Source organism: Phyllobates terribilis, unplaced genomic scaffold, assembly GCF_046119375.1.
Source record: "Phyllobates terribilis strain yellow unplaced genomic scaffold, ASM4611937v1 Scaffold_7__3_contigs__length_470593459, whole genome shotgun sequence".
Taxonomy (NCBI): Eukaryota; Metazoa; Chordata; class Amphibia; order Anura; family Dendrobatidae; genus Phyllobates; species Phyllobates terribilis.
This window is the reverse complement of record NW_027362767.1, coordinates 18,199,989-18,272,077: the sequence shown is the minus strand read 5'-3', so window position 1 is coordinate 18,272,077 and position 72,089 is coordinate 18,199,989. Positions and strand designations below refer to the sequence as shown.

At 48.5% G+C, this 72,089-nt stretch overlaps 1 protein-coding gene across 1 annotated transcript; it reads left to right on the top strand.

The window, feature by feature from the left end:
• Positions 1-32,107: 32,107 nt before the first annotated feature.
• PSMC1 (proteasome 26S subunit, ATPase 1) lies at positions 32,108-52,387 on the top strand. The gene is made up of 11 exons (XM_073638212.1): positions 32,108-32,195; positions 44,946-44,999; positions 45,889-45,985; positions 47,052-47,176; positions 47,271-47,456; positions 48,567-48,695; positions 49,344-49,440; positions 49,516-49,705; positions 50,002-50,153; positions 50,434-50,588; positions 52,020-52,387. Exons 1-11 carry the CDS (start codon positions 32,193-32,195, stop codon positions 52,152-52,154), a joined length of 1,323 nt encoding a protein of 440 aa, XP_073494313.1. The 5' UTR covers positions 32,108-32,192; the 3' UTR covers positions 52,155-52,387.
• Positions 52,388-72,089: the final 19,702 nt, after the last annotated feature.

Below are 72,089 nucleotides of genomic sequence, written 5' to 3'. Positions count from 1 at the left end.
GATTAGATACACGGCTCAGCAGACAGTATCACACAGGATAGGATTAGATACACGGCTCAGCAGACAGTATCACACAGGATTAGATACACCGCTCAGCAGACAGTGTCACACAGGAGAGGATTAGATACACAGCTCAGCACACAGTATCACACAGGATAGGATTAGATACACGGCTCAGCAGACAGTATCACACAGGATAGGATCAGATACACGGCTCAGCAGACAGTATCACACAGGATAGGATTAGATACACAGCACAGCAGACGGTATCACACAGGATAGGATTAGATACACGGCTTAGCAGACAGTATTACACATGATAGGATTAGATACACAGCTCAGCACACAGTATCACACAGGAGAGGATTAGATACAGCTCAGAAGACAGTATCACCCAGGAGAGGATTAGATACAGCTCAGCAGACAGTATCACACAGGATAGGATTAGATACAGCTCAGCAGACAGTATCACACAGGATAGGATTAGATACACGGCTCAGCAGACAGTATCACACAGGATAGGATTAGATACACGGCTCAGCAGACAGTATCACACAGGATAGGATTAGATACATAGCTCAGCAGACAGTATCACACAGGATAGGATTAGATACAGCTCAGCAGACAGTATCACACATGATAGGATTAGATACACGGCTCAGCAGACAGTATCACACATGATAGGATTAGATACACGGCTCAGCAGACAGTATCACACAGGATAGGATTAGATACAGCTCAGCAGACAGTATCACACATGATAGGATTAGATACACGGCTCAGCAGACAGTATCACACATGATAGGATTAGATACACGGCTCAGCAGACAGTATCACACAGGATAGGATTAGATACACGGCTCAGCAGACAGGATCACACAGGATAGGATTAGATACACGGCTCAGCAGACAGTATCACACAGGATAGGATTAGATACACGGCTCAGCAGACAGTATCACACAGGATAGGATTAGATACACGGCTCAGCAGACAGTATCACACAGGATAGGATTAGATACACGGCTCAGCACACAGTATCACACAGGATAGGATTAGATACACGGCTCAGCAGACAGTATCACACAGGATAGGATTAGATACACGGCTCAGCAGACAGTATCACACAGGAGAGGATTAGATACACGGCTCAGCAGACAGTATCACACAGGATAGGATTAGATACACGGCTCAGCAGACAGTATCACACAGGATAGGATTAGATACACGGCTCAGCACACAGTATCACACAGGATAGGATTAGATACACGGCTCAGCAGACAGTATCACACAGGACAGGATTAGATACACGGCTCAGCAAACAGTATCACACAGGAGAGGATTAGATACACGGCTCAGCAGACAGTATCACACAGGATAGGATTAGATACACGGCTCAGCAGACAGTATCACACAGGATAGGATTAGATACACGGCTCAGCAGACAGTATCACACAGGAGAGGATTAGATACACAGCTCAGCAGACAGTATCACACAGGATAGGATTAGATACACGGCTCAGTAGACAGTATCACACAGGATAGGATCAGATACACTGCTCAGCAGATAGTATCACAAAGGATAGGATTAGATACACGGCTCAGCAGACAGTATCACACAGGATAGGATTAGATACATGGCTCAGCAGACAGTATCACACAGGAGAGGATTAGATACATGGCTCAGCAGACAGTATCACACAGGATAGGATTAGATACACGGCTCAGCAGACAGCATCACACAGAATAGGATTAGATACACGGCTCAGCAGACAGTATCACACAGGATAGGATTAGATACACGGCTCAGCAGACAGTATCACACAGGATAAGATTAGATACACGGCTCAGCAGACAGTATCACACAGGAGAGGATTAGATACACAGCTCAGCAGACAGTATCACACAGGATAGGATTAGATACACAGCTCAGCAGACAGTATCACACAGGAGAGGATTAGATACACAGCTCAGCAGACAGTATCACACAGGATAGGATTAGATACACAGCTCAGCAGACAGCATCACACAGGATAGGATTAGATACACGGCTCAGCAGACAGTATCACAAAGGATAGGATTAGATACTCGGCTCAGCAGACAGTATCACACAGGATAGGATTAGATACACGGCTCAGCAGACAGTATCACACAGGATAGGATTAGATACACGGCTCAGCAGACAGTATCACACAGGATAGGATTAGATACACGGCTCAGCAGACAGTATCACACAGGATAGGATTAGATACACGGCTCAGCAGACAGTATCACACAGGATAGGATTAGATACACGGCTCAGCAGACAGTATCACACAGGATAGGATTAGATACACGGCTCAGCAGACAGTATCACACAGAAGAGGATTAGATACACAGCTCAGCAGACAGTATCACACAGGATAGGATTAGATACACAGCTCAGCAGACAGTATCACACAGGATAGGATTAGATACACGGCTCAGCAGACAGTATCACACAGGATAGGATTAGATACATGGCTCAGCAGACAGTATCACACAGGATAGGATTAGATACACGGTTCAGCAGACAGTATCACACAGAATAGGATTAGATACACGGCTTAGCAGACAGTATCACACAGGATAGGATTAGATACACGGCTCAGCAGACAGTATCACACAGGATAGGATTAGATACATGGCTCAGCAGACAGTATCACACAGGATAGGATTAGATACACGGCTCAGCAGACAGTATCACACAGGATAGGATTAGATACACGGCTTAGCAGACAGTATCACAAAGGATAGGATTAGATACACTGCTCAGCAGACAGTATCACACAGGATAGGATTAGATACACGGCTCAGCAGACAGTATCACACAGGATAGGATTAGATACATGGCTCAGCAGACAGTATCACACAGAATAGGATTATATACACGGCTCAGCAGACAGAATCACACAGGATAGGATTCGATACACGGCTCAGCAGACAGTATCACACAGAATAGGATTAGATACACGGCTCAGCAGACAGTATCACAATAGATAGGATTAGATACACGGCTCAGCACACAGTATCACAATAGATAGGATTAGATACACGGCTCAGCAGACAGTATCACACAGAATAGGATTAGATACACGGCTCAGCACACAGTATCACACAGAATAGGATTAGATACACGGCTCAGCACACAGTATCACACAGAATAGGATTAGATACACGGCTCAGCACACAGTATCACAATAGATAGGATTAGATACACGGCTCAGCAGACAGTATCACACAGAATAGGATTAGATACACGGCTCAGCACACAGTATCACAATAGATAGGATTAGATACATGGCTCAGCAGACAGTATCACAATAGATAGGATTAGATACATGGCTCAGCAGACAGTATCACAATAGATAGGATTAGATACACGGCTCAGAAGACAGTATCACACAGAATAGGATTAGATACACGGCTCAGCACACAGTATCACAATAGATAGGATTAGATACATGGCTCAGCAGACAGTATCACAATAGATAGGATTAGATACATGGCTCATCAGACAGTATCACAATAGATAGGATTAGATACATGGCTCAGCAGACAGTATCACACAGGATAGGATTAGATACACGGTTCAGCAGACAGTATCACACAGAATAGGATTAGATACACAGCTCAGCAGACAGTATCACAAAGGATAGGATTAGATACATGGCTCAGCAGACAGTATCACACAGGATAGGATTAGATACACGGTTCAGCAGACAGTATCACACAGAATAGGATTAGATACACAGCTCAGCAGACAGTATCACACAGGATAGGATTAGATACACGGCTCAGCAGACAGTATCACACAGGATAGGATGAGATACATGGCTCAGCAGACAGTATCACAATGGATAGGATTAGATACACAGCTCAGCAGACAGTATCACATAGGATTAGATACACGGCTCAGCAGACAGTATCACACAGGATAGGATTAGATACACAGCTCAGCAAACAGTATCACAAAGGATAGGATTAGATACACGGCTCAGCACACAGTATCACACAGGATAGGATTAGATACACGGCTCAGCCGACAGTATCACACAGGATAGGATGAGATACACGGCTCAGCAGACAGTATCACACAGGATAGGATTAGATACACAGCTCAGCATACAGTATCACACAGGATAGGATTAGATACACAGCTCAGCATACAGTATCACACAGGATAGAGTTAGATACACGGCTCAGCAAACAGTATCACACATAATGGGATTAGATACACAGCTCGGCAGACAGTATCACACAGGATAGGATTAGATACACGGCTCAGCAGACAGTATCACACAGGATAGGATTAGATACACGGCTCAGCAGACAGTATCACACAGGATTAGATACACCGCTCAGCAGACAGTGTCACACAGGAGAGGATTAGATACACAGCTCAGCACACAGTATCACACAGGATAGGATTAGATACACGGCTCAGCAGACAGTATCACACAGGATAGGATTAGATACACGGCTCAGCAGACAGTATCACACAGGATAGGATTAGATACACAGCACAGCAGACGGTATCACACAGGATAGGATTAGATACACGGCTTAGCAGACAGTATTACACATGATAGGATTAGATACACAGCTCAGCACACAGTATCACACAGGAGAGGATTAGATACAGCTCAGAAGACAGTATCACCCAGGAGAGGATTAGATACAGCTCAGCAGACAGTATCACACAGGATAGGATTAGATACAGCTCAGCAGACAGTATCACACAGGATAGGATTAGATACACGGCTCAGCAGACAGTATCACACAGGATAGGATTAGATACACGGCTCAGCAGACAGTATCACACAGGATAGGATTAGATACATAGCTCAGCAGACAGTATCACACAGGATAGGATTAGATACAGCTCAGCAGACAGTATCACACATAATAGGATTAGATACACGGCTCAGCAGACAGTATCACACATGATAGGATTAGATACACGGCTCAGCAGACAGTATCACACAGGATAGGATTAGATACATGGCTCAGCAGACAGTATCACACAGAATAGGATTATATACACGGCTCAGCAGACAGTATCACACAGGATAGGATTCGATACACGGCTCAGCAGACAGTATCACACAGAATAGGATTAGATACACGGCTCAGCAGACAGTATCACAATAGATAGGATTAGATACACGGCTCAGCACACTGTATCACAATAGATAGGATTAGATACACGGCTCAGCAGACAGTATCACACAGAATAGGATTAGATACACGGCTCAGCACACAGTATCACACAGAATAGGATTAGATACACGGCTCAGCACACAGTATCACATAGAATAGGATTAGATACACGGCTCAGCACACAGTATCACAATAGATAGGATTAGATACACGGCTCAGCAGACAGTATCACACAGAATAGGATTAGATACACGGCTCAGCACACAGTATCACAATAGATAGGATTAGATACATGGCTCAGCAGACAGTATCACAATAGATAGGATTAGATACATGGCTCAGCAGACAGTATCACAATAGATAGGATTAGATACACGGCTCAGAAGACAGTATCACACAGAATAGGATTAGATACACGGCTCAGCACACAGTATCACAATAGATAGGATTAGATACATGGCTCAGCAGACAGTATCACAATAGATAGGATTAGATACATGGCTCAGCAGACAGTATCACAATAGATAGGATTAGATACATGGCTCAGCAGACAGTATCACACAGGATAGGATTAGATACACGGTTCAGCAGACAGTATCACACAGAATAGGATTAGATACACAGCTCAGCAGACAGTATCACAAAGGATAGGATTAGATACATGGCTCAGCAGACAGTATCACACAGGATAGGATTAGATACACGGCTCAGCAGACAGTATCACACAGAATAGGATTAGATACACAGCTCAGCAGACAGTATCACACAGGATAGGATTAGATACACGGCTCAGCAGACAGTATCACACAGGATAGGATGAGATACATGGCTCAGCAGACAGTATCACAATGGATAGGATTAGATACACAGCTCAGCAGACAGTATCACATAGGATTAGATACACGGCTCAGCAGACAGTATCACACAGGATAGGATTAGATACACAGCTCAGCAAACAGTATCACAAAGGATAGGATTAGATACACGGCTCAGCACACAGTATCACACAGGATAGGATTAGATACACGGCTCAGCCGACAGTATCACACAGGATAGGATGAGATACACGGCTCAGCAGACAGTATCACACAGGATAGGATTAGATACACAGCTCAGCATACAGTATCACACAGGATAGGATTAGATACACAGCTCAGCATACAGTATCACACAGGATAGAGTTAGATACACGGCTCAGCAAACAGTATCACACATAATGGGATTAGATACACAGCTCGGCAGACAGTATCACACAGGATAGGATTAGATACACGGCTCAGCAGACAGTATCACACAGGATAGGATTAGATACACGGCTCAGCAGACAGTATCACACAGGATTAGATACACCGCTCAGCAGACAGTGTCACACAGGAGAGGATTAGATACACAGCTCAGCACACAGTATCACACAGGATAGGATTAGATACACGGCTCAGCAGACAGTATCACACAGGATAGGATTAGATACACGGCTCAGCAGACAGTATCACACAGGATAGGATTAGATACACAGCACAGCAGACGGTATCACACAGGATAGGATTAGATACACGGCTTAGCAGACAGTATTACACATGATAGGATTAGATACACAGCTCAGCACACAGTATCACACAGGAGAGGATTAGATACAGCTCAGAAGACAGTATCACCCAGGAGAGGATTAGATACAGCTCAGCAGACAGTATCACACAGGATAGGATTAGATACAGCTCAGCAGACAGTATCACACAGGATAGGATTAGATACACGGCTCAGCAGACAGTATCACACAGGATAGGATTAGATACACGGCTCAGCAGACAGTATCACACAGGATAGGATTAGATACATAGCTCAGCAGACAGTATCACACAGGATAGGATTAGATACAGCTCAGCAGACAGTATCACACATAATAGGATTAGATACACGGCTCAGCAGACAGTATCACACATGATAGGATTAGATACACGGCTCAGCAGACAGTATCACACAGGATAGGATTAGATACAGCTCAGCAGACAGTATCACACATGATAGGATTAGATACACGGCTCAGCAGACAGTATCACACATGATAGGATTAGATACACGGCTCAGCAGACAGTATCACACAGGATAGGATTAGATACACGGCTCAGCAGACAGGATCACACAGGATAGGATTAGATACACGGCTCAGCAGACAGTATCACACAGGATAGGATTAGATACACGGCTCAGCAGACAGTATCACACAGGATAGGATTAGATACACGGCTCAGCAGACAGTATCACACAGGATAGGATTAGATACACGGCTCAGCACACAGTATCACACAGGATAGGATTAGATACACGGCTCAGCAGACAGTATCACACAGGATAGGATTAGATACACGGCTCAGCAGACAGTATCACACAGGACAGGATTAGATACACGGCTCAGCAGACAGTATCACACAGGAGAGGATTAGATACACGGCTCAGCAAACAGTATCACACAGGATAGGATTAGATACACGGCTCAGCAGACAGTATCACACAGGATAGGATTAGATACACGGCTCAGCAGACAGTATCACACAGGAGAGGATTAGATACACAGCTCAGCAGACAGTATCACACAGGATAGGAATAGATACACGGCTCAGCAGACAGTATCACACAGGATAGGATCAGATACACGGCTCAGCAGACAGTATCACAAAGGATAGGATTAGATACACGGCTCAGCAGACAGTATCACACAGGATAGGATTAGATACACGGCTCAGCAGACAGTATCACACAGGAGAGGATTAGATACACAGCTCAGCAGACAGCATCACACAGGATAGGATTAGATACACGGCTCAGCAGACAGTATCACAAAGGATAGGATTAGATACTCGGCTCAGCAGACAGTATCACACAGGATAGGATTAGATACACGGCTCAGCAGACAGTATCACACAGGATAGGATTAGATACACGGCTCAGCAGACAGTATCACACAGGATAGGATTAGATACACGGCTCAGCAGACAGTATCACACAGGAGAGGATTAGATACACAGCTCAGCAGACAGTATCACACATGATAGGATTAGATACACAGCTCAGCAGACAGTATCACACAGGAGAGGATTAGATACACAGCTCAGCAGACAGTATCACACAGGAGAGGATTAGATACACAGTTCAGCAGACAGCATCACACAGGATAGGATTAGATACACGGCTCAGCAGACAGTATCACACAGGATAGGATTAGATACACGGCTCAGCAGACAGTATCACACAGAAGAGGATTAGATACACAGCTCAGCAGACAGTATCACACAGGATAGGATCAGATACACGGCTCAGCAGACAGTATCACAAAGGATAGGATTAGATACACGGCTCAGCAGACAGTATCACACAGGATAGGATTAGATACACGGCTCAGCAGACAGTATCACACAGGAGAGGATTAGATACACAGCTCAGCAGACAGCATCACACAGGATAGGATTAGATACACGGCTCAGCAGACAGTATCACAAAGGATAGGATTAGATACTCGGCTCAGCAGACAGTATCACACAGGATAGGATTAGATACACGGCTCAGCAGACAGTATCACACAGGATAGGATTAGATACACGGCTCAGCAGACAGTATCACACAGGATAGGATTAGATACACGGCTCAGCAGACAGTATCACACAGGAGAGGATTAGATACACAGCTCAGCAGACAGTATCACACATGATAGGATTAGATACACAGCTCAGCAGACAGTATCACACAGGAGAGGATTAGATACACAGCTCAGCAGACAGTATCACACAGGAGAGGATTAGATACACAGTTCAGCAGACAGCATCACACAGGATAGGATTAGATACACGGCTCAGCAGACAGTATCACAAAGGATAGGATTAGATACTCGGCTCAGCAGACAGTATCACACAGGATAGGATTAGATACACGGCTCAGCAGACAGTATCACACAGGATAGGATTAGATACACGGCTCAGCAGACAGTATCACACAGGATAGGATTAGATACACGGCTCAGCAGACAGTATCACACAGGATAGGATTAGATACACGGCTCAGCAGACAGTATCACACAGGATAGGATTAGATACACGGCTCAGCAGACAGTATCACACAGGATAGGATTAGATACACGGCTCAGCAGACAGTATCACACAGAAGAGGATTAGATACACAGCTCAGCAGACAGTATCACACAGGATAGGATTAGATACACAGCTCAGCAGACAGTATCACACAGGATAGGATTAGATACACGGCTCAGCAGACAGTATCACACAGGATAGGATTAGATACATGGCTCAGCAGACAGTATCACACAGGATAGGATTAGATACACGGTTCAGCAGACAGTATCACACAGAATAGGATTAGATACACGGCTTAGCAGACAGTATCACACAGGATAGGATTAGATACACGGCTCAGCAGACAGTATCACACAGGATAGGATTAGATACATGGCTCAGCAGACAGTATCACACAGGATAGGATTAGATACACGGCTCAGCAGACAGTATCACACAGGATAGGATTAGATACACGGCTTAGCAGACAGTATCACACAGGATAGGATTAGATACACGGCTCAGCAGACAGTATCACACAGGATAGGATTAGATACACGGCTCAGCAGACAGTATCACACAGGATAGGATTAGATACATGGCTCAGCAGACAGTATCACACAGAATAGGATTATATACACGGCTCAGCAGACAGTATCACACAGGATAGGATTCGATACACGGCTCAGCAGACAGTATCACACAGAATAGGATTAGATACACGGCTCAGCAGACAGTATCACAATAGATAGGATTAGATACACGGCTCAGCAGACAGTATCACACAGAATAGGATTAGATACACGGCTCAGCACACAGTATCACACAGAATAGGATTAGATACACGGCTCAGCAGACAGTATCAAACAGGATAGGATTAGATACATGGCTCAGCAGACAGTATCACACAGGATAGGATTAGATACACGGCTCAGCAGACAGTATCACACAGAATAGGATTAGATACACGGCTTAGCAGACAGTATCACACAGGATAGGATTAGATACACGGCTCAGCAGACAGTATCACACAGGATAGGATTAGATACACGGCTCAGCAGACAGTATCACACAGAATAGGATTAGATACACGGCTTAGCAGACAGTATCACACAGGATAGGATTAGATACACGGCTCAGCAGACAGTATCACACAGGATAGGATTAGATACATGGCTCAGCAGACAGTATCACACAGGACAGGATTAGATACACGGCTCAGCAGACAGTATCACACAGGATAGGATTAGATACACGGCTCAGCAGACAGTATCACACAGGATAGGATTAGATACATGGCTCAGCAGACAGTATCACACAGGATAGGATTAGATACACGGCTCAGCAGACAGTATCACACAGGATAGGATTAGATACACGGCTTAGCAGACAGTATCACACAGGATAGGATTAGATACACGGCTCAGCAGACAGTATCACACAGGATAGGATTAGATACACGGCTCAGCAGACAGTATCACACAGGATAGGATTAGATACATGGCTCAGCAGACAGTATCACACAGGATAGGATTAGATACACGGCTCAGCAGACAGTATCACACAGGATAGGATTAGATACACGGCTCAGCAGACAGTATCACACAGGATAGGATTAGATACACGGCTCAGCAGACAGTATCACACAGGATAGGATTCGATACACGGCTCAGCAGACAGTATCACACAGAATAGGATTAGATACACGGCTCAGCACACAGTATCACAATAGATAGGATTAGATACACGGCTTAGCAGACAGTATCACACAGGATAGGATTAGATACACGGCTCAGCACACAGTATCACAATAGATAGGATTAGATACACGGCTCAGCAGACAGTATCACACAGAATAGGATTAGATACACGGCTCAGCACACAGTATCACACAGAATAGGATTAGATACACGGCTCAGCACACAGTATCACAATAGATAGGATTAGATACACGGCTCAGCAGACAGTATCACACAGAATAGGATTAGATACACGGCTCAGCACACAGTATCACAATAGATAGGATTGGATACATGGCTCAGCAGACAGTATCACAATAGATAGGATTAGATACATGGCTCAGCAGACAGTATCACAATAGATAGGATTAGATACACGGCTCAGAAGACAGTATCACACAGAATAGGATTAGATACACGGCTCAGCACACAGTATCACAATAGATAGGATTAGATACATGGCTCAGCAGACAGTATCACAATAGATAGGATTAGATACATGGCTCAGCAGACAGTATCACACAGGATAGGATTAGATACACGGTTCAGCAGACAGTATCACACAGAATAGGATTAGATACACAGCTCAGCAGACAGTATCACAAAGGATAGGATTAGATACATGGCTCAGCAGACAGTATCACACAGGATAGGATTAGATACACGGTTCAGCAGACAGTATCACACAGAATAGGATTAGATACACAGCTCAGCAGACAGTATCACACATGATAGGATTAGATACACGGCTCAGCAGACAGTATCACACAGGATAGGATTAGATACACGGCTCAGCAGACAGTATCACACAGGATAGGATTAGATACACGGCTCAGCACACAGTATCACACAGGATAGGATTAGATACACGGCTCAGCAGACAGTATCACACAGGATAGGATTAGATACACGGCTCAGCACACAGTATCACACAGGATAGGATTAGATACACGGCTCACCAGACAGTATCACACAGGACAGGATTAGATACACGGCTCAGCAGACAGTATCACACAGGAGAGGATTAGATACACGGCTCAGCAGACAGTATCACACAGGATAGGATTAGATACACGGCTCAGCAGACAGTATCACACAGGATAGGATTAGATACACGGCTCAGCAGACAGTATCACACAGGATAGGATTAGATACACGGCTCAGCAGACAGTATCACACAGGATAGGATTAGATACACGGCTCAGCACACAGTATCACACAGGATAGGATTAGATACACGGCTCAGCAGACAGTATCACACAGGACAGGATTAGATACACGGCTCAGCAGACAGTATCACACAGGATAGGATTAGATACACGGCTCAGCAGACAGTATCACACAGGAGAGGATTAGATACACGGCTCAGCAGACAGTATCACACAGGAGAGGATTAGATACACGGCTCAGCAGACAGTATCACACAGGAGAGGATTAGATACACGGCTCAGCAAACAGTATCACACAGGAGAGGATTAGATACACGGCTCAGCAGACAGTATCACACAGGAGAGGATTAGATACACGGCTCAGCAGACAGTATCACACAGGATAGGATTAGATACACGGCTCAGCACACAGTATCACACAGGATAGGATTAGATACACGGCTCAGCAGACAATATCACACAGGACAGGATTAGATACACGGCTCAGCAGACAGTATCACACAGGATAGGATTAGATACACGGCTCAGCAGACAGTATCACACAGGATAGGATTAGATACACGGCTCAGCATACAGTATCACACAGGATAGAGTTAGATACACGGCTCAGCAAACAGTATCACACATAATGGGATTAGATACACAGCTCGGCAGACAGTATCACACAGGATAGGATTAGATACACGGCTCAGCAGACAGTATCACACAGGATAGGATTAGATACACGGCTCAGCAGACAGTATCACACAGGATTAGATACACCGCTCAGCAGTGTCACACAGGAGAGGATTAGATACACAGCTCAGCACACAGTATCACACAGGATAGGATTAGATACACGGCTCAGCAGACAGTATCACACAGGATAGGATTAGATACACGGCTCAGCAGACAGTATCACACAGGATAGGATTAGATACACAGCACAGCAGACGGTATCACACAGGATAGGATTAGATACACGGCTTAGCAGACAGTATTACACATGATAGGATTAGATACACAGCTCAGCACACAGTATCACACAGGAGAGGATTAGATACAGCTCAGAAGACAGTATCACCCAGGAGAGGATTAGATACAGCTCAGCAGACAGTATCACACAGGATAGGATTAGATACAGCTCAGCAGACAGTATCACACAGGATAGGATTAGATACACGGCTCAGCAGACAGTATCACACAGGATAGGATTAGATACACGGCTCAGCAGACAGTATCACACAGGATAGGATTAGATACACGGCTCAGCAGACAGTATCACACAGGATAGGATTAGATACATAGCTCAGCAGACAGTATCACACAGGATAGGATTAGATACAGCTCAGCAGACAGTATCACACATGATAGGATTAGATACACGGCTCAGCAGACAGTATCACACATGATAGGATTAGATACACGGCTCAGCAGACAGTATCACACAGGATAGGATTAGATACAGCTCAGCAGACAGTATCACACATGATAGGATTAGATACACGGCTCAGCAGACAGTATCACACATGATAGGATTAGATACACGGCTCAGCAGACAGTATCACACAGGATAGGATTAGATACACGGCTCAGCAGACAGGATCACACAGGATAGGATTAGATACACGGCTCAGCAGACAGTATCACACAGGATAGGATTAGATACACGGCTCAGCAGACAGTATCACACATGATAGGATTAGATACACGGCTCAGCATACAGTATCACACAGGATAGAGTTAGATACACGGCTCAGCAAACAGTATCACACATAATGGGATTAGATACACAGCTCGGCAGACAGTATCACACAGGATAGGATTAGATACACGGCTCAGCAGACAGTATCACACAGGATAGGATTAGATACACGGCTCAGCAGACAGTATCACACAGGATTAGATACACCGCTCAGCAGACAGTGTCACACAGGAGAGGATTAGATACACAGCTCAGCACACAGTATCACACAGGATAGGATTAGATACACGGCTCAGCAGACAGTATCACACAGGATAGGATTAGATACACGGCTCAGCAGACAGTATCACACAGGATAGGATTAGATACACAGCACAGCAGACGGTATCACACAGGATAGGATTAGTTACACGGCTTAGCAGACAGTATTACACATGATAGGATTAGATACACAGCTCAGCACACAGTATCACACAGGAGAGGATTAGATACAGCTCAGAAGACAGTATCACCCAGGAGAGGATTAGATACAGCTCAGCAGACAGTATCACACAGGATAGGATTAGATACAGCTCAGCAGACAGTATCACACAGGATAGGATTAGATACACGGCTCAGCAGACAGTATCACACAGGATAGGATTAGATACACGGCTCAGCAGACAGTATCACACAGGATAGGATTAGATACACGGCTCAGCAGACAGTATCACACAGGATAGGATTAGATACATAGCTCAGCAGACAGTATCACACAGGATAGGATTAGATACAGCTCAGCAGACAGTATCACACATGATAGGATTAGATACACGGCTCAGCAGACAGTATCACACATGATAGGATTAGATACACGGCTCAGCAGACAGTATCACACAGGATAGGATTAGATACAGCTCAGCAGACAGTATCACACATGATAGGATTAGATACACGGCTCAGCAGACAGTATCACACATGATAGGATTAGATACACGGCTCAGCAGACAGTATCACACAGGATAGGATTAGATACACGGCTCAGCAGACAGGATCACACAGGATAGGATTAGATACACGGCTCAGCAGACAGTATCACACAGGATAGGATTAGATACACGGCTCAGCAGACAGTATCACACAGGATAGGATTAGATAAACGGCTCAGCAGACAGTATCACACAGGATAGGATTAGATACACGGCTCAGCACACAGTATCACACAGGATAGGATTAGATACACGGCTCAGCAGACAGTATCACACAGGATAGGATTAGATACACGGCTCAGCAGACAGTATCACACAGGATAGGATTAGATACACGGCTCAGCAGACAGTATCACACAGGATAGGATTAGATACACGGCTCAGCAGACAGTATCACACATGATAGGATTAGATACACGGCTCAGCACACAGTATCACACAGGATAGGATTAGATACACGGCTCAGCAGACAGTATCACACAGGACAGGATTAGATACACGGCTCAGCAGACAGTATCACACAGGAGAGGATTAGATACACGGCTCAGCAGACAGTATCACACAGGATAGGATTAGATACACGGCTCAGCAGACAGTATCACACAGGATAGGATTAGATACACGGCTCAGCAGACAGTATCACACAGGAGAGGATTAGATACACAGCTCAGCAGACAGTATCACACAGGATAGGATTAGATACACGGCTCAGCAGACAGTATCACACAGGATAGGATCAGATACACGGCTCAGCAGACAGTATCACAAAGGATAGGATTAGATACACGGCTCAGCAGACAGTATCACACAGGATAGGATTAGATACACGGCTCAGCAGACAGTATCACACAGGAGAGGATTAGATACATGGCTCAGCAGACAGTATCACACAGGATAGGATTAGATACACGGCTCAGCAGACAGCATCACACAGAATAGGATTAGATACACGGCTCAGCAGACAGTATCACACAGGATAGGATTAGATACACGGCTCAGCAGACAGTATCACACAGGATAGGATTAGATACACGGCTCAGCAGACAGTATCACACAGGATAGGATTAGATACACGGCTCAGCAGACAGTATCACACAGGATAGGATTAGATACACGGCTCAGCAGACAGTATCACACAGGATAGGATTCGATACACGGCTCAGCAGACAGTATCACACAGAATAGGATTAGATACACGGCTCAGCACACAGTATCACAATAGATAGGATTAGATACACGGCTTAGCAGACAGTATCACACAGGATAGGATTAGATACACGGCTCAGCACACAGTATCACAATAGATAGGATTAGATACACGGCTCAGCAGACAGTATCACACAGAATAGGATTAGATACACGGCTCAGCACACAGTATCACACAGAATAGGATTAGATACACGGCTCAGCACACAGTATCACAATAGATAGGATTAGATACACGGCTCAGCAGACAGTATCACACAGAATAGGATTAGATACACGGCTCAGCACACAGTATCACAATAGATAGGATTGGATACATGGCTCAGCAGACAGTATCACAATAGATAGGATTAGATACATGGCTCAGCAGACAGTATCACAATAGATAGGATTAGATACACGGCTCAGAAGACAGTATCACACAGAATAGGATTAGATACACGGCTCAGCACACAGTATCACAATAGATAGGATTAGATACATGGCTCAGCAGACAGTATCACAATAGATAGGATTAGATACATGGCTCAGCAGACAGTATCACACAGGATAGGATTAGATACACGGTTCAGCAGACAGTATCACACAGAATAGGATTAGATACACAGCTCAGCAGACAGTATCACACATGATAGGATTAGATACACGGCTCAGCAGACAGTATCACACAGGATAGGATTAGATACACGGCTCAGCAGACAGTATCACACAGGATAGGATTAGATACACGGCTCAGCACACAGTATCACACAGGATAGGATTAGATACACGGCTCAGCAGACAGTATCACACAGGATAGGATTAGATACACGGCTCAGCACACAGTATCACACAGGATAGGATTAGATACACGGCTCACCAGACAGTATCACACAGGACAGGATTAGATACACGGCTCAGCAGACAGTATCACACAGGAGAGGATTAGATACACGGCTCAGCAGACAGTATCACACAGGATAGGATTAGATACACGGCTCAGCAGACAGTATCACACAGGATAGGATTAGATACACGGCTCAGCAGACAGTATCACACAGGATAGGATTAGATACACGGCTCAGCAGACAGTATCACACAGGATAGGATTAGATACACGGCTCAGCACACAGTATCACACAGGATAGGATTAGATACACGGCTCAGCAGACAGTATCACACAGGACAGGATTAGATACACGGCTCAGCAGACAGTATCACACAGGATAGGATTAGATACACGGCTCAGCAGACAGTATCACACAGGAGAGGATTAGATACACGGCTCAGCAGACAGTATCACACAGGAGAGGATTAGATACACGGCTCAGCAGACAGTATCACACAGGAGAGGATTAGATACACGGCTCAGCAAACAGTATCACACAGGAGAGGATTAGATACACGGCTCAGCAGACAGTATCACACAGGAGAGGATTAGATACACGGCTCAGCAGACAGTATCACACAGGATAGGATTAGATACACGGCTCAGCACACAGTATCACACAGGATAGGATTAGATACACGGCTCAGCAGACAATATCACACAGGACAGGATTAGATACACGGCTCAGCAGACAGTATCACACAGGATAGGATTAGATACACGGCTCAGCAGACAGTATCACACAGGATAGGATTAGATACACGGCTCAGCATACAGTATCACACAGGATAGAGTTAGATACACGGCTCAGCAAACAGTATCACACATAATGGGATTAGATACACAGCTCGGCAGACAGTATCACACAGGATAGGATTAGATACACGGCTCAGCAGACAGTATCACACAGGATAGGATTAGATACACGGCTCAGCAGACAGTATCACACAGGATTAGATACACCGCTCAGCAGACAGTGTCACCTAGGAGAGGATTAGATACACAGCTCAGCACACAGTATCACACAGGATAGGATTAGATACACGGCTCAGCAGACAGTATCACACAGGATAGGATTAGATACACGGCTCAGCAGACAGTATCACACAGGATAGGATTAGATACACAGCACAGCAGACGGTATCACACAGGATAGGATTAGATACACGGCTTAGCAGACAGTATTACACATGATAGGATTAGATACACAGCTCAGCACACAGTATCACACAGGAGAGGATTAGATACAGCTCAGAAGACAGTATCACCCAGGAGAGGATTAGATACAGCTCAGCAGACAGTATCACACAGGATAGGATTAGATACAGCTCAGCAGACAGTATCACACAGGATAGGATTAGATACACGGCTCAGCAGACAGTATCACACAGGATAGGATTAGATACACGGCTCAGCAGACAGTATCACACAGGATAGGATTAGATACACGGCTCAGCAGACAGTATCACACAGGATAGGATTAGATACATAGCTCAGCAGACAGTATCACACAGGATAGGATTAGATACAGCTCAGCAGACAGTATCACACATGATAGGATTAGATACACGGCTCAGCAGACAGTATCACACATGATAGGATTAGATACACGGCTCAGCAGACAGTATCACACAGGATAGGATTAGATACAGCTCAGCAGACAGTATCACACATGATAGGATTAGATACACGGCTCAGCAGACAGTATCACACATGATAGGATTAGATACACGGCTCAGCAGACAGTATCACACAGGATAGGATTAGATACACGGCTCAGCAGACAGGATCACACAGGATAGGATTAGATACACGGCTCAGCAGACAGTATCACACAGGATAGGATTAGATACACGGCTCAGCAGACAGTATCACACAGGATAGGATTAGATACACGGCTCAGCATACAGTATCACACAGGATAGAGTTAGATACACGGCTCAGCAAACAGTATCACACATAATGGGATTAGATACACAGCTCGGCAGACAGTATCACACAGGATAGGATTAGATACACGGCTCAGCAGACAGTATCACACAGGATAGGATTAGATACACGGCTCAGCAGACAGTATCACACAGGATTAGATACACCGCTCAGCAGACAGTGTCACACAGGAGAGGATTAGATACACAGCTCAGCACACAGTATCACACAGGATAGGATTAGATACACGGCTCAGCAGACAGTATCACACAGGATAGGATTAGATACACGGCTCAGCAGACAGTATCACACAGGATAGGATTAGATACACAGCACAGCAGACGGTATCACACAGGATAGGATTAGTTACACGGCTTAGCAGACAGTATTACACATGATAGGATTAGATACACAGCTCAGCACACAGTATCACACAGGAGAGGATTAGATACAGCTCAGAAGACAGTATCACCCAGGAGAGGATTAGATACAGCTCAGCAGACAGTATCACACAGGATAGGATTAGATACAGCTCAGCAGACAGTATCACACAGGATAGGATTAGATACACGGCTCAGCAGACAGTATCACACAGGATAGGATTAGATACACGGCTCAGCAGACAGTATCACACAGGATAGGATTAGATACACGGCTCAGCAGACAGTATCACACAGGATAGGATTAGATACATAGCTCAGCAGACAGTATCACACAGGATAGGATTAGATACAGCTCAGCAGACAGTATCACACATGATAGGATTAGATACACGGCTCAGCAGACAGTATCACACATGATAGGATTAGATACACGGCTCAGCAGACAGTATCACACAGGATAGGATTAGATACAGCTCAGCAGACAGTATCACACATGATAGGATTAGATACACGGCTCAGCAGACAGTATCACACATGATAGGATTAGATACACGGCTCAGCAGACAGTATCACACAGGATAGGATTAGATACACGGCTCAGCAGACAGGATCACACAGGATAGGATTAGATACACGGCTCAGCAGACAGTATCACACAGGATAGGATTAGATACACGGCTCAGCAGACAGTATCACACAGGATAGGATTAGATACACGGCTCAGCAGACAGTATCACACAGGATAGGATTAGATACACGGCTCAGCACACAGTATCACACAGGATGGGATTAGATACACGGCTCAGCAGACAGTATCACACAGGATAGGATTAGATACACGGCTCAGCAGACAGTATCACACAGGATAGGATTAGATACACGGCTCAGCAGACAGTATCACACAGGATAGGATTAGATACACGGCTCAGCAGACAGTATCACACATGATAGGATTAGATACACGGCTCAGCACACAGTATCACACAGGATAGGATTAGATACACGGCTCAGCAGACAGTATCACACAGGACAGGATTAGATACACGGCTCAGCAGACAGTATCACACAGGAGAGGATTAGATACACGGCTCAGCAGACAGTATCACACAGGATAGGATTAGATACACGGCTCAGCAGACAGTATCACACAGGATAGGATTAGATACACGGCTCAGCAGACAGTATCACACAGGAGAGGATTAGATACACAGCTCAGCAGACAGTATCACACAGGATAGGATTAGATACACGGCTCAGCAGACAGTATCACACAGGATAGGATCAGATACACGGCTCAGCAGACAGTATCACAAAGGATAGGATTAGATACACGGCTCAGCAGACAGTATCACACAGGATAGGATTAGATACACGGCTCAGCAGACAGTATCACACAGGAGAGGATTAGATACATGGCTCAGCAGACAGTATCACACAGGATAGGATTAGATACACGGCTCAGCAGACAGCATCACACAGAATAGGATTAGATACACGGCTCAGCAGACAGTATCACACAGGATAGGATTAGATACACGGCTCAGCAGACAGTATCACACAGGATAGGATTAGATACACGGCTCAGCAGACAGTATCACACAGGAGAGGATTAGATACACAGCTCAGCAGACAGTATCACACAGGATAGGATTAGATACACAGCTCAGCAGACAGTATCACACAGGAGAGGATTAGATACACAGCTCAGCAGACAGTATCACACAGGATAGGATTAGATACACAGCTCAGCAGACAGCATCACACAGGATAGGATTAGATACACGGCTCAGCAGACAGTATCACAAAGGATAGGATTAGATACTCGGCTCAGCAGACAGTATCACACAGGACAGGATTAGATACACGGCTCAGCAGACAGTATCACACAGGATAGGATTAGATACACGGCTCAGCAGACAGTATCACACAGGATAGGATTAGATACACGGCTCAGCAGACAGTATCACACAGGATAGGATTAGATACACGGCTCAGCAGACAGTATCACACAGGATAGGATTAGATACACGGCTCAGCAGACAGTATCACACAGGATAGGATTAGATACACGGCTCAGCAGACAGTATCACACAGGAGAGGATTAGATACACAGCTCAGCAGACAGTATCACACAGGATAGGATTAGATACACAGCTCAGCAGACAGTATCACACAGGAGAGGATTAGATACACAGCTCAGCAGACAGTATCACACAGGATAGGATTAGATACACGGCTCAGCAGACAGCATCACACAGGATAGGATTAGATACACGGCTCAGCAGACAGTATCACACAGGATAGGATTAGATACATGGCTCAGCAGACAGTATCACACAGGATAGGATTAGATACACGGTTCAGCAGACAGTATCAAACAGGATAGGATTAGATACATGGCTCAGCAGACAGTATCACACAGGATAGGATTAGATACACGGCTCAGCAGACAGTATCACACAGAATAGGATTAGATACACGGCTTAGCAGACAGTATCACACAGGATAGGATTAGATACACGGCTCAGCAGACAGTATCACACAGGATAGGATTAGATACATGGCTCAGCAGACAGTATCACACATGATAGGATTAGATACACGGCTCAGCAGACAGTATCACACAGAATAGGATTAGATACACGGCTTAGCAGACAGTATCACACAGGATAGGATTAGATACACGGCTCAGCAGACAGTATCACACAGGATAGGATTAGATACATGGCTCAGCAGACAGTATCACACAGGACAGGATTAGATACACGGCTCAGCAGACAGTATCACACAGGATAGGATTAGATACACGGCTCAGCAGACAGTATCACACAGGATAGGATTAGATACATGGCTCAGCAGACAGTATCACACAGGATAGGATTAGATACACGGCTCAGCAGACAGTATCACACAGGATAGGATTAGATACACGGCTTAGCAGACAGTATCACACAGGATAGGATTAGATACACGGCTCAGCAGACAGTATCACACAGGATAGGATTAGATACACGGCTCAGCAGACAGTATCACACAGGATAGGATTAGATACATGGCTCAGCAGACAGTATCACACAGGATAGGATTAGATACACGGCTCAGCAGACAGTATCACACAGGATAGGATTAGATACACGGCTCAGCAGACAGTATCACACAGGATAGGATTAGATACACGGCTCAGCAGACAGTATCACACAGGATAGGATTCGATACACGGCTCAGCAGACAGTATCACACAGAATAGGATTAGATACACGGCTCAGCACACAGTATCACAATAGATAGGATTAGATACACGGCTTAGCAGACAGTATCACACAGGATAGGATTAGATAGACGGCTCAGCACACAGTATCACAATAGATAGGATTAGATACACGGCTCAGCAGACAGTATCACACAGAATAGGATTAGATACACGGCTCAGCACACAGTATCACACAGAATAGGATTAGATAAACGGCTCAGCACACAGTATCACAATAGATAGGATTAGATACACGGCTCAGCAGACAGTATCACACAGAATAGGATTAGATACACGGCTCAGCACACAGTATCACAATAGATAGGATTAGATACATGGCTCAGCAGACAGTATCACAATAGATAGGATTAGATACATGGCTCAGCAGACAGTATCACAATAGATAGGATTAGATACACGGCTCAGAAGACAGTATCACACAGAATAGGATTAGATACACGGCTCAGCACACAGTATCACAATAGATAGGATTAGATACATGGCTCAGCAGACAGTATCACAATAGATAGGATTAGATACATGGCTCAGCAGACAGTATCACACAGGATAGGATTAGATACACGGTTCAGCAGACAGTATCACACAGAATAGGATTAGATACACAGCTCAGCAGACAGTATGACAAAGGATAGGATTAGATACATGGCTCAGCAGACAGTATCACACAGGATAGGATTAGATACACGGTTCAGCAGACAGTATCACACAGAATAGGATTAGATACACAGCTCAGCAGACAGTATCACACATGATAGGATTAGATACACGGCTCAGCAGACAGTATCACACAGGATAGGATTAGATACACGGCTCAGCAGACAGTATCACACAGGATAGGATTAGATACACGGCTCAGGACACAGTATCACACAGGATAGGATTAGATACACGGCTCAGCAGACAGTATCACACAGGATAGGATTAGATACACGGCTCAGCACACAGTATCACACAGGATAGGATTAGATACACGGCTCAGCAGACAGTATCACACAGGACAGGATTAGATACACGGCTCAGCAGACAGTATCACACAGGACAGGATTAGATACACGGCTCAGCAGACAGTATCACACAGGAGAGGATTAGATACACGGCTCAGCAGACAGTATCACACAGGATAGGATTAGATACACGGCTCAGCAGACAGTATCACACAGGATAGGATTAGATACACGGCTCAGCAGACAGTATCACACAGGATAGGATTAGATACACGGCTCAGCAGACAGTATCACACAGGATAGGATTAGATACACGGCTCAGCACACAGTATCACACAGGATAGGATTAGATACACGGCTCAGCAGACAGTATCACACAGGACAGGATTAGATACACGGCTCAGCAGACAGTATCACACAGGATAGGATTAGATACACGGCTCAGCAGACAGTATCACACAGGAGAGGATTAGATACACGGCTCAGCAGACAGTATCACACAGGAGAGGATTAGATACACGGCTCAGCAGACAGTATCACACAGGAGAGGATTAGATACACGGCTCAGCAGACAGTATCACACAGGAGAGGATTAGATACACGGCTCAGCAGACAGTATCACACAGGAGAGGATTAGATACACGGCTCAGCAGACAGTATCACACAGGATAGGATTAGATACACGGCTCAGCAGACAGTATCACACAGGATAGGATTAGATACACGGCTCAGCAGACAATATCACACAGGACAGGATTAGATACACGGCTCAGCAGACAGTATCACACAGGATAGGATTAGATACACGGCTCAGCAGACAGTATCACACAGGATAGGATTAGATACACGGCTCAGCAGACAGTATCACAATAGATAGGATTAGATACACGGCTCAGCAGACAGTATCACACAGAATAGGATTAGATACACGGCTCAGCACACAGTATCACACAGAATAGGATTAGATACACGGCTCAGCACACAGTATCACAATAGATAGGATTAGATACACGGCTCAGCAGACAGTATCACACAGAATAGGATTAGATACACGGCTCAGCACACAGTATCACAATAGATAGGATTAGATACATGGCTCAGCAGACAGTATCACAATAGATAGGATTAGATACATGGCTCAGCAGACAGTATCACAATAGATAGGATTAGATACACGGCTCAGCAGACAGTATCACACAGAATAGGATTAGATACACGGCTCAGCACACAGTATCACAATAGATAGGATTAGATACATGGTTCAGCAGACAGTATCACAATAGATATGATTAGATACATGGTTCAGCAGACAGTATCACACAGGATAGGATTAGATACACGGCTCAGCAGACAGTATCACACAGGATAGGATTAGATACACGGCTCAGCAGACAGTATCACACAGGATAGGATTAGATACACGGCTCAGCAGACAGTATCACACATGATAGGATTAGATACACAGCTCAGCAGACAGTATCACACAGGAGATGATTAGATACACAGCTAAGCACACAGTATCACACAGGATAGGATTAGATACATGGCTCAGCAGACAGTATCACACAGGATAGGATTAGATACACAGCACAGCAGACGGTATCACACAGGATAGGATTAGATACACGGCTTAGCAGACAGTATTACACATGATAGGATTAGATACACAGCTCAGCACACAGTATCACACAGGAGAGGATTAGATACAGCTCAGAAGACAGTATCACCCAGGAGAGGATTAGATACAGCTCAGCAGACAGTATCACACAGGATAGGATTAGATACAGCTCAGCAGACAGAATCACACAGGATAGGATTAGATACACGGCTCAGCAGACAGTATCACACAGGATAGGATTAGATACACGGCTCAGCAGACAGTATCACACAGGATAGGATTAGATACACAGCTCAGCAGACAGTATCACACAGGATAGGATTAGATACAGCTCAGCAGACAGTATCACACATGATAGGATTAGATACACGGCTCAGCACACAGTATCACAATAGATAGGATTAGATACATGGCTCAGCAGACAGTATCACAATAGATAGGATTAGATACATGGCTCAGCAGACAGTATCACACAGGATAGGATTAGATACACGGTTCAGCAGACAGTATCACACAGAATAGGATTAGATACACAGCTCAGCAGACAGTATCACAAAGGATAGGATTAGATACACGGCTCAGCAGACAGTATCACACAGGAGAGGATTAGATACACGGCTCAGCAGACAGTATCACACAGGAGAGGATTAGATACACGGCTCAGCAGACAGTATCACACAGGAGAGGATTAGATACACGGCTCAGCAGACAGTATTACACAGGATAGGATTAGATACACGGCTCAGCAGACAGTATCACACAGGATAGGATTAGATACGCGGCTCAGCAGACAGTATCACACAGGATAGGATTAGATACACGGCTTAGCAGGCAGTATCACACAGGATAGGATTAGATACACGGCTCAGCAGACAGTATAACACAGGATAGGATTAGATACACGGCTCAGCAGACAGTATCACACAGGATAGGATTAGATACACGGCTCAGCAGACAGTATCACACAGGATAGGATTAGATACACAGCTCAGCAGACAGTATCACACAGGATAGGATTAGATACACAGCTCAGCAGACAGTATCACACAGGATAGGATTAGATACACGGCTCAGCAGACAGTATCACACAGGATAGGATTAGATACACGGCTCAGCAGACAGTATCACACAGGATAGGATGAGATACATGGCTCAGCAGACAGTATCACAGTGGATAGGATTAGATACACAGCTCAGCAGACAGTATCACATAGGATTAGATACACGGCTCAGCAGACAGTATCACACAGGATAGGATTAGATACACGGCTCAGCCGACAGTATCACATAGGATAGGATTAGATACACAGCTCAGCATACAGTATCACACAGGATAGGATTAGATACACAGCTCAGCATACAGTATCACACAGGATAGAGTTAGATACACGGCTCAGCAGACAGTATCACACATAATGGGATTAGATACACAGCTCGGCAGACAGTATCACACAGGATAGGATTAGATACACGGCTCAGCAGACAGTATCACACAGGATAGGATTAGATACACGGCTCAGCAGACAGTATCACACAGGATTAGATACACCGCTCAGCAGACAGTATCACACAGGAGAGGATTAGATACACGGCTCAGCACAAAGTATCACACAGGATAGGATTAGATACATGGCTCAGCAGACAGTATCACACAGGATAGGATTAGATACACAGCACAGCAGACGGTATCACACAGGATAGGATTAGATACACGGCTTAGCAGACAGTATTACACATGATAGGATTAGATACACAGCTCAGCACACAGTATCACACAGGAGAGGATTAGATACAGCTCAGAAGACAGTATCACCCAGGAGAGGATTAGATACAGCTCAGCAGACAGTATCACACAGGATAGGATTAGATACAGCTCAGCAGACAGTATCACACAGGATAGGATTAGATACACGGCTCAGCAGACAGTATCACACAGGATAGGATTAGATACATGGCTCAGCAGACAGTATCACACAGGATAGGATTAGATACACAGCTCAGCAGACAGTATCACACAGGATAGGATTAGATACAGCTCAGCAGACAGTATCACACATGATAGGATTAGATACACGGCTCAGCAGACAGTATCACACATGATAGGATTAGATACACGGCTCAGCAGACAGTATCACACAGGATACGATTAGATACAGCTCAGCAGACAGTATCACACAGGATAGGATTAGATACAGCTCAGCAGACAGTATCACACAGGATAGAGTTAGATACACAGCTCAGGAGACAGTATCACACATAATGGGATTAGATACACAGCTCGGCAGACAGTATCACACAGGATAGGATTAGATACACGGCTCAGCAGACAGTATCACACAGGATAGGATTAGATACACGGCTCAGCAGACAGTATCACACAGGATTAGATACACCGCTCAGCAGACAGTATCACACAGGAGAGGATTAGATACACGGCTCAGCACAAAGTATCACACAGGATAGGATTAGATACATGGCTCAGCAGACAGTATCACACAGGATAGGATTAGATACACAGCACAGCAGACGGTATCACACAGGATAGGATTAGATACACGGCTTAGCAGACAGTATTACACATGATAGGATTAGATACACAGCTCAGCACACAGTATCACACAGGAGAGGATTAGATACAGCTCAGAAGACAGTATCACCCAGGAGAGGATTAGATACAGCTCAGCAGACAGTATCACACAGGATAGGATTAGATACAGCTCAGCAGACAGTATCACACAGGATAGGATTAGATACACGGCTCAGCAGACAGTATCACACAGGATAGGATTAGATACACGGCTCAGCAGACAGTATCACACAGGATAGGATTAGATACACAGCTCAGCAGACAGTATCACACAGGATAGGATTAGAAACAGCTCAGCAGACAGTATCACACATGATAGGATTAGATACACGGCTCAGCAGACAGTATCACACATGATAGGATTAGATACACGGCTCAGCAGACAGTATCACACAGGATAGGATTAGATACACGGCTCAGCAGACAGTATCACACAGGATACGATTAGATACAGCTCAGCAGACAGTATCACACATGATAGGATTAGATACACGGCTCAGCAGACAGTATCACACATGATAGGATTAGATACACGGCTCAGCAGACAGTATCACACAGGATAGGATTAGATACACGGCTCAGCACACAGTATCACACAGGATAGGATTAGATACACGGCTCAGCACACAGTATCACACAGGATAGGATTAGATACACGGCTCAGCAGACAGTATCACACAGGAGAGGATTAGATACACGGCTCAGCAGACAGTATCACACAGGATAGGATTAGATACACGGCTCAGCAGACAGTATCACACAGGATAGGATTAGATACACGGCTCAGCAGACAGTATCACACAGGATAGGATTAGATACACGGCTCAGCAGACAGTATCACACAGGATAGGATTAGATACACGGCTCAGCACACAGTATCACACAGGATAGGATTAGATACACGGCTCAGCAGACAGTATCACACAGGACAGGATTAGATACACGGCTCAGCAGACAGTATCACACAGGATAGGATTAGATACACGGCTCAGCAGACAGTATCACACAGGAGAGGATTAGATACACGGCTCAGCAGACAGTATCACACAGGATAGGATTAGATACACGGCTCAGCAGACAGTATCACACAGGATAGGATTAGATACACGGCTCAGCAGACAGTATCACACAGGAGAGGATTAGATACACGGCTTAGCAGACAGTATCACACAGGAGAGGATTAGATACACGGCTCAGCAGACAGTATTACACAGGATAGGATTAGATACACGGCTCAGCAGACAGTATCACACAGGATAGGATTAGATACGCGGCTCAGCAGACAGTATCACACAGGATAGGATTAGATACGCGGCTTAGCAGGCAGTATCACACAGGATAGGATTAGATACACAGCTCAATAGACAGTATCACACAGGATAGGATTAGATACACGGCTCAGCAGACAGTATAACACAGGATAGGATTAGATACACGGCTCAGCAGACAGTATCACACAGGATAGGATTAGATACACGGCTCAGCAGACAGTATCACACAGGATAGGATTAGATACACAGCTCAGCAGACAGTATCACACAGGATAGGATTAGATACACGGCTCAGCAGACAGTATCACACAGGATAGAGTTAGATACACGGCTCAGCAGACAGTATCACACAGGATAGGATTAGATACACAGCTCAGCAGACAGTATCACACAGGATAGGATTAGATACACGGCTCAGCAGACAGTATCACACAGGATAGGATTAGATACACGGCTCAGCAGACAGTATCACACAGGATAGGATTAGATACACGGCTCAGCAGACAGTATCACACAGGATAGGATTAGATACACAGCTCAGCAGACAGTATCACACAGGATAGGATTAGATACACAGCTCAGCAGACAGTATCACACAGGATAGGATTAGATACACAGCTCAGCAGACAGTATCACACAGGATAGGATTAGATACACGGCTCAGCAGACAGTATCACACAGGATAGGATTAGATACACGGCTCAGCAGACAGTATCACACAGGATAGGATTAGATACACGGCTCAGCAGACAGTATCACACAGGATAGGATTAGATACACGGCTCAGCACACAGTATCACACAGGATAGGATTAGATACACGGCTCAGCAGACAGTATCACACAGGACAGGATTAGATACACGGCTCAGCAGACAGTATCACACAGGATAGGATTAGATACACGGCTCAGCAGACAGTATCACACATTAGAGGATTAGATACACGGCTCAGCAGACAGTATCACACAGGATAGGATTAGATACACGGCTCAGCAGACAGTATCACACAGGATAGGATTAGATACACGGCTCAGCAGACAGTATCACACAGGAGAGGATTAGATACACGGCTCAGCAGACAGTATCACACAGGAGAGGATTAGATACACGGCTCAGCAGACAGTATCACACAGGATAGGATTAGATACACGGCTCAGCAGACAGTATCACACAGGATAGGATTAGATACGCGGCTCAGCAGACAGTATCACACAGGATAGGATTAGATACGCGGCTTAGCAGGCAGTATCACACAGGATAGGATTAGATACACAGCTCAACAGACAGTATCACATAGGATAGGATTAGATACACGGCTCAGCAGACAGTATAACACAGGATAGGATTAGATACACGGTTCGGCAGACAGTATCACACAGGATAGGATTAGATACACGGCTCAGCAGACAGTATCACACAGGATAGGATTAGATACACAGCTCAGCAGACAGTATCACACAGGATAGGATTAGATACACGGCTCAGCAGACAGTATCACACAGGATAGGATTAGATACACAGCTCAGCAGACAGTATCACACAGGATAGGATTAGATACACGGCTCAGCAGACAGTATCACACAGGATAGGATTAGATACACAGCTCAGCAGACAGTATCACACAGGATAGGATCAGATACACGGCTCAGCAGACAGTATCACACAGGATAGGATTAGATACACGGCTCAGCAGACAGTATCACACAGGATAGGATTAGATACACAGCTCAGCAGACAGTATCACACAGGATAGGATTAGATACACAGCTCAGCAGACAGTATCACACAGGATAGGATTAGATACACGACTCAGCAGACAGTATCACACAGGATAGGATTAGATACACGGCTCAGCAGACAGTATCACACAGGATAGGATTAGATACACGGCTCAGCAGACAGTATCACACAGGATAGGATTAGATACACGGCTCAGCAGACAGTATCACACAGGATAGGATTAGATACACGGCTCAGCAGACAGTATCACACAGGATAGGATTAGATACACGGCTCAGCAGACAGTATCACACAGGATAGGATTAGATACACGGCTCAGCAGACAGGATCACACAGGATAGGATTAGATACACGGCTCAGCAGACAGTATCACACAGGATAGGATTAGATACACGGCTCAGCAGACAGTATCACACAGGATAGGATTAGATACACGGCTCAGCAGACAGGATCACACAGGATAGGATTAGATACACGGCTCAGCAGACAGTATCACACAGGATAGGATTAGATACACGGCTCAGCAGACAGGATCACACAGGATAGGATTAGATACACGGCTCAGCAGACAGTATCACACAGGATAGGATTAGATACACGGCTCAGCAGACAGTATCACACAGGATAGGATTAGATACACAGCTCAGCAGACAGTATCACACAGGAGAGGATTAGATACACGGCTCAGCAGACAGTATCACACAGGATAGGATTAGATACACAGCTCAGCAGACAGTATCACACAGGATAGGATTAGATACACCGCTCAGCAGACAGTATCACACAGGAGAGGATTAGATAGACGCTCAGCACACAGTATCACACAGGATAGGATTAGATACACAGCTCAGCAGACAGTATCACACAGGAGAGGATTAGATACACAGCTCAGCAGACAGTATCACACAGGATAGGATTAGATACACAGCTCAGCAGACAGTATCACACAGGATAGGATTAGATACACGGCTCAGCAGACAGTATCACACAGGAGAGGATTAGATACACAGCTCAGCAGACAGTATCACACAGGAGAGGATTAGATACACAGCTCAGCAGACAGTATCACACAGGATAGGATTAGATACACAGCTCAGCAGACAGTATCACACAGGATAGGATTAGATACACGGCTCAGCAGACAGTATCACACAGGATAGGATTAGATACACGGCTCAGCAGACAGTATCACACAGGAGAGGATTAGATACACAGCTCAGCAGACAGTATCACACAGGATAGGATTAGATACACAGCTCAGCAGACAGTATCACACAGGATAGGATTAGATACACGGCTCAGCAGACAGTGTGTGAGGAATTAAGTTATTTCACATCTGCACTGTAATCTGTGACGTCCTCGTTATTGTTCACTCCTGGGTGTTCTTATTAGTTTTCCATCACTTTATTAGTTCTCTCATCTCTGAGCCGGAGTCCTTGCTGTCACTGTAGAGACTCCTCCCCGTTGTTATGGTGACGGCGGCCATTTATTGCTTCGCCTTCTTTTCTTTGTGTGATTTGGATTTGTTGCGGCCGCCGTCCAGTGACGTATTTCCGGTGGTAGAGCAGCGGCAGACATGGTGAGTGAGCAGGTTTTGCTCCAGGAACCGGGAGATTAACCGGCACCGACTTATTTATATACACCCCCCGTATACACCCGATGGTATATATACACCCCCGTATACACTCGATGGAATATATACACCCCCCGTATACACCCGATGGAATATATACACCCGATGGAATATATACACCCGATGGAATATATACACCCCTGTATACACTGATGGGATATATACACCCGATGGGATATCTACACACCCGCCTCGTATACACCCGATTGAATATATACACCCCCCGTATACACTGATGGGATATCTACACACCCGCCCCGTATACAACCGATGGGATGTCTACACACCCGCCCCGTATACAACCGATGGGATGTCTACACACCCGCCCCGTATACAACCGATGGGATGTCTACACACCCGCCCCGTATACAACCGATGGGATGTCTACACACCCGCCCCGTATACAACCGATGGGATGTCTACACACCCGCCCCGTATACAACCGATGGGATGTCTACACACCCGCCCCGTATACAACCGATGGGATGTCTACACACCCGCCCCGTATACAACCGATGGGATGTCTACACACCCGCCCCGTATACAACCGATGGGATGTCTACACACCCGCCCCGTATACAACCGATGGGATGTCTACACACCCGCCCCGTATACAACCGATGGGATGTCTACACACCCGCCCCGTATACAACCGATGGGATGTCTACACACCCGCCCCGTATACAACCGATGGGATGTCTACACACCCGCCCCGTATACAACCGATGGGATGTCTACACACCCGCCCCGTATACAACCGATGGGATGTCTACACACCCGCCCCGTATACAACCGATGGGATGTCTACACACCCGCCCCGTATACAACCGATGGGATGTCTACACACCCGCCCCGTATACAACCGATGGGATGTCTACACACCCGCCCCGTATACAACCGATGGGATGTCTACACACCCGCCCCGTATACAACCGATGGGATGTCTACACACCCGCCCCGTATACAACCGATGGGATGTCTACACACCCGCCCCGTATACAACCGATGGGATGTCTACACACCCGCCCCGTATACAACCGATGGGATGTCTACACACCCGCCCCGTATACAACCGATGGGATGTCTACACACCCGCCCCGTATACAACCGATGGGATGTCTACACACCCGCCCCGTATACAACCGATGGGATGTCTACACACCCGCCCCGTATACAACCGATGGGATGTCTACACACCCGCCCCGTATACAACCGATGGGATGTCTACACACCCGCCCCGTATACAACCGATGGGATGTCTACACACCCGCCCCGTATACAACCGATGGGATGTCTACACACCCGCCCCGTATACAACCGATGGGATGTCTACACACCCGCCCCGTATACAACCGATGGGATGTCTACACACCCGCCCCGTATACAACCGATGGGATGTCTACACACCCGCCCCGTATACAACCGATGGGATGTCTACACACCCGCCCCGTATACAACCGATGGGATGTCTACACACCCGCCCCGTATACAACCGATGGGATGTCTACACACCCGCCCCGTATACAACCGATGGGATGTCTACACACCCGCCCCGTATACAACCGATGGGATGTCTACACACCCGCCCCGTATACAACCGATGGGATGTCTACACACCCGCCCCGTATACAACCGATGGGATGTCTACACACCCGCCCCGTATACAACCGATGGGATGTCTACACACCCGCCCCGTATACAACCGATGGGATGTCTACACACCCGCCCCGTATACAACCGATGGGATGTCTACACACCCGCCCCGTATACAACCGATGGGATGTCTACACACCCGCCCCGTATACAACCGATGGGATGTCTACACACCCGCCCCGTATACAACCGATGGGATGTCTACACACCCGCCCCGTATACAACCGATGGGATGTCTACACACCCGCCCCGTATACAACCGATGGGATGTCTACACACCCGCCCCGTATACAACCGATGGGATGTCTACACACCCGCCCCGTATACAACCGATGGGATGTCTACACACCCGCCCCGTATACAACCGATGGGATGTCTACACACCCGCCCCGTATACAACCGATGGGATGTCTACACACCCGCCCCGTATACAACCGATGGGATGTCTACACACCCGCCCCGTATACAACCGATGGGATGTCTACACACCCGCCCCGTATACAACCGATGGGATGTCTACACACCCGCCCCGTATACAACCGATGGGATGTCTACACACCCGCCCCGTATACAACCGATGGGATGTCTACACACCCGCCCCGTATACAACCGATGGGATGTCTACACACCCGCCCCGTATACAACCGATGGGATGTCTACACACCCGCCCCGTGTACAACCGATGGGATGTCTACACACCCGCCCCGTGTACAACCGATGGGATGTCTACACACCCGCCCCGTGTACAACCGATGGGATGTCTACACACCCGCCCCGTGTACAACCGATGGGATGTCTACACACCCGCCCCGTGTACAACCGATGGGATGTCTACACACCCGCCCCGTGTACAACCGATGGGATGTCTACACACCCGCCCCGTGTACAACCGATGGGATGTCTACACACCCGCCCCGTGTACAACCGATGGGATGTCTACACACCCGCCCCGTGTACAACCGATGGGATGTCTACACACCCGCCCCGTGTACAACCGATGGGATGTCTACACACCCGCCCCGTGTACAACCGATGGGATGTCTACACACCCGCCCCGTGTACAACCGATGGGATGTCTACACACCCGCCCCGTGTACAACCGATGGGATGTCTACACACCCGCCCCGTGTACAACCGATGGGATGTCTACACACCCGCCCCGTGTACAACCGATGGGATGTCTACGCAACCCCCCCTCCCCCGTGTACAACCGATGGGATGTCTACGCAACCCCCCCTCCCCCGTGTACAACCGATGGGATGTCTACGCAACCCCCCCTCCCCCGTGTACAACCGATGGGATGTCTACGCAACCCCCCCTCCCCCGTGTACAACCGATGGGATGTCTACGCAACCCCCCCTCCCCCGTGTACAACCGATGGGATGTCTACACACCCCCCGCCCCGTATACAACCGATGGGATGTCTACACACCCGCCCCGTGTACAACCGATGGGATGTCTACGCAACCCCCCCGCCCCGTGTACAACCGATGGGATGTCTACACCACCCCTCCCCCGTGTACAACCGATGGGATGTCTACACACCCCCCCGCCCCCGTGTACAACCGATGGGATGTCTACGCAACCCCCTCCCCGTGTACAACCGATGGGATGTCTACGCAACCCCCCCTCCCCCGTGTACAACCGATGGGATGTCTACGCAACCCCCCCTCCCCCGTGTACAACCGATGGGATGTCTACGCAACCCCCCCTCCCCCGTGTACAACCGATGGGATGTCTACGCAACCCCCCCTCCCCCGTGTACAACCGATGGGATGTCTACGCAACCCCCCCTCCCCCGTGTACAACCGATGGGATGTCTACGCAACCCCCCCTCCCCCGTGTACAACCGATGGGATGTCTACGCAACCCCCCCTCCCCCGTGTACAACCGATGGGATGTCTACGCAACCCCCCCTCCCCCGTGTACAACCGATGGGATGTCTACGCAACCCCCCCTCCCCCGTGTACAACCGATGGGATGTCTACGCAACCCCCCCTCCCCCGTGTACAACCGATGGGATGTCTACGCAACCCCCCCTCCCCCGTGTACAACCGATGGGATGTCTACGCAACCCCCCCTCCCCCGTGTACAACCGATGGGATGTCTACGCAACCCCCCCTCCCCCGTGTACAACCGATGGGATGTCTACGCAACCCCCCCTCCCCCGTGTACAACCGATGGGATGTCTACGCAACCCCCCCTCCCCCGTGTACAACCGATGGGATGTCTACGCAACCCCCCCTCCCCCGTGTACAACCGATGGGATGTCTACGCAACCCCCCCTCCCCCGTGTACAACCGATGGGATGTCTACGCAACCCCCCCTCCCCCGTGTACAACCGATGGGATGTCTACGCAACCCCCCCTCCCCCGTGTACAACCGATGGGATGTCTACGCAACCCCCCCTCCCCCGTGTACAACCGATGGGATGTCTACGCAACCCCCCCTCCCCCGTGTACAACCGATGGGATGTCTACGCAACCCCCCCTCCCCCGTGTACAACCGATGGGATGTCTACGCAACCCCCCCTCCCCCGTGTACAACCGATGGGATGTCTACGCAACCCCCCCTCCCCCGTGTACAACCGATGGGATGTCTACGCAACCCCCCCTCCCCCGTGTACAACCGATGGGATGTCTACGCAACCCCCCCTCCCCCGTGTACAACCGATGGGATGTCTACGCAACCCCCCCTCCCCCGTGTACAACCGATGGGATGTCTACGCAACCCCCCCTCCCCCGTGTACAACCGATGGGATGTCTACGCAACCCCCCCTCCCCCGTGTACAACCGATGGGATGTCTACGCAACCCCCCTCCCCCGTGTACAACCGATGGGATGTCTACGCAACCCCCCCTCCCCCGTGTACAACCGATGGGATGTCTACGCAACCCCCCCTCCCCCGTGTACAACCGATGGGATGTCTACGCAACCCCCCCTCCCCCGTGTACAACCGATGGGATGTCTACGCAACCCCCCCTCCCCCGTGTACAACCGATGGGATGTCTACGCAACCCCCCCTCCCCCGTGTACAACCGATGGGATGTCTACGCAACCCCCCCTCCCCCGTGTACAACCGATGGGATGTCTACGCAACCCCCCCTCCCCCGTGTACAACCGATGGGATGTCTACGCAACCCCCCCTCCCCCGTGTACAACCGATGGGATGTCTACGCAACCCCCCCTCCCCCGTGTACAACCGATGGGATGTCTACGCAACCCCCCCTCCCCCGTGTACAACCGATGGGATGTCTACGCAACCCCCCCTCCCCCGTGTACAACCGATGGGATGTCTACGCAACCCCCCCTCCCCCGTGTACAACCGATGGGATGTCTACGCAACCCCCCCTCCCCCGTGTACAACCGATGGGATGTCTACGCAACCCCCCCTCCCCCGTGTACAACCGATGGGATGTCTACGCAACCCCCCCTCCCCCGTGTACAACCGATGGGATGTCTACGCAACCCCCCCTCCCCCGTGTACAACCGATGGGATGTCTACGCAACCCCCCCCTCCCCCGTGTACAACCGATGGGATGTCTACGCAACCCCCCCTCCCCCGTGTACAACCGATGGGATGTCTACGCAACCCCCCCCTCCCCCGTGTACAACCGATGGGATGTCTACGCAACCCCCCCCTCCCCCGTGTACAACCGATGGGATGTCTACGCAACCCCCCCTCCCCCGTGTACAACCGATGGGATGTCTACGCAACCCCCCCTCCCCCGTGTACAACCGATGGGATGTCTACGCAACCCCCCCTCCCCCGTGTACAACCGATGGGATGTCTACGCAACCCCCCCCTCCCCCGTGTACAACCGATGGGATGTCTACGCAACCCCCCCCTCCCCCGTGTACAACCGATGGGATGTCTACGCAACCCCCCCTCCCCCGTGTACAACCGATGGGATGTCTACGCAACCCCCCCCTCCCCCGTGTACAACCGATGGGATGTCTACGCAACCCCCCCCTCCCCCGTGTACAACCGATGGGATGTCTACGCAACCCCCCCCTCCCCCGTGTACAACCGATGGGATGTCTACGCAACCCCCCCCTCCCCCGTGTACAACCGATGGGATGTCTACGCAACCCCCCCCTCCCCCGTGTACAACCGATGGGATGTCTACGCAACCCCCCCCTCCCCCGTGTACAACCGATGGGATGTCTACGCAACCCCCCCCTCCCCCGTGTACAACCGATGGGATGTCTACGCAACCCCCCCCTCCCCCGTGTACAACCGATGGGATGTCTACGCAACCCCCCCCTCCCCCGTGTACAACCGATGGGATGTCTACGCAACCCCCCCCTCCCCCGTGTACAACCGATGGGATGTCTACGCAACCCCCCCCTCCCCCGTGTACAACCGATGGGATGTCTACGCAACCCCCCCCTCCCCCGTGTACAACCGATGGGATGTCTACGCAACCCCCCCCTCCCCCGTGTACAACCGATGGGATGTCTACGCAACCCCCCCCTCCCCCGTGTACAACCGATGGGATGTCTACGCAACCCCCCCTCCCCCGTGTACAACCGATGGGATGTCTACGCAACCCCCCCCTCCCCCGTGTACAACCGATGGGATGTCTACGCAACCCCCCCCTCCCCCGTGTACAACCGATGGGATGTCTACGCAACCCCCCCCTCCCCCGTGTACAACCGATGGGATGTCTACGCAACCCCCCCCTCCCCCGTGTACAACCGATGGGATGTCTACGCAACCCCCCCCTCCCCCGTGTACAACCGATGGGATGTCTACGCAACCCCCCCTCCCCCGTGTACAACCGATGGGATGTCTACGCAACCCCCCCCTCCCCCGTGTACAACCGATGGGATGTCTACGCAACCCCCCCCTCCCCCGTGTACAACCGATGGGATGTCTACGCAACCCCCCCCTCCCCCGTGTACAACCGATGGGATGTCTACGCAACCCCCCCCTCCCCCGTGTACAACCGATGGGATGTCTACGCAACCCCCCCCTCCCCCGTGTACAACCGATGGGATGTCTACGCAACCCCCCCCTCCCCCGTGTACAACCGATGGGATGTCTACGCAACCCCCCCCTCCCCCGTGTACAACCGATGGGATGTCTACGCAACCCCCCCCTCCCCCGTGTACAACCGATGGGATGTCTACGCAACCCCCCCCTCCCCCGTGTACAACCGATGGGATGTCTACGCAACCCCCCCCTCCCCCGTGTACAACCGATGGGATGTCTACGCAACCCCCCCCTCCCCCGTGTACAACCGATGGGATGTCTACGCAACCCCCCCCTCCCCCGTGTACAACCGATGGGATGTCTACGCAACCCCCCCCTCCCCCGTGTACAACCGATGGGATGTCTACGCAACCCCCCCCTCCCCCGTGTACAACCGATGGGATGTCTACGCAACCCCCCCCTCCCCCGTGTACAACCGATGGGATGTCTACGCAACCCCCCCCTCCCCCGTGTACAACCGATGGGATGTCTACGCAACCCCCCCCTCCCCCGTGTACAACCGATGGGATGTCTACGCAACCCCCCCTCCCCCGTGTACAACCGATGGGATGTCTACGCAACCCCCCCTCCCCCGTGTACAACCGATGGGATGTCTACGCAACCCCCCCTCCCCCGTGTACAACCGATGGGATGTCTACGCAACCCCCCCCTCCCCCCGTGTACAACCGATGGGATGTCTACGCAACCCCCCTCCCCCGTGTACAACCGATGGGATGTCTACGCAACCCCCCCTCCCCCGTGTACAACCGATGGGATGTCTACGCAACCCCCCCCTCCCCCGTGTACAACCGATGGGATGTCTACGCAACCCCCCCCTCCCCCGTGTACAACCGATGGGATGTCTACGCAACCCCCCCTCCCCCGTGTACAACCGATGGGATGTCTACGCAACCCCCCCTCCCCCGTGTACAACCGATGGGATGTCTACGCAACCCCCCCCTCCCCCGTGTACAACCGATGGGATGTCTACGCAACCCCCCCTCCCCCGTGTACAACCGATGGGATGTCTACGCAACCCCCCCTCCCCCGTGTACAACCGATGGGATGTCTACGCAACCCCCCCTCCCCCGTGTACAACCGATGGGATGTCTACGCAACCCCCCCTCCCCCGTGTACAACCGATGGGATGTCTACGCAACCCCCCCTCCCCCGTGTACAACCGATGGGATGTCTACGCAACCCCCCCTCCCCCGTGTACAACCGATGGGATGTCTACGCAACCCCCCCTCCCCCGTGTACAACCGATGGGATGTCTACGCAACCCCCCCTCCCCCGTGTACAACCGATGGGATGTCTACGCAACCCCCCCTCCCCCGTGTACAACCGATGGGATGTCTACGCAACCCCCCCTCCCCCGTGTACAACCGATGGGATGTCTACGCAACCCCCCCTCCCCCGTGTACAACCGATGGGATGTCTACGCAACCCCCCCTCCCCCGTGTACAACCGATGGGATGTCTACGCAACCCCCCCTCCCCCGTGTACAACCGATGGGATGTCTACGCAACCCCCCCTCCCCCGTGTACAACCGATGGGATGTCTACGCAACCCCCCCTCCCCCGTGTACAACCGATGGGATGTCTACGCAACCCCCCCTCCCCCGTGTACAACCGATGGGATGTCTACGCAACCCCCCCTCCCCCGTGTACAACCGATGGGATGTCTACGCAACCCCCCCTCCCCCGTGTACAACCGATGGGATGTCTACGCAACCCCCCCTCCCCCGTGTACAACCGATGGGATGTCTACGCAACCCCCCCTCCCCCGTGTACAACCGATGGGATGTCTACGCAACCCCCCCTCCCCCGTGTACAACCGATGGGATGTCTACGCAACCCCCCCTCCCCCGTGTACAACCGATGGGATGTCTACGCAACCCCCCCTCCCCCGTGTACAACCGATGGGATGTCTACGCAACCCCCCCTCCCCCGTGTACAACCGATGGGATGTCTACGCAACCCCCCTCCCCCGTGTACAACCGATGGGATGTCTACGCAACCCCCCCTCCCCCGTGTACAACCGATGGGATGTCTACGCAACCCCCCCTCCCCCGTGTACAACCGATGGGATGTCTACGCAACCCCCCCTCCCCCGTGTACAACCGATGGGATGTCTACGCAACCCCCCCTCCCCCGTGTACAACCGATGGGATGTCTACGCAACCCCCCCTCCCCCGTGTACAACCGATGGGATGTCTACGCAACCCCCCCTCCCCCGTGTACAACCGATGGGATGTCTACGCAACCCCCCCTCCCCCGTGTACAACCGATGGGATGTCTACGCAACCCCCCCTCCCCCGTGTACAACCGATGGGATGTCTACGCAACCCCCCTCCCCCGTGTACAACCGATGGGATGTCTACGCAACCCCCCCTCCCCCGTGTACAACCGATGGGATGTCTACGCAACCCCCCCTCCCCCGTGTACAACCGATGGGATGTCTACGCAACCCCCCCTCCCCGTGTACAACCGATGGGATGTCTACGCAACCCCCCCTCCCCCGTGTACAACCGATGGGATGTCTACGCAACCCCCCCTCCCCCGTGTACAACCGATGGGATGTCTACGCAACCCCCCCTCCCCCGTGTACAACCGATGGGATGTCTACGCAACCCCCCCTCCCCCGTGTACAACCGATGGGATGTCTACGCAACCCCCCCTCCCCCGTGTACAACCGATGGGATGTCTACGCAACCCCCCCTCCCCCGTGTACAACCGATGGGATGTCTACGCAACCCCCCCTCCCCCGTGTACAACCGATGGGATGTCTACGCAACCCCCCCTCCCCCGTGTACAACCGATGGGATGTCTACGCAACCCCCCCTCCCCCGTGTACAACCGATGGGATGTCTACGCAACCCCCCCTCCCCCGTGTACAACCGATGGGATGTCTACGCAACCCCCCCTCCCCCGTGTACAACCGATGGGATGTCTACGCAACCCCCCTCCCCCGTGTACAACCGATGGGATGTCTACGCAACCCCCCCTCCCCCGTGTACAACCGATGGGATGTCTACGCAACCCCCCCTCCCCCGTGTACAACCGATGGGATGTCTACGCAACCCCCCCTCCCCCGTGTACAACCGATGGGATGTCTACGCAACCCCCCCTCCCCCGTGTACAACCGATGGGATGTCTACGCAACCCCCCCTCCCCCGTGTACAACCGATGGGATGTCTACGCAACCCCCCCTCCCCCGTGTACAACCGATGGGATGTCTACGCAACCCCCCCTCCCCCGTGTACAACCGATGGGATGTCTACGCAACCCCCCCTCCCCCGTGTACAACCGATGGGATGTCTACGCAACCCCCCCTCCCCCGTGTACAACCGATGGGATGTCTACGCAACCCCCCTCCCCCGTGTACAACCGATGGGATGTCTACGCAACCCCCCCTCCCCCGTGTACAACCGATGGGATGTCTACGCAACCCCCCCTCCCCCGTGTACAACCGATGGGATGTCTACGCAACCCCCCCTCCCCGTGTACAACCGATGGGATGTCTACGCAACCCCCCCTCCCCCGTGTACAACCGATGGGATGTCTACGCAACCCCCCCTCCCCCGTGTACAACCGATGGGATGTCTACGCAACCCCCCCTCCCCCGTGTACAACCGATGGGATGTCTACGCAACCCCCCCTCCCCCGTGTACAACCGATGGGATGTCTACGCAACCCCCCCTCCCCCGTGTACAACCGATGGGATGTCTACGCAACCCCCCCTCCCCCGTGTACAACCGATGGGATGTCTACGCAACCCCCCCTCCCCCGTGTACAACCGATGGGATGTCTACGCAACCCCCCCTCCCCCGTGTACAACCGATGGGATGTCTACGCAACCCCCCCTCCCCCGTGTACAACCGATGGGATGTCTACGCAACCCCCCCTCCCCCGTGTACAACCGATGGGATGTCTACGCAACCCCCCCTCCCCCGTGTACAACCGATGGGATGTCTACGCAACCCCCCCTCCCCCGTGTACAACCGATGGGATGTCTACGCAACCCCCCCTCCCCCGTGTACAACCGATGGGATGTCTACGCAACCCCCCCTCCCCCGTGTACAACCGATGGGATGTCTACGCAACCCCCCCTCCCCCGTGTACAACCGATGGGATGTCTACGCAACCCCCCCTCCCCCGTGTACAACCGATGGGATGTCTACGCAACCCCCCCTCCCCCGTGTACAACCGATGGGATGTCTACGCAACCCCCCCTCCCCCGTGTACAACCGATGGGATGTCTACGCAACCCCCCCCTCCCCCGTGTACAACCGATGGGATGTCTACGCAACCCCCCCTCCCCGTGTACACCCGATGGGATGTCTACGCAACCCCCCCTCCCCCGTGTACACCCGATGGGATGTCTACGCAACCCCCCCTCCCCCGTGTACACCCGATGGGATGTCTACGCAACCCCCCCCTCCCCCGTGTACACCCGATGGGATGTCTACGCAACCCCCCCTCCCCCGTGTACACCCGATGGGATGTCTACGCAACCCCCCCCTCCCCCGTGTACACCCGATGGGATGTCTACGCAACCCCCCCCTCCCCCGTGTACACCCGATGGGATGTCTACGCAACCCCCCCCTCCCCCGTGTACACCCGATGGGATGTCTACGCAACCCCCCCCTCCCCCGTGTACACCCGATGGGATGTCTACGCAACCCCCCCTCCCCCGTGTACACCCGATGGGATGTCTACGCAACCCCCCCTCCCCCGTGTACACCCGATGGGATGTCTACGCAACCCCCCCTCCCCCGTGTACACCCGATGGGATGTCTACGCAACCCCCCTCCCCCGTGTACACCCGATGGGATGTCTACGCAACCCCCCCCTCCCCCGTGTACACCCGATGGGATGTCTACGCAACCCCCCCCTCCCCCGTGTACACCCGATGGGATGTCTACGCAACCCCCCCTCCCCCGTGTACACCCGATGGGATGTCTACGCAACCCCCCCTCCCCCGTGTACACCCGATGGGATATACACCCATCTGTGTCTGATTACAGAATATATATATATGTATATTTTATATTTTTTTAAAAAGTGGGTACATGAGCATCAATTGAAAAGTGCGGGTGCAACCAGAGTCCGTACGACTGAACTATATAATACAAACAATGGAGAATGGCAGTATTCTTAATTAAAAAATGTGACAAGTAGAAAAGGTCTCGGTGCCAGCAGGGCTGTGGAGTCGGTAAGCCAAACCTCGACTCCTCAATTTCCATGACTCCGACTCCCTCATACACGGCTCATGTTTAAGTGATAAATTTACTGTAGCACAGATTCATTTCAGCTTAAAGTCCAGACCCTTAGATCAGGAAGAGGACAGACATTTATAGGACATTTCATAACTTTTTCAAATTCTTATGAAAAAATATTCCCCACAAACTGCATTGAATTTCTGTACCCAATTTATTATATGTTTAAGAAGTCGGAGTCGGTCCATTTTATACCGACTCCGACTCCACAGCCCTGGTTGCCAGAGCCGCAGCATTGTGTGCAGGTTTTTGGAATACATTTTTTAAATGAGTGCTGCCATTCTTCATTGTATGGATATATATATATATATATATATATATATATATATATATATATATATATATATATATATATATATATATATATAATGTCATATTACCCCCAAAATCCATCCCCATGCCTGTAATCTGGACCCCATATCAGTGAACATTTCTCTTACACATATGACCCTTTGCCGTTCTCTCCGTCCCTGTGCGCTAATTGTCGCTTCCCTTAATGATTCCCCCCATTGTCACCACTTCCATTACATACAGCGCCGGTGTCGTCCCCCCTAACAGTGTTAGCCATTGAGCCCATAGATAACAGCCTCTGCCCGTTACATCGCCCATCGTCCCGGGCAGCGATGGGAGATGGTTGCACCTCTGAGTATTTCTCATCTAGGTGACGGCGGCTCGTCGGACATATTGGGGGTTATACAGGATACGACCTCTGAACTCTGTCCGTTACCCCGACATGCACCCTAATATTGTCACCAAACCAAACTGTTCTATTCTGTGATTATCAGGGTCAAAGTCAGAGCGGAGGACACGGCCCCGGAGGAGGGAAGAAGGACGACAAGGTGAGCCGCAGACCCTCGCCCCCCACATCCGCTGCTGCTGGATATCACTCCTGCTGTGTGTAACCTTCTTCTCCTGTGATCTCGGCTACACGGCTGATCCCGGGGATCTCGGAGAAAGGACCATCTCTGCTGTGCGGCAGTGAATAGAACATTGGTGACACGACGACTGCCGTTAACTATAGATCTTAATGGGCCGGTCCAGCCTCTTCATAAAACAATAATTAAGACTGATTTACAAAAAGTTCTGAAAAGTTTAATAACCAGTCTGTTTCCGGTCCTCACAGTTAATAGGATTCCTCCTTGCTGTCAGTGAGTGACGCTCTCCAGAGGGTTGGCTGCTGTTCCATTTTATCCAGTTATTGATACATTTCTGGTGCTGATCAGTCACAGACGATTGTCTACACTGGATACATTGTGACGGGATTTCAGCCACAAGAACTGACAGCAAGCAGAGATCTTGAACCTGGTGAAGAATTGTTAATGTCTTTTATAAAGCTGCGGAACGTCCAAACGATCGAGGATTAGACCCGTTCATCATCACTTATAGTCGTCACATGAGCCCCACAGGAATATTCCTCTCCTCCGGCGCTCTATGGCCCATATATCCTGGTAATCTGGCACCTGACTATAATAATAATTTCATGCTGGATTAGCAGGTTTTCACCTGGCCTGTCCACATCTGAGGAGTCTCCGGCGCCTGTCCTGACTCGTCAGTCCTAGAATTAAGGACGTCGCCATTGTTTCCAGGAGCAGGAAGGTGACTGTACAGGCGTCCTCTGATGATCCGGCACGATGCCGGATTACTGCAATCTCTCCCCATATTGATGTAGACATGTGCTGCCTCTAACGATGTAGTGACATTATTATTTATTTTTTTTTAACATGGAAGGACAAGAAGAAGAAGTACGAGCCGCCCGTCCCCACCAGAGTCGGCAAGAAGAAAAAGAAGACGAAGGGTCCGGATGCTGCCAGTAAACTGCCGTTAGGTGAGATCTGAACTTCTGTCACTGCAGCTTCTTGTCCAGAGGAAAACTCCTGACAGCAGCTTCTTTAAAGGGATCCTCCAGCACATCGGGGGTTAAAAGACGCTGCTACCAGGGCACATTCAGGTATCGGCTCGGTAGGGATCCTGCGACAGTCCTATTATAATGGAGCAAATGCACGAGACCTGACAAGTGGCCATCAACACTGCGCCTACAGCGCCACCCACTGTCCAATACAGAAGTGAGAGGCAAATACTGATCTGTAGAAGGTTCAATTACTGGGACGCTACAATCCTAAAATCAGCGGTGCCCAGCAGTGCCACGGACACCGTCACTCACTGTCCTACACACCCGGCTTGCCATTTCTGTAGATTTTACGTCTCCGCTGTGGAGGAAGGAGCCGGGGCCCCCTCATCAGGACCAGTATCAATAGCCATGATTTACTACCATGTTATTGGTAGAAAATCCCTTTAATGCTTGTAGCCATAAATACCATAATGCAGCAAATCTAAAGGGTTTGTCCAGGATTAGAAAAAAACAGCGCCTCACCTGTCCACAGATTGTGTATGGTATTGCAGCTAAGCACCATTCACTTTAACACACAACCCATGATCAGCAGCCATGTACAACCCCTTTAACATCTGTTCTCAGTTATATAATAAAGCCTTAAAGGGGTTGTCCAGCACTGTTCACTGTCACATCTGGAGGTGAGTGACTTTGTGTCTGCACATCAGTGACACAGCGATCACCTCCCAGTGCAGAAGTGAGCGGGCGCAAGACCATGTGCTTAAAAAAAAAAAATTATTTAGAGGGCATGTTTTGTTCTAACAATTTTTGGGAATTATTGACCTCCTGTTCTGCGCCCAGAGAGAGGTCATCACCCAACTTTTCCAGAGTCCTGATTCTTAAACATGGCCGGTTCTGCGGCTGAGCTTTCCGTCTCTTATTCCCTACATTACTAGTTGGATCAGCCTCTCAGTACTGTGGGAAAGCTGGATGACCACTTTCTGAGAAAGGTAGCGGGGCTCCTGTCACTGCTGACGTGTCTCTGTAATGTCGTCTCCTTTAGTCACCCCCCATACTCAGTGCCGGCTGAAGCTACTGAAGCTGGAGAGGATCAAGGACTATCTCCTGATGGAGGAAGAGTTCATCAGAAACCAGGAGCAGATGAAGCCTCTGGAGGAGAAGCAGGAGGTAGACGGGGCCACGGGGTGGGGGGGGAGATGTTCTGGATGTGTGACGTAGCGGATCCACGGTGACACTATTGTGTGTGATTTTCTGCTGGCAGGAAGAGAGATCCAAGGTGGATGACCTGCGAGGAACGCCCATGTCGGTGGGAACCCTGGAGGAAATCATTGATGATAACCACGCCATCGTCTCCACGTCTGTAGGATCGGAGCATTACGTCAGCATCCTGTCCTTTGTGGACAAAGATCTGCTGGAGCCGGGGTGCTCCGTCCTCCTGAACCACAAGGTGAGGAGATGGGGAGCGGAGCAATACGTGACGTGTACAAGGGCTCGCCAGTCTTGTGCATGACTCTGCTATAGTATTTCATCTCTTTTCTTTAACGTCTGTGCTTGCGGAGTCGGCGAGCGCAAACGTCTGTGCTGCTTTCAGCAATCTTTGCCCCGATGCCTCAGCTTTGTTTTCTCGCTCTCCCCGGGTTAAGAGCTTTGTCTCTGCCCCTGCCCTGGTCTTTGTTGTTAGTCTGCAGCAGTGATGTCATGTGACAGCGCTGCAGCCAATCACTAAACTCAGCAGCTCATAAAGTCTAGATCACCTTAGATCCGTGATTGGCTGCAGCGTTGTCGATGTGATGTCACCACCACAGCCTTACAACAGATCAGGGCAGGAGAGAAAACTTGGCTCTGGACCCAGCGAGGTAAGTAAAATGCATTTATTTTATTTTTATACACATAACTGTACCTCTGCCTGCCAGAAGATTGCTGAAAGAGGAAAACCCCTTTAAGGCTGAGTGCACTTGAGTGTATTTTCCATATGGACTTTAGATCTGCACTTGTGGCGAGCGCTTGTTGGTCTGATTTATGGATCGGACTAGTGCGTGTACAGAACAGGCAGCTCCTCTCTCCCCACCACATAGCAGATGAGCACCCAGAGCTGCACACGTGACAGGTCACAGAGTTCATTGCTCGTCTGAACTTAAAGGGGCACTTAAGTTCCGCCCGCAGGACATGGGATCACTTACTGGGATCCTCAGCGATCCAGAGAGGGACTCTGCAGAGCCTGTCCTGACTGGAGTGGAAGAGCGCATGATCGACCTTGGCTCCGTTCATTCTGTCCTGGATTGCCGGACATATTAGAGGACAGCACTTGGCTGCTTCTGACAGTCCCATAGACAATGAATGAAGCCGAGGTCGAGTATGTGCTCCTCCGCTCCATTCGTGATTGGCTCCACAGACTTGGGTTCCCATATTCCAGAACTCCGTTCCCTGGGCAGCAGGCGGACCCCGAGTGGGGGGTGGTGGAGCTTTACGACCACCATGTACCCCGGGGGGGGGGGGGTGAAGCTTTACGAACCTTGCTACTTGTGCTCCATCACTTATCGTCTTGGTTTATTTCTAGGTCCACGCTGTGATCGGGGTCCTCATGGATGACACAGACCCTCTGGTGACGGTGATGAAAGTGGAGAAGGCTCCTCAGGAGACCTACGCTGACATCGGAGGACTGGATAACCAGATCCAGGAAATCAAGGTGCGCCATAAATGTTCTTGTCAGCTACATATAAACGTGTCCCCCTGTCTTAGCCCCTTAGCAGATTTTCCCTCCCCTCCTTGCAGCAGCCATGGCTTTAGTTTTCGGTCAGTATAACTGTACGAGGCCGGATGTTTTTCTGCTGTTTGAGTTGTAGTTTTGACTGACAGCTTTCACTTTACTGTATAATGTAGTGAGAAACGCTGAAAAAAACCAAATCACAATTCTACCATTTTTTTACGGCACTCTCGGTGCTGACCTGGAAACCTGATTCTCCGGGCCAGTACAATTATGGGTATTCGTGTGTTTTTATTTTTTTTCCTTTATTTTTGTGTGGTTGAAATCTAAGCTGATTCAAGCCTTTATTTTTTCTTTATGTTTTTACCTTCTCACTTTTGCGTTGTGCCGCTCGAGATCTATTCTACTCACTGCAATACTTCAGTAAGAAAATCACAATCTCCTATGACGCTTTCTGGGCGTAAAAAGATGCATAGACCCCTCCTGACATGGAACAGAATAGTACGATCTATGTCGGGAAGGGGTTAAAACCCGAACGCCGCAGGAACGCTGTACATGTGCCGCTTCGGGGCGCTTCTTTCCGCCCTCGCTTTGCTGCCGCTCTCAGTCTGTGTGATTTCTGCCCTGTAGGAATCTGTGGAGCTGCCCCTCACCCATCCCGAGTACTATGAAGAGATGGGCATCAAACCCCCCAAAGGCGTCATTCTCTACGGCCCACCCGGCACAGGTACGGCACCCGCACTGCACACTCTCATGTTATCTTGTATCCGTTAACATTATCTGACCCGACCGATCTCCACAGGTAAAACCCTTCTGGCCAAAGCTGTAGCCAACCAGACGTCGGCCACCTTCCTGAGGGTGGTGGGCTCGGAGCTCATCCAGAAATACCTGGGCGATGGACCCAAGCTGGTCCGCGAGCTGTTCAGGGTGGCAGAAGAGCACGCGCCATCCATAGTGTTTATCGATGAGATAGATGCCATCGGCACAAAGAGGTAAGCATGGAGAATCCTCATATTTCTGGATATGCTGGTTGTTGTAGTCCTGCAGGTGTTTAACGTGGAAGGACAGGAATTATGGATGTTATTTTTCCATGAAATCTGGGTTTGATACCAGATGAAGTTAAAGGGTTTCTCCGGCATTTCAGACCTTATGTCATCGCCAGCACTTGTGCACAGCCGACAGGTATCGTGTGCGTCCTATTCTGGTGCATAGGACGGACGCACACGAGACCGGTCATTACGAGATCCCTCGTACAACACGAACCATTGTCTAATGTCTGCTCTTACAGGTACGACTCCAACTCCGGGGGCGAGCGAGAAATTCAGAGAACCATGTTGGAGCTGCTCAATCAGCTGGATGGATTTGATTCCCGGGGGGACGTGAAAGTCATTATGGCCACCAACAGGATAGAAACTCTGGATCCGGCCTTAATTAGACCAGGTATATAATAATATATCGGAGTGTAATCCTGATGGTGCCCAGGGTCATAGCCCACCGCACACGGGTGATGGGTACAGGGGCAAAACAGCGCATTGACTCCCACCTAATGTCCCAGACACATGACCGCACGGCGTGGGCCCACAGGACAATGCAGGGATGAGTCGCAGGGCTCCTGGGTGGCTGGGGGGCTCTCACTGGCTGAAGAATGGTCATCAATTTTTGGCTCTGCCGCTTGCATTGTATATTTCCAGTACATGTAACTTTCTTCTTACTTTCTCAGGTCGTATCGACAGAAAGATTGAATTCCCTCTACCAGATGAAAAGACTAAGAAGAGAATCTTCCAGATCCACACAAGTCGCATGACGCTGTCTGACGACGTCACCCTGGACGATCTGATCATGGCCAAAGACGACCTGTCCGGAGCAGATATAAAGGTGTGACACGGGGAAGTGTGCGACTATTGGGGACTGATTACATGGATGTAATAGTGACCGCCCGTCGCCTCCACCGCCAGTAGCTGGTGACCGCCCGTCGCCTCCACCGCCAGTAGCTGGTGACCGCCCGTCGCCTCCACCGCCAGTAGCTGGTGACCGCCCGTCGCCTCCACCGCCAGTAGCTGGTGACCGCCCGTCGCCTCCACCGCCAGTAGCTGGTGACCGCCCGTCGCCTCCACCGCCAGTAGCTGGTGACCGCCCGTCGCCTCCACCGCCAGTAGCTGGTGACCGCCCGTCGCCTCCACCGCCAGTAGCTGGTGACCGCCCGTCGCCTCCATCACTTCTCGTCCCTTGTACACAGGTTATGGAGGATCTCAGCAGGATATTGTTCCAACCATCTTGGAGACCTGAGCCCAGATCTTCTGCGTATGAGACTTGTGCGGATCCTTCATGTGATCCCAGACAGATGAGATGATGTGAGATCAAGGCTCTGTGCGGCCGGATCATCACCTCCAGGATTCATCGTTATTAATGACATTGGCTGGATGTTGGTGGTAGTTGTCTAGCTGCATAATAAATTTGGAGCCACTATCATTATGAACAATCTTGAGCACAAAAAACAGCGAGGAGCCCTGATCTCGCATCATCCCGTCTGTCTGGGATCAGGTCTCCAAGATGTTTGGAACAATCTCCTGCTGAGATCCTCCATAACCTGTGTAGAAGTGATGGAGGCGATGAGCGGGTCCAGGACCTTACATGGACCATAGATGCTGTCATGTAACCATTTCTTTGCTGCAAATTCTGCAACTGAAAAATCAGTCCCATATATTGAGCTTTTCTTAAGATTTTTGCAAACTCCATCCAGATGTTAGAAACTTTTCGCTTGCAGAAAGCTGGTTACAGTAAAGATATATTTACATGACTGTATGCATGCTCCATGTAGAGCCCAGGGCTTAAAGGGCTTGTCCACCTTTTGGAGACTTTTTTTTATTTTTTGTTAACTTAAATGCATGCATTTAGAAAGGAAAAAAAATAAGGGTTAATCATTAATTGATTTTACTTAATTAATCAATCATTACAAATTTTGCACCGTTTTCCTTCTATCGCCTCAGTATTATACTGTCGGTCGCTGGCTGCAGAACAAGTTAAAGGGGTTGTCCAGTCCCCTCTAGCCTGTTGATCAGTGGGGGTCCCATCGCTGGGGGTCGCTGCTGTATTGTGGGAGATGCAGTTTTCAATGCACCATATATCAGGCGATGATCCAGGTTGTGCTTTATATCCCACCAAGTAAAGCAGCTGCGATCAGGGTATTGGGTTACAGGAGTGATAGTCTGCAGGATTACTGCTCTGGAGGTGACGGGTGATTAGGAGAACATTAATGTTACATGTGACCTCAGCAGCAGAACTCATGTGTCGTCTCCCCCCCCGCAGGCGATATGTACGGAGGCCGGGCTGATGGCGCTGCGGGAAAGGAGGATGAAAGTCACCAATGAAGATTTTAAGAAATCTAAAGAGAACGTCCTGTACAAGAAGCAAGAAGGTACGCCGGAGGGGCTGTACCTGTAACCGTATCTAAGGCAGAGCGTTTATGGCGGAAGGATCACTGTACGTGTACAGGCGTCTGCTGCGAAATGGACTATTACTCCCATCAGAATCTCATTAGAACATGATGGGTATCGTTGTTATAAACCTGCATTCTGTTACCGTTCACTGTATGCAGCGTCTGCTCCCCCTGTATACAGACACGGGGTCCAGAGCCGCTGCTGCGGGATGTGTGAAATAAAAAAAACAAAACCTGACACTGATTGTTATGTGTTCTGTACATGAGAAGGTGGCGGGATTTATAAGTCCCCCCAAAGTCCTCTTCTGTCAAAGGGTTCGTTTTAGCAGTTTCCAGCTTTCTTAGGAATAAATATAACTCTCTTTTTCCAACTTAAATGTCCTGCAGATTAGTGGGGGTCTCAGGACCCGGCCCCCCACCCTCAATTTGCTTTAAAAAATATATATATATTGCTCTGAAGCAATACTGTATGAGGGAGTGCACAGAGGTATACGGACTGAATGCTGTATGAGTGCACAGAGGTATACGGACTGAATGCTGTATGAGCGAGTGCACAGAGGTATACGGAGTGAATACTGTATGAGTGCACAGAGGTATACGGACTGAATACTGTATGAGTGCACAGAGGTATACAGACTGAATGCTGTATGAGTGCACAGAGGTATACGGACTGAATACTGTATGAGTGCACAGAGGTATACGGACTGAATGCTGTATGAGTGCACACAGGTATACAGACTGAATGCTGTATGAGTGCACAGAGGTATACGGACTGAATACTGTGAGTGCACAGAGGTATACAGACTGAATACTGTATGAGTGCACAGAGGTATACGGATTGAATACTGTATGAGTGCACAGAGGTATACGGACTGAATACTGTATGAGTGCACAGAGGTATACGGACTGAATGCTGTATGAGTGCACAGAGGTATACGGACTGAATACTGTATGAGTGCACAGAGGTATACGGACTGAATGCTGTATGAGTGCACAGAGGTATACGGACTGAATGCTGTATGAGTGCACAGAGGTATACGGACTGAATGCTGTATGAGTGCACAGAGGTATACGGACTGAATGCTGTATGAGTGCACAGAGGTATACGGACTGAATGCTGTATGAGTGCACAGAGGTATACGGACTGAATACTGTATGAGTGCACAGATGTATACGGACTGAATGCTGTATGAGTGCACAGAGGTATACGGACTGAATACTGTATAAGGGAGTGCACAGAGGTATACGGACTGAATATTGTATAAGGGAGTGCACAGAGGTATACGGACTGAATGCTGTATGAGTGCACAGAGGTATACGGACTGAATGCTGTATGAGTGCACAGAGGTATACGGACTGAATGCTGTATGAGTGCACAGAGGTATACGGACTGAATACTGTATGAGTGCACAGAGGTATACGGACTGAATACTGTATGAGTGCACAGAGGTATACGGACTGAATACTGTATGAGGGAGTGTACAGAGGTATACGGACTGAATATTGTATAAGGGAGTGCACAGAGGTATACGGACTGAATACTGTATGAGTGCACAGAGGTATACAGACTGAATGCTGTATGAGTGCACAGAGGTATACGGACTGAATGCTGTATGAGTGCACAGAGGTATACGGACTGAATGCTGTATGAGTGCACAGAGGTATACAGACTGAATGCTGTATGAGTGCACAGAGGTATACGGACTAAATACTGTATGAGTGCACAGAGATATACGGACTGAATACTGTATGAGTGCACAGAGGTATACGGACTGAATACTGTATGAGTGCACAGAGGTATACGGACTGAATACTGTGAGTGCACAGAGGTATACAGACTGAATACTGTATGAGTGCACAGAGGTATACGGACTGAATACTGTATAAGGGAGTGCACAGAGGTATACGGACTGAATATTGTATAAGGGAGTGCACAGAGGTATACGGACTGAATACTGTATGAGTGCACAGAGGTATACGGACTGAATACTGTATGAGTGCACAGAGGTATACGGACTGAATACTGTATGAGTGCACAGAGGTATACGGACAATACTGTATGAGTGCACAGAGGTATACGGACTGAATACTGTATGAATGCACAGAGGTATACGGACTGAATACTGTATGAGTGCACAGAGGTATACGGACTGAATACTGTATGAGGGCACAGAGGTATACGGACTGAATACTGTATGAGTGCACAGAGGTATACGGACTGAATACTGTGAGTGCACAGAGGTATACGGACTGAATACTGTGAGTGCACAGAGGTATACGGACTGAATGCTGTATGAGTGCACAGAGGTATACGGACTGAATGCTGTATGAGTGCACAGAGGTATACGGACTGAATACTGTGAGTGCACAGAGGTATACGGACTGAAAACTGTATGAGTGCACAGAGGTATACGGACTGAATACTGTATGAGCGTGTGCACAGTGGTATACGGACTGAATGCTGTATGAGTGCACAGAGGTATACGGACTGAATACTGTGAGTGCACAGAGGTATACGGACTGAATGCTGTATGAGTGCACAGAGGTATACGGACTGAATGCTGTATGAGTGCACAGAGGTATACGGACTGAATACTGTATGAGTGCACAGAGGTATACGGACTGAATACTGTATGAGCGTGTGCACAGTGGTATACGGACTGAATGCTGTATGAGTGCACAGAGGTATACGGACTGAATACTGTGAGTGCACAGAGGTATACGGACTGAATGCTGTATGAGTGCACAGAGGTATACGGACTGAATACTGTGAGTGCACAGAGGTATACGGACTGAATACTGTATGAGTGCACAGAGGTATACGGACTGAATACTGTGAGTGCACAGAGGTATACGGACTGAAAACTGTATGAGTGCACAGAGGTATACGGACTGAATACTGTATGAGCGTGTGCACAGTGGTATACGGACTGAATGCTGTATGAGTGCACAGGTATACGGACTGAATGCTGTATGAGTGCATAGAGGTATACGGACTGAATGCTGTATGAGTGCACAGAGGTATACGGACTGAATGCTGTATGAGTGCATAGAGGTATACGGACTGAATACTGTATGAGTGCACAGAGGTATACGGACTGAATGCTGTATGAGTGCACAGAGGTATACGGACTGAATACTGTATGAGTGCACAGAGGTATACGGACTGAATGCTGTATGAGTGCATAGAGGTATACGGACTGAATACTGTATGAGTGCATAGAGGTATACGGACTGAATGCTGTATGAGTGCACAGAGGTATACGGACTGAATGCTGTATGAGTGCATAGAGGTATACGGACTGAATGCTGTATGAGTGCACAGAGGTATACGGACTGAATGCTGTATGAGTGCACAGAGGTATACGGACTGAATACTGTATAAGGGAGTGCACAGAGGTATACGGACTGAATATTGTATAAGGGAGTGCACAGAGGTATACGGACTGAATACTGTATGAGTGCACAGAGGTATACGGACTGAATACTGTATGAGTGCACAGAGGTATACGGACTGAATACTGTATGAGTGCACAGAGGTATACGGACTGAATACTGTATGAGGGCACAGAGGTATACGGACTGAATACTGTATGAATGCACAGAGGTATACGGACTGAATACTGTATGAGTGCACAGAGGTATACGGACTGAATACAGTATGAGGGCACAGAGGTATACGGACTGAATACTGTGAGTGCACAGAGGTATACGGACTGAATACTGTGAGTGCACAGAGGTATACGGACTGAATACTGTATGAGTTCACAGAGGTATACGGACTGAATACTGTGAGTGCACAGAGGTATACGGACTGAATGCTGTATGATTGCACAGAGGTATACGGACTGAATGCTGTATGAGTGCACAGAGGTATACGGACTGAATACTGTGAGTGCACAGAGGTATACGGACTGAATACTGTATGAGTGCACAGAGGTATACGGACTGAATGCTGTATGAGTGCACAGAGGTATACGGACTGAATACTGTGAGTGCACAGAGGTATACGGACTGAAAACTGTATGAGTGCACAGAGGTATACGGACTGAATACTGTATGAGCGTGTGCACAGTGGTATACGGACTGAATGCTGTATGAGTGCACAGAGGTATACGGACTGAATGCTGTATGAGTGCATAGAGGTATACGGACTGAATACTGTATGAGTGCACAGAGGTATACGGACTGAATGCTGTATGAGTGCACAGAGGTATACGGACTGAATGCTGTATGAGTGCATAGAGGTATACGGGCTGAATACTGTATGAGTGCACAGAGGTATACGGACTGAATACTGTATGAGTGCACAGAGGTATACGGACTGAATACTGTATGAGTGCACAGAGGTATACGGACTGAAAACTGTATGAGGGCACAGAGGTACACGGACTGAATACTGTATGAGTGCACAGAGGTATACGGACTGAATACTGTATGAGTGCACAGAGGTATACGGACTGAATACTGTATGAGGGCACAGAGGTATACGGACTGAATACTGTATGAATGCACAGAGGTATACGGACTGAATACTGTATGAGTGCACAGAGGTATACGGACTGAATACAGTATGAGGGCACAGAGGTATACGGACTGAATACTGTGAGTGCACAGAGGTATACGGACTGAATGCTGTATGAGTGCATAGAGGTATACGGGCTGAATGCTGTATGAGTGCATAGAGGTATACGGGCTGAAAACTGTATGAGGGCACAGAGGTATACGGACTGAAAACTGTATGAGTGCACAGAGGTATACGGACTGAATGCTGTATGAGTGCATAGAGGTATACGGGCTGAATACTGTATGAGTGCACAGAGGTATACGGACTGAATACTGTATGAGTGCACAGAGGTATACGGACTGAATGCTGTATGAATGCACAGAGGTATACGGACTGAATGCTGTATGAGTGCACAGAGGTATACGGACTGAATACTGTGAGTGCACAGAGGTATACGGACTGAATACTGTGAGTGCACAGAGGTATACGGACTGAATACTGTGAGTGCACAGAGGTATACGGACTAAATACTGTATGAGCGAGTGCACAGAGGTATACGGACTGAATACTGTATGAGCGAGTGCACAGAGGTATACGGACTGAATACTGTATGAGCGAGTGCACAGAGGTATACGGACTGAATACTGTATGAGCGAGTGCACAGAGGTATACGGACTGAATACTGTATGAGCGAGTGCACAGAGGTATACGGACTGAATACTGTATGAGCGAGTGCACAGAGGTATACGGACTGAATACTGTATGAGCGAGTGCACAGAGGTATACGGACTGAATACTGTATGAGCGAGTGCACAGAGGTATACGGACTGAATACTGTATGAGCGAGTGCACAGAGGTATATGGACTGAATGCTGTATGAGCGAGTGCACAGAGGTATACGGACTGAATGCTGTATGAGCGAGTGCACAGAGGTATACGGACTGAATACTGTATGAGCGAGTGCACAGAGGTATACGGACTGAATACTGTATGAGTGCACAGAGGTATACGGACTGAATGCTGTATGAGTGCACAGAGGTATACGGACTGAATACTGTATGAGTGCACAGAGGTATACGTACTGAATACTGTATGAGCGAGTGCACAGAGGTATACGGACTGAATACTGTATGAGCGAGTGCACAGAGGTATACGGACTGAATGCTGTATGAGTGCACAGAGGTATACGGACTGAATACTGTATGAGTGCACAGAGGTATACGGACTGAATACTGTATGAGTGCACAGAGGTATACGGACTGAATACTGTATGAGCGAGTGCACAGAGGTATACGGACTGAATACTGTATGAGCAAGTGCACAGAGGTATACGGACTGAATACTGTATGAGCGAGTGCACAGAGGTATACGGACTGAATACTGTATGAGCGAGTGCACAGAGGTATACGGACTGAATGCTGTATGAGTGCACAGAGGTATACGTACTGAATACTGTATGAGCGAGTGCACAGAGGTATACGGACTGAATACTGTATGAGCGAGTGCACAGAGGTATACGGACTGAATACTGTATGAGCGAGTGCACAGAGGTATACGGACTGAATACTGTATGAGTGCACAGAGGTATACGGACTGAATACTGTATGAGGGCACAGAGGTATACGGACTGAATACTGTATGAGGGCACAGAGGTATACGGACTGAATACTGTATGAGTGCACAGAGGTATACGGACTGAATACTGTATGAGTGCACAGAGGTATACGGACTGAATACTGTATGAGGGAGTGCACAGAGGTATACGGACTGAATACTGTATGAGGGAGTGTACAGAGGTATACGGATTGAATACTGTATGAGTGCACAGAGGTATACGGACTGAATGCTGTATGAATGCACAGAGGTATACGGACTGAATACTGTATGAGTGCACAGAGGTATACGGACTGAATGCTGTATGAATGCACAGAGGTATACGGACTGAATGCTGTATGAGTGCACAGAGGTATACGGACTGAATACTGTGAGTGCACAGAGGTATACGGACTGAATACTGTGAGTGCACAGAGGTATACGGACTGAATAATGTGAGTGCACAGAGGTATACGGACTGAATACTGTATGAGCGAGTGCACAGAGGTATACGGACTGAATACTGTATGAGCGAGTGCACAGAGGTATACGGACTGAATGCTGTATGAGTGCACAGAGGTATACGGACTGAATACTGTATGAGCGAGTGCACAGAGGTATACGGACTGAATACTGTATGAGTGCACAGAGGTATACGGACTGAATGCTGTATGAGTGCACAGAGGTATACGGACTGAATACTGTATGAGCGAGTGCACAGAGGTATACGGACTGAATACTGTATGAGCAAGTGCACAGAGGTATACGGACTGAATACTGTATGAGCGAGTGCACAGAGGTATACGGACTGAATACTGTATGAGCGAGTGCACAGAGGTATACGGACTGAATACTGTATGAGTGCACAGAGGTATACGGACTGAATACTGTATGAGGGCACAGAGGTATACGGACTGAATACTGTATGAGGGCACAGAGGTATACGGACTGAATACTGTATGAGGGCACAGAGGTATACGGACTGAATGCTGTATGAGTGCACAGAGGTATACGGACTGAATACTGTATGAGGGCACAGAGGTATACGGACTGAATACTGTATGAGGGCACAGAGGTATACGGACTGAATACTGTGAGTGCACAGAGGTATACGGACTGAATACTGTATGAGTGCACAGAGGTATACGGACTGAATACTGTATGAGGGCACAGAGGTATACGGACTGAATGCTGTATGAGTGCACAGAGGTATACGGACTGAATACTGTATGAGGGCACAGAGGTATACGGACTGAATACTGTATGAGGGCACAGAGGTATACGGACTGAATACTGTATGAGTGCACAGAGGTATACGGACTGAATACTGTATGAGGGCACAGAGGTATACGGACAGAATACTGTATGAGGGCACAGAGGTATACGGACTGAATACTGTATGAGTGCACAGAGGTATACGGACTGAATACTGTATGAGGGCACAGAGGTATACGGACTGAATACTGTATGAGCGCACAGAGGTATACGGACTGAATACTGTATGAGGGCACAGAGGTATACGGACTGAATACTGTATGAGTGCACAGAGGTATACGGACTGAATACTGTATGAGGGCACAGAGGTATACGGACTGAATACTGTATGAGTGCACAGAGGTATACGGACTGAATACTGTATGAGTGCACAGAGGTATACGGACTGAATACTGTATGAGGGCACAGAGGTATACGGACTGAATACTGTATGAGTGCACAGAGGTATATGGACTGAATGCTGTATGAGTGCACAGAGGTATACGGACTGAATACTGTATGAGGGCACAGAGGTATACGGACTGAATACTGTATGAGGGCACAGAGGTATACGGACTGAATACTGTATGAGGGCACAGAGGTATACGGACTGAATACTGTATGAGGGCACAGAGGTATACGGACTGAATACTGTATGAGTGCACAGAGGTATACGGACTGAATACTGTATGAGTGCACAGAGGTATACGGACTGAATACTGTATGAGTGCACAGAGGTATACGGACTGAATACTGTATGAGTGCACAGAGGTATACGGACTGAATACTGTATGAGGGCACAGAGGTATACGGACTGAATACTGTATGAGGGCACAGAGGTATACGGACTGAATACTGTATGAGTGCACAGAGGTATACGGACTGAATACTGTATGAGTGAGTGCACACAGGTATACAGACTGAATGCTGTATGAGTGCACAGAGGTATACGGACTGAATACTGTATGAGTGCACAGAGGTATACAGACTGAATACTGTATGAGTGCACAGAGGTATACGGACTGAATACTGTATAAGGGAGTGCACAGAGGTATACGGACTGAATACTGTATGAGTGCACAGAGGTATACGGACTGAATGCTGTATGAGTGCACAGAGGTATACGGACTGAATGCTGTATGAGTGGACAGAGGTATACGGGCTGAATACTGTATGAGTGCACAGAGGTATACGGACTGAATGCTGTATGAATGCACAGAGGTATACGGACTGAATGCTGTATGAGTGCACAGAGGTATACGGACTGAATACTGTGAGTGCACAGAGTTATACGGACTGAATACTGTATGAGCGAGTGCACAGAGGTATACGGACTGAATACTGTATGAGTGCACAGAGGTATACGGACTGAATACTGTATGAGTGCACAGAGGTATACGGACTGAATACTGTATGAGTGCACAGAGGTATACGGACTGAATACTGTATGAGCGAGTGCACAGAGGTATACGGACTGAATGCTGTATGAGTGCACAGAGGTATACGGGCTGAATACTGTATGAGTGCACAGAGGTATACGGGCTGAATACTGTATGAGTGCACAGAGGTATACGGACTGAATGCTGTATGAATGCACAGAGGTATACGGACTGAATGCTGTATGAGTGCACAGAGGTATACGGACTGAATACTGTGAGTGCACAGAGGTATACGGACTGAATGCTGTATGTGTGCACAGAGGTATACGGACTGAATACTGTGAGTGCACAGAGGTATACGGACTGAATATTGTATGAGTGCACAGAGGTATACGGACTGAATACTGTATGAGCGAGTGCACAGAGGTATACGGACTGAATGCTGTATGAGTGCTCAGAGGTATACGGACTGAATGCTGTATGAGTGCACAGAGGTATACGGACTGAATACTGTATGAGGGAGTGCACAGAGGTATACGGACTGAATACTGTATGAGTGCACAGAGGTATACGGACTGAATACTGTATGAGTGCACAGAGGTATACGGACTGTATACTGTATGAGGGAGTGCACAGAGGTATACGGACTGAATACTGTATGAGGGAGTGCACAGAGGTATACGGACTGAATGCTGTATGAGTGCACAGAGGTATACGGACTGAATACTGTATGAGTGCACAGAGGTATTCGGACTGAATACTGTATGAGTGCACAGAGGTATACGGACTGAATACTGTATGAGGGAGTGCACAGAGGTATACGGACTGAATACTGTATGAGTGCACAGAGGTATACGGACTGAATACTGTATGAGTGCACAGAGGTATTCGGACTGAATACTGTATGAGTGCACAGAGGTATACGGACTGAATACTGTATGAGTGCACAGAGGTATACGGACTGAATACTGTATGAGTGCACAGAGGTATATGGACTGAATACTGTATGAGGGAGTGCACAGAGGTATACGGACTGAATGCTGTATGAGTGCACAGAGGTATACGGACTGAATAGTGTATGAGTGCACAGAGGTATTCGGACTGAATACTGTATGAGTGCACAGAGGTATACGGACTGAATACTGTATGAGTGCACAGAGGTATACGGACTGAATACTGTATGAGTGCACAGAGGTATACGGACTGAATACTGTATAAGGGAGTGCACAGAGGTATACGGACTGAATACTGTATGAGTGCACAGAGGTATACGGACTGAATACTGTATGAGTGCACAGAGGTATACGGACTGAATACTGTATGAGTGCACAGAGGTATACGGACTGAATACTGTATGAGTGCACAGAGGTATACGGATTGAATACTGTATGAGTGCACAGAGGTATACGGACTGTATACTGTATGAGGGAGTGCACAGAGGTATACGGACTGAATACTGTATGAGGGAGTGCACAGAGGTATACGGACTGAATACTGTATGAGGGAGTGCACAGAGGTATACGGACTGTATACTGTATGAGGGAGTGCACAGAGGTATACGGACTGAATGCTGTATGAGGGCACAGAGGTATACGGACTGAATACTGTATGAGGGCACAGAGGTATACGGACTGAATACTGTATGAGTGCACAGAGGTATACGGACTGAATACTGTATGAGTGCACAGAGGTATACGGACTGAATACAGTATGAGTGCACAGAGGTATACGGACTGAATACTGTATGAGTGCACAGAGGTATACGGACTGAATACAGTATGAGTGCACAGAGGTATACGGACTGAATGCTGTATGAGTGCACAGAGGTATACGGACTGAATACTGTATGAGCGAGTGCACAGAGGTATACGGACTGAATACTGTCTGAGGGAGTGCACAGAGGTATACGGACTGTATACTGTATGAGGGAGTGAACAGAGGTATACGGACTGAATACTGTATGAGTGCACAGGTATACGGACTGAATGCTGTATGAGTGCACAGAGGTATACGGACTGAATACTGTATGAGTGCACAGAGGTATACGGACTGAATGCTGTATGAGTGCACAGAGGTATACAGACTGAATACTGTGTGAGGGCACAGAGGTATACGGACTGAATACTGTGTGAGGGCACAGAGGTATACGGACTGAATACTGTATGAGTGCACAGAGGTATACGGACTGAATGCTGTATGAGTGCACAGAGGTATACGGACTGAATACTGTATGAGTGCACAGAGGTATACGGACTGAATACTGTATGAGTGCACAGAGGTATACGGACTGAATACTGTATGAGTGCACAGAGGTATACGGACTGAATACTGTATGAGTGCACAGAGGTATACGGACTGAATACTGTATGAGTGCACAGAGGTATACGGACTGAATGCTGTATGAGCGAGTGCACAGAGGTATACGGACTGAATGCTGTATGAGCGAGTGCACAGAGGTATACGGACTGAATGCTGTATGAGTGCACAGAGGTATACGGACTGAATACTGTATGAGGGAGTGCACAGAGGTATACGGACTGAATACTGTATAAGGGAGTGCACAGAGGTATACGGACTGAATGCTGTATGAGTGAGTGCACAGAGGTATACGGACTGAATACTGTATGAGGGAGTGCACAGCGGTATATGGACTGAATGCTGTATGAGGGAGTGCACAGAGGTATACGGACTGAATACTGTATGAGGGAGTGCACAGAGGTATACGGACTGAATACTGTATGAGGGAGTGCACAGAGGTATACGGACTGAATACTGTATGAGCGAGTGCACAGAGGTATACGGACTGAGTACTGTATGAGTGCACAGAGGTATACGGACTGAATGCTGTATGAGGGAGTGCACAGAGGTATACGGACTGAATACTGTATGAGGGAGTGCACAGAGGTATACGGACTGAGTACTGTATGAGTGCACAGAGGTATACGGACTGAATGCTGTATGAGGGCACAGAGGTATACGGACTGAATACTGTATGAGGGAGTGCACAGAGGTATACGGACTGAATACTGTATGAGGGAGTGCACAGAGGTATACGGACTGAATGCTGTATGAGGGAGTGCACAGAGGTATACGGACTGAATACTGTATGAGGGAGTGCACAGAGGTATACGGACTGAATACTGTATGAGGGAGTGCACAGAGGTATACGGACTGAATACTGTATGAGGGAGTGCACAGAGGTATACGGACTGAATACTGTATGAGCGAGTGCACAGAGGTATACGGACTGAGTACTGTATGAGTGCACAGAGGTATACGGACTGAATGCTGTATGAGGGCACAGAGGTATACGGACTGAATACTGTATGAGGGAGTGCACAGAGGTATACGGACTGAATACTGTATGAGGGAGTGCACAGAGGTATACGGACTGAATGCTGTATGAGGGAGTGCACAGAGGTATACGGACTGAATACTGTATGAGGGAGTGCACAGAGGTATACGGACTGAATACTGTATGAGGGAGTGCACAGAGGTATACGGACTGAATACTGTATGAGGGAGTGCACAGAGGTATACGGACTGAATACTGTATGAGGGAGTGCACAGAGGTATACGGACTGAATGCTGTATGAGGGAGTGCACAGAGGTATACGGACTGAATACTGTATGAGGGAGTGCACAGAGGTATGCGGACTGAATACTATATGAGGGAGTGCACAGAGGTATACGGACTGAATACTGTGAGTGCACAGAGGTATACGGACTGAATACTGTATGAGTGCACAGAGGTATACGGACTGAATACTGTATGAGGGAGTGCACAGAGGTATACGGACTGAATGCTGTATGAGGGAGTGCACAGAGGTATACGGACTGAATACTGTGAGTGCACAGAGGTATACGGACTGAATACTGTATGAGTGCACAGAGGTATACGGACTGAATGCTGTATGAGGGAGTGCACAGAGGTATACGGACTGAATACTGTGAGTGCACAGAGGTATACGGACTGAATACTGTATGAGTGCACAGAGGTATACGGACTGAATACTGTATGAGGGAGTGCACAGAGGTATACGGACTGAATGCTGTATGAGGGAGTGCACAGAGGTATACGGACTGAATACTGTGAGTGCACAGAGGTATACGGACTGAATACTGTATGAGTGAACAGAGGTATACGGACTGAATACTGTATGAGTGCACAGAGGTATACGGACTGAATACTGTATGAGCGAGCGCACAGAGGTATACGGACTGAATACTGTGAGTGCACAGAGGTATACGGACTGAATGCTGTATGAGGGAGTGCACAGAGGTATACGGACTGAATACTGTGAGTGCACAGAGGTATACGGACTGAATACTGTATGAGTGCACAGAGATATACGGACTGAATACTGTATGAGCGAGCGCACAGAGGTATACGGACTGAATACTGTGAGTGCACAGAGGTATACGGACTGAATGCTGTATGAGGGAGTGCACAGAGGTATACGGACTGAATACTGTATGAGTGCACAGAGGTATACGGACTGAATACTGTATGAGGGAGTGCACAGAGGTATACGGACTGAATGCTGTATGAGCGAGTGCACAGAGGTATACGGACTGAATGCTGTATGAGCGAGTGCACAGAGGTATACGGACTGAATGCTGTATGAGTGCACAGAGGTATACGGACTGAATACTGTATAAGGGAGTGCACAGAGGTATACGGACTGAATGCTGTATGAGGGAGTGCACAGAGGTATACGGACTGAATACTGTATGAGGGAGTGCACAGAGGTATATGGACTGAATGCTGTATGAGTGCACAGAGGTATACGGACTGAATACTGTATGAGGGAGTGCACAGAGGTATACGGACTGAGTACTGTATGAGTGCACAGAGGTATACGGACTGAATGCTGTATGAGGGCACAGAGGTATACGGACTGAATGCTGTATGAGGGAGTGCACAGAGGTATACGGACTGAATACTGTATGAGGGAGTGCACAGAGGTATATGGACTGAATGCTGTATGAGTGCACAGAGGTATACGGACTGAATACTGTATGAGCGAGTGCACAGAGGTATACGGACTGAGTACTGTATGAGTGCACAGAGGTATACGGACTGAATGCTGTATGAGGGCACAGAGGTATACGGACTGAATGCTGTATGAGGGAGTGCACAGAGGTATACGGACTGAATACTGTATGAGGGAGTGCACAGAGGTATATGGACTGAATGCTGTATGAGTGCACAGAGGTATATGGACTGAATGCTGTATGAGTGCACAGAGGTATACGGACTGAATACTGTATGAGGGAGTGCACAGAGGTATACGGACTGAATGCTGTATGAGGGAGTACACAGAGGTATACGGACTGAATACTGTATGAGTGCACAGAGGTATACGGACTGAATACTGTATGAGCGAGCGCACAGAGGTATACGGACTGAATACTGTGAGTGCACAGAGGTATACGGACTGAATGCTGTATGAGGGAGTGCACAGAGGTATACGGACTGAATACTGTGAGTGCACAGAGGTATACGGACTGAATACTGTATGAGTGCACAGAGGTATACGGACTGAATACTGTATGAGTGCACAGAGGTATACGGACTGAATGCTGTATGAGTGCACAGAGGTATACGGACTGAATAATGTATGAGCGAGCGCACAGAGGTATACGGACTGAATACTGTATGAGCAAGCGCACAGAGGTATACGGACTGAATACTGTGAGTGCACAGAGGTATACGGACTGAATACTGTATGAGTGCACAGAGGTATACGGACTGAATACTGTATGAGCGAGCGCACAGAGGTATACGGACTGAATACTGTGAGTGCACAGAGGTATACGGACTGAATACTGTATGAGCGCACAGAGGTATACGGACTGAATATTGTGAGTGCACAGAGGTATACGGACTGAATGCTGTATGAGGGAGTGCACAGAGGTATACGGACTGAATACTGTGAGTGCACAGAGGTATACGGACTGAATGCTGTATGAGTGAGTGCACAGAGGTATACGGACTGAATACTGTGAGTGCACAGAGGTATACGGACTGAATGCTGTATGAGGGAGTGCACAGAGGTATACGGACTGAATACTGTGAGTGCACAGAGGTATACGGACTGAATACTGTATGAGTGCACAGAGGTATACGGACTGAACACTGTATGAGTGCACAGAAGTATACGGACTGAATACTGTATGAGGGAGTGCACAGAGGTATACGAACTGAATACTGTATGAGTGCACAGAGGTATACGGACTGAATACTGTATGAGTGCACAGAGGTATACGGACTGAATACTGTATGAGGGAGTGCACAGAAGTATACGGACTGAATACTGTATGAGCAAGTGCACAGAGGTATACGAACTGAATACTGTGAGTGCACAGAGGTATACGGACTGAATGCTGTATGAGGGAGTGCACAGAGGTATACGGACTGAATACTGTATGAGTGCACAGAGGTATACGGACTGAATACTGTATGAGTGCACAGAGGTATACGGACTGAATACTGTGAGTGCACAGAGGTATACGGACTGAATGCTGTATGAGGGAGTGCACAGAGGTATACGGACTGAATACTGTGAGTGCACAGAGGTATACGGACTGAATACTGTATGAGTGCACAGAGGTATACGGACTGAATACTGTATGAGGGAGTGCACAGAAGTATACGAACTGAATACTGTGAGTGCACAGAGGTATACGGACTGAATGCTGTATGAGGGAGTGCACAAAGGTATACGGACTGAATACTGTATGAGTGCACAGAGGTATACGGACTGAATGCTGTATGAGGGAGTGCACAGAGGTATACGGACTGAATACTGTATGAGTGCACAGAGGTATACGGACTGAATACTGTATGAGTGCACAGAGGTATACGGACTGAATACTGTATGAGGGAGTGCACAGAGGTATACGAACTGAATACTGTGAGTGCACAGAGGTATACGGACTGAATGCTGTATGAGGGAGTGCACAGAGGTATACGGACTGAATACTGTATGAGTGCACAGAGGTATACGGACTGAATACTGTATGAGGGAGTGCACAGAGGTATACGGACTGAATGCTGTATGAGCGAGTGCACAGAGGTATACGGACTGAATGCTGTATGAGCGAGTGCACAGAGGTATACGGACTGAATGCTGTATGAGTGCACAGAGGTATACGGACTGAATACTGTATAAGGGAGTGCACAGAGGTATACGGACTGAATGCTGTATGAGGGAGTGCACAGAGGTATACGGACTGAATACTGTATGAGGGAGTGCACAGAGGTATATGGACTGAATGCTGTATGAGTGCACAGAGGTATACGGACTGAATACTGTATGAGGGAGTGCACAGAGGTATACGGACTGAGTACTGTATGAGTGCACAGAGGTATACGGACTGAATGCTGTATGAGGGCACAGAGGTATACGGACTGAATGCTGTATGAGGGAGTGCACAGAGGTATACGGACTGAATACTGTATGAGGGAGTGCACAGAGGTATATGGACTGAATGCTGTATGAGTGCACAGAGGTATACGGACTGAATACTGTATGAGCGAGTGCACAGAGGTATACGGACTGAGTACTGTATGAGTGCACAGAGGTATACGGACTGAATGCTGTATGAGGGCACAGAGGTATACGGACTGAATGCTGTATGAGGGAGTGCACAGAGGTATACGGACTGAATACTGTATGAGGGAGTGCACAGAGGTATATGGACTGAATGCTGTATGAGTGCACAGAGGTATATGGACTGAATGCTGTATGAGTGCACAGAGGTATACGGACTGAATACTGTATGAGGGAGTGCACAGAGGTATACGGACTGAATGCTGTATGAGGGAGTACACAGAGGTATACGGACTGAATACTGTATGAGTGCACAGAGGTATACGGACTGAATACTGTATGAGCGAGCGCACAGAGGTATACGGACTGAATACTGTGAGTGCACAGAGGTATACGGACTGAATGCTGTATGAGGGAGTGCACAGAGGTATACGGACTGAATACTGTGAGTGCACAGAGGTATACGGACTGAATACTGTATGAGTGCACAGAGGTATACGGACTGAATACTGTATGAGTGCACAGAGGTATACGGACTGAATGCTGTATGAGTGCACAGAGGTATACGGACTGAATAATGTATGAGCGAGCGCACAGAGGTATACGGACTGAATACTGTATGAGCAAGCGCACAGAGGTATACGGACTGAATACTGTGAGTGCACAGAGGTATACGGACTGAATACTGTATGAGTGCACAGAGGTATACGGACTGAATACTGTATGAGCGAGCGCACAGGTATACGGACTGAATACTGTGAGTGCACAGAGGTATACGGACTGAATACTGTATGAGCGCACAGAGGTATACGGACTGAATATTGTGAGTGCACAGAGGTATACGGACTGAATGCTGTATGAGGGAGTGCACAGAGGTATACGGACTGAATACTGTGAGTGCACAGAGGTATACGGACTGAATGCTGTATGAGTGAGTGCACAGAGGTATACGGACTGAATACTGTGAGTGCACAGAGGTATACGGACTGAATGCTGTATGAGGGAGTGCACAGAGGTATACGGACTGAATACTGTGAGTGCACAGAGGTATACGGACTGAATACTGTATGAGTGCACAGAGGTATACGGACTGAACACTGTATGAGTGCACAGAAGTATACGGACTGAATACTGTATGAGGGAGTGCACAGAGGTATACGAACTGAATACTGTATGAGTGCACAGAGGTATACGGACTGAATACTGTATGAGTGCACAGAGGTATACGGACTGAATACTGTATGAGGGAGTGCACAGAAGTATACGGACTGAATACTGTATGAGCAAGTGCACAGAGGTATACGAACTGAATACTGTGAGTGCACAGAGGTATACGGACTGAATGCTGTATGAGGGAGTGCACAGAGGTATACGGACTGAATACTGTATGAGTGCACAGAGGTATACGGACTGAATACTGTATGAGTGCACAGAGGTATACGGACTGAATACTGTATGAGGGAGTGCACAGAAGTATACGGACTGAATACTGTGAGTGCACAGAGGTATACGGACTGAATGCTGTATGAGGGAGTGCACAGAGGTATACGGACTGAATACTGTGAGTGCACAGAGGTATACGGACTGAATGCTGTATGAGGGAGTGCACAGAGGTATACGGACTGAATACTGTGAGTGCACAGAGGTATACGGACTGAATACTGTATGAGTGCACAGAGGTATACGGACTGAATGCTGTATGAGGGAGTGCACAGAGGTATACGGACTGAATACTGTATGAGTGCACAGAGGTATACGGACTGAATACTGTATGAGTGCACAGAGGTATACGGACTGAATACTGTATGAGGGAGTGCACAGAGGTATACGAACTGAATACTGTGAGTGCACAGAGGTATACGGACTGAATGCTGTATGAGGGAGTGCACAGAGGTATACGGACTGAATACTGTATGAGTGCACAGAGGTATACGAACTGAATACTGTGAGTGCACAGAGGTATACGGACTGAACACTGTATGAGTGCACAGAGGTATACGGACTGAATACTGTATGAGCGAGTGCACAGAGGTATACGGACTGAATACTGTATGAGGGAGTGCACAGAGGTATACGGACTGAATACTGTATGAGGGAGTGCACAGAAGTATACGGACTGAATGCTGTATGAGGGCACAGAGTTATATGGACTGAATACTGTATAAGGGAGTGCACCGAGGTATACGGGCTGAATACTGTATGAGTGCACAGAGGTATACGGACTGAATACTGTATGAGGGAGTGCACAGAAGTATACGGACTGAATGCTGTATGAGGGCACAGAGTTATATGGACTGAATACTGTATAAGGGAGTGCACCGAGGTATACGGACTGAATACTGTATGAGTGCACAGAGGTATATGGACTGAATGCTGTATGAGCGCACAGAGGTATACGGACTGAATGTTGTATGAGCGAGTGCACAGAGGTATACAGACTGAATACTGTATGAGGGAGTGCACAGAGGTATACGGACTGAATACTGTGAGTGCACAGAGGTATACGGACTGAATACTGTATGAGTGCACAGAGGTATACGGACTGAATACTGTATGAGCGAGTGCACAGAGGTATACGGACTGAATACTGTGAGTGCACAGAGGTATACGGACTGAATGCTGTATGAGGGAGTGCACAGAGGTATACGGACTGAATACTGTGAGTGCACAGAGGTATACGGACTGAATGCTGTATGAGGGAGTGCACAGAGGTATACGGACTGAATACTGTATGAGGGAGTGCACAGAAGTATACGGACTGAATACTGTATGAGCGAGTGCACAGAGGTATATGGAGTGAATACTGTATGAGTGCACAGAGGTATAAGGACTAAATACTGTGAGTGCACAGAGGTATACGGACTGAATGCTGTATGCGGGAGTGCACAGAGGTATACGGACTGAATACTGTATGAGGGAGTGCACAGAGGTATACGGACTGAATACTGTATGAGGGAGTGCACAGAGGTATACGGACTGAATGCTGTATGAGGGAGTGCACAGAGGTATACGGACTGAATGCTGTATGAGCGAGTGCACAGAGGTATATGGACTGAATGCTGTATGAGCGCACAGAGGTATACGGACTGAATGTTGTATGAGCGAGTGCACAGAGGTATACGGACTGAATACTGTATGAGTGCACAGAGGTATACGGACTGAATACTGTGAGTGCACAGAGGTATACGGACTGAATACTGTATGAGTGCACAGAGGTATACGGACTGAATACTGTATGAGCGAGTGCACAGAGGTATACGGACTGAATACTGTGAGTGCACAGAGGTATACGGACTGAATGCTGTATGAGGGAGTGCACAGAGGTATACGGACTGAATACTGTATGAGGGAGTGCACAGAGGTATACGGACTGAATACTGTATGAGCGAGTGCACAGAGGTATACGGACTGAATACTGTGAGTGCACAGAGGTATACGGACTGAATGCTGTATGAGGGAGTGCACAGAGGTATACGGACTGAATACTGTATGAGGGAGTGCACAGAGGTATACGGACTGAATACTGTATGAGGGAGTGCACAGAAGTATACGGACTGAATGCTGTATGAGGGAGTGCACAGAAGTATACGGACTGAATACTGTATGAGGGAGTGCACAGAAGTATACGGACTGAATGCTGTATGAGGG

Bases quoted from the DNA above. Each gene is read 5' to 3' on its own strand.
- PSMC1 (XM_073638212.1), top strand. The intron at 45,000-45,888 runs GTGAGCCGCAGA...TTAACATGGAAG, and splicing joins GAGGGAAGAAGGACGACAAG to GACAAGAAGAAGAAGTACGA. The intron at 50,589-52,019 runs GTGTGACACGGG...CCCCCCCCGCAG, and splicing joins TGTCCGGAGCAGATATAAAG to GCGATATGTACGGAGGCCGG.